At 37.5% G+C, this 68,272-nt stretch overlaps 3 protein-coding genes and 1 pseudogene across 8 annotated transcripts; 1 reads left to right on the top strand and 3 right to left on the bottom strand.

The window, feature by feature from the left end:
• Positions 1–37,263: 37,263 nt before the first annotated feature.
• Positions 37,264–39,666, bottom strand: LOC147314395 (uncharacterized). Its single transcript, XM_086262804.1, has 4 exons — positions 39,539–39,666; positions 38,283–38,609; positions 38,012–38,113; positions 37,264–37,639 (listed from the first exon to the last, which is right to left on the bottom strand). The coding sequence occupies exons 1-4, from the start codon at positions 39,609–39,611 to the stop codon at positions 37,626–37,628; spliced, it is 516 nt and encodes a 171-aa protein (XP_086118930.1). The 5' UTR covers positions 39,612–39,666; the 3' UTR covers positions 37,264–37,625.
• Positions 39,667–41,169: 1,503 nt separating this feature from the next.
• Positions 41,170–44,219, bottom strand: LOC147314394 (zona pellucida sperm-binding protein 4-like; annotated as a pseudogene).
• Positions 44,105–48,025, bottom strand: LOC147314393 (uncharacterized). Its single transcript, XM_086262803.1, has 10 exons — positions 47,732–48,025; positions 46,426–46,755; positions 46,152–46,250; positions 45,978–46,049; positions 45,329–45,427; positions 45,024–45,209; positions 44,879–44,926; positions 44,721–44,783; positions 44,581–44,610; positions 44,105–44,489 (listed from the first exon to the last, which is right to left on the bottom strand). The coding sequence occupies exons 1-10, from the start codon at positions 47,802–47,804 to the stop codon at positions 44,431–44,433; spliced, it is 1,059 nt and encodes a 352-aa protein (XP_086118929.1). The 5' UTR covers positions 47,805–48,025; the 3' UTR covers positions 44,105–44,430.
• A 1,583-nt stretch (positions 48,026–49,608) lies between these two features.
• Positions 49,609–64,859, top strand: LOC147314392 (uncharacterized). Of its 6 annotated transcripts, none has more exons than XM_086261316.1 (24): positions 49,611–49,926; positions 50,186–50,268; positions 50,382–50,467; positions 50,773–50,846; positions 51,480–51,568; positions 51,656–51,730; positions 51,850–51,943; positions 52,060–52,219; positions 52,404–52,543; positions 52,724–52,835; positions 53,361–53,478; positions 53,813–53,953; positions 54,235–54,348; positions 55,364–59,761; positions 59,959–60,168; positions 60,302–60,492; positions 61,123–61,260; positions 61,639–61,714; positions 62,173–62,368; positions 62,888–63,024; positions 63,465–63,758; positions 63,900–64,001; positions 64,086–64,403; positions 64,595–64,859. In XM_086261316.1, exons 2-24 carry the CDS (start codon positions 50,230–50,232, stop codon positions 64,616–64,618), a joined length of 7,326 nt encoding a protein of 2,441 aa, XP_086117442.1. In that variant the 5' UTR covers positions 49,611–49,926; positions 50,186–50,229; the 3' UTR covers positions 64,619–64,859. The 6 variants fall into 6 exon arrangements, with proteins under 6 accessions (XP_086117443.1, XP_086117442.1, XP_086117441.1 ...); XM_086261315.1 differs by having other exon boundaries at positions 62,170–62,368; XM_086261314.1 differs by having other exon boundaries at positions 61,639–61,738.
• The last annotated feature ends 3,413 nt before the right edge of the window (positions 64,860–68,272 follow it).

Here is a 68,272-nt window from a genome sequence, read left to right as displayed (position 1 = left end):
TAGTTAAGTGCCAAAAAGTGTACGGAAGCAACTAGAATAATAATAATAATAATAATAATAATAAAGAATAAAGAGAAACAGGAACTCAATAGTGTGGATGCTTAAAGCATCCACACAACTAGAAAAATTTGCATTTCCTGCGAAAATGCAGTGTGGATGCTTAAAGCTGAAGCTGTATGCAAAAAGTAGCTGAAAAAGCTGAAAAGTTGCAGAAATTGTAAAAACTTTGCAGAAGCAAAAGAAGTTTGCTAAAATGGAATAACTTAGCAGAACTGCAATATCTTAGAGGAAACATAATACTTGGCAGAAATACAATAGCATAGCAGAATTTAGCAGAAATATTGTAACTTACCAGAAACATGATAACTTCTCAAAAATACAAGAATTTAGGAGAAATAGTATAAGATAACAGAAAGAATATATTTAGCCAAAAATACTTAAACATTACAGAAACACTATGATTTAGAAAAACAGTACAACAGAGCAGAAATATTGTGATTTACCAGAGACACTGTGATGAACTATGAATATTGTAATTTTAAATTAAGACTATGTTTTAGCACAAATATTATAATTTGGCAGAAATACTATAATTTAGCAGAAATACTATATTAAGCACAAATCCTATGAAAAGCAGAAATACTATATTAAGCACAAATCCTATAAAAGCAGAAATAGTATATTAAGCACAAATCTTATAAAATAGCAGAAATAGTGTGATTTAGCACAATAGTAATAAGTTAAAAAGAAAAATTGGAAAAGCAAAATGGACAGCTGAAAAAATGCTGAACATGCTGAGGTTCCCTCAAATATACTTGTTAAATGACAAAAATCAGCAAAAAAATTTATGACTGCCACACAATTACAAATATGTACACATGAGGAAACACACATGCACAGAGAGACACACACACAAGATCCAATTCAGTCAACCAGTCTAAATATATTGAATTTGAATCTTACAATGGGATCATCCCATTAAAAGGCTTTCTCTCTCTCTCTGTCACACACACACACACACACACACACACACACACACACGGAGAGAGAAGTAAGTTTCTAGGTCAGCCTGGGAGCTGGTGAATTTGAATCCACCAATCAGAGAGGCTGTGCACTTTTCCCCACCAAAACAGGTGCATCTGTTTACACACGCAGCAGCACAGAGAGACACAGGATTTTTGCAGTCTATTTCTCATAGTGACGACTCCCCTCAAACAAATGACCGTAATTTCCTAACCGTAGGGGCTAGAACGGTCATTCTTACACCGTTTTGTTCAGAAGAGATGGGGGAATCTTCAAGTGTTGACAATTTAATATTAAAATATGAATTTTTAGAGATATATGACATGGATGACTTGTTGACTTAGAAGCCACGAATTCCCCAATATGCAAATTTGAATGCCTGAGACCACATATGTGATTGGCTGGCTGGGAAGCCGTGCAGGCCCTGATTTGTGGATTTGAATTCCTTAGCCCTCAGATATGATTGGCTGGCTTAGAAGCCACGAAGGCCCCAATATGCAAATTTGAATGCCTCAGGACACTTATTTGATTGGCTGGGAAACTGTGCAGGCCCTGATTTGAAAATTTGAATGTCTCAGTCCTCACAGAGGATTGGCTGCCTGGGGACCTGGCAGAAATATATAGAAATACTATTATTAAGCATAAATACTACATTTAGTAGAAATACTATGTTTTAGCACAAATACTATAAAAAGAAGAAAAACTATAATTTAGCAGAAATACTATATTAAGCACAAATCCTATAAAAAGCAGAAATACTATAATTTAGAACAAATAGTATAAAAAGCAGAAATACTATAATTTAGCAGAAATACTATGTTAGGCACAAATCCTATAAAAAGCAGAAATACTATAATTTAGCAGAAATACTATGTTAGGCACAAATCCTATAAAAAGCAGAAATACTATAATTTAGCAGAAATACTATATTAGGCATAAATCCTTTGAAAAGCAGAAATAGTATGATTTAGCAGAAATACTGTATTTAGCACAAGTACTGAAAAGTACCAGAAATACTATGATTTAGCAGAATAGTAATAACTTATTGAAACACAAATGCACAGAGGGACACACAAACACAGGCTCTAATCCAGTCAACCAGTCTAACTATGTTCAATTTAAATCCTACAATGACATGCTGCCAAATAAGGGCAGGGTCCTCTCTCTCCCACTAAACACACACACACACACACACACACACACAGGGAGAGAGGACTAAGTTTCTAGGTCAGCCTGGGAGCTGCTGAATTTGAATCCACCAATCAGAGTGGCTGTTTACGTTTTCCCGCCAAAACAGGTGCATCTTTTTACACACGCAGCACAGAGACATAGACCTGCTTCTTTCAGTTTATTTCACATAGTGAGGATTCCCCTCAAACAAATGACCATAATTTCCTAACTATAGGGGCTAGAGCGGTCATTCTTACACCGTTTTGTTCAGAAGAGATGGGGGAATCTTCAAGTGTTGACAATTTATCATTAAAATATGAATTTTTAGAGATATATGACATGGATGACTTGTTGACTTAGAAGCCACGAATTCCCCAATATGCAAATTTGAATGTCTGAGACCACATATGTGATTGGCTGGCTGGGAAGCTGTGCAGGCCCTGATTTGTGGATTTGAATTCCTCAGCCCTCAGATATGATTGGCTGGCGAAGGCCCCAATATGCAAATTTGAATGCCTCAGGACACTTATTTGATTGGCTGGGAAACTGTGCAGGCCCTGATTTGAAAATTTGAATGTCTCAGTCCTCACAGAGGATTGGCTGCCTGGGGACCTGGCAGAAATATATAGAAATACTATTATTAAGCATAAATACTACATTTAGTAGAAATACTATGTTTTAGCAAAAATACTATAAAAAGAAGAAAAACTATAATTTAGCAGAAATACTATATTAAGCACAAATCCTATAAAAAGCAGAAATACTATAATTTAGAACAAATAGTATAAAAAGCAGAAATACTATAATTTAGCAGAAATACTATGTTAGGCACAAATCCTATAAAAAGCAGAAATACTATAATTTAGCAGAAATACTATGTTAGGCACAAATCCTATAAAAAGCAGAAATACTATAATTTAGCAGAAATACTATATTAGGCATAAATCCTATGAAAAGGAGAAATACTATATTAAGCACAAATCCTATAAAAAGCAGAAATACTATATTAGGTACAAATCCTATAAAAAGCAGAAATACTATATTAGGCACAAATCCTATAAAAAGCAGAAATACTATATTAGGCACAAATAGTATAAAAAACAGAAATACTATAATTTAGCAGAAATACTATGTTTGGCACAAATCCTATAAAAATAATAAATACTATAATTTAGCAGAAATACTATATTAGGCACAAATCTTATGAAAAGCAGAAATAGTATGATTTAGCAGAATAGTAATAACTTACAAAATTACAAATATGGAGGCATATTGGAACACAAATGCACAGAGGGACACACAAACACAGGCTCTAATCCAGTCAACCAGTCTAACTATATTCAATTTAAATCCTACAATGACATGCTGCCAAATAAGGGCAGGGTTCTCTCTCTCCCACTAAACACACACACACACACACACACACACACACACACACACACACACACACACAGAGGGAGAGAGCTGCTGAATTTAAATCCACCAATCAGAGTGGCTGTTTACGTTTTCCCGCCAAAACAGGTGCATCTTTTTACACACGCAGGACAGAGAGGCACAGGATTATTGCAGCCTATTTCTCATAGTGAGGACTCCCCTCAAACAAATGACCATAATTTCCTAACCGTAGGGGCTAGAGCGGTCATTCTTACACCGTTTTGTTCAGAAGAGATGGGGGAATCTTCCAGTGTTAACAATTTATCATTAAATTATGAATTATTAAAGATATTTGACTTCTAATGCACCATAACTGAGCAGAGCGAAGCAAAAACTGCCTTGACTTGCCCTCAAACAACGCTTTCTAACTCTAAATCTATTTGGAGTATCGATATCATTCTTTCACCGTAAGAGACAGCAGGCTTTGGTGAACAGTCATAGAAATTTTCAGGTCTCTGTGGAAATCCAACAAAAAGTTATGACGAGAGAAAAAAGTGGTTCATTTCCACAGTTTGAAATCTGAAGAAATCTGAGCGACGGACGAATTTCCTACCCTCAAACAAGTCCAACTCATTTCAGAACGGTAATAGGTGAGAAAGAAATTCTTGAATTGTGAGCGTCAGGGGTGTCTGAAGATATTCGGGGACAAGCCTCATGTCTTAACTTTGCTTTGTTAAGGAGATATGACGATTCGAATATGCCTCTCATTACAGAAATCCAGCGGTGATTTTGAACAAGCTCTCCATTGACTTTATATGGAGAGTTTTGTGACCTTGTGTTGGTCTGAGGAGATTTGCCAAAATTCTATAAATCCCACAACAATGATAGTGACATTTCCTGAAAGCCAGCAAAAATACCTACGTTTTGATGTATAATTTGTGGAAGTTGAGTGAAAATTGAGCAAGTAGCAAGAAGTTGTTCGGACATGAAGTGAAAATTGCAAAACCTTCAGTGACACACTGGAAGCCAAGAGCATAGCAACCATAACAACGCATGTATTTTGTGAAAAATCACAATTTTGCAACTGAAAACTTTAAGAGGCATAAAAGTAAAACGGTAAAAGATTTGAAAAAGCTGAATCATACCTGAATAGCCCAATAATTTGTGAACATTTTAAAGTTTGAATGGTTTTTCTAGGCGAAAGTATGAGGAAGTAGTTAAGTTTCAAAAACAAGCAAAATTTAGCAGAATTGCAGAAGTTTGCAGAAGTTTCCCATTCATTTCAATGGGACAAATTAAAGGAAAAAAGCTTAATATTTTAAAAAGTATAATAGCAGAAAATACCAAAAGTCATAGCACACATTAGCAGAAATAGCAGAATAGTTTAAAATTTGAACGGTGAAAATAGCACAAAAATTGTGGAAGTAGTTAGCGGACGAAAAACGAGCAACTTGAAGAATAATAATAAAGAACTAGAAAAATTTGCATTTCCTGCGAAAATGCAGTGTGGATGCTTAAAGCTGAAGCTGTATGCAAAAAGTAGCTGAAAAAGCTGAAAAGTTGCAGAAATTGTAAAAACTTTGCAGAAGCAAAAGAAGTTTGCTAAAATGGAATAACTTAGCAGAACTGCAATATCTTAGAGGAAACATAATACTTGGCAGAAATACAATAGCATAGCAGAATTTAGCAGAAATCTTGTAACTTACCAGAAACATGATAACTTCTCAAAAATACAAGAATTTAGGAGAAATAGTATAAGATAACAGAAAGAATATATTTAGCCAAAAATACTTAAACATTACAGAAACACTATGATTTAGAAAAATAGTACAACAGAGCAGAAATACTGTGATTTACCAGAGACACTGTGATGAACTATGAATATTGTAATTTTAAATTGAGACTATGTTTTAGCACAAATATTATAATTTGGCAGAAATACTATAATTTAGCAGAAATACTATATTAAGCACAAATCCTATAAAAAGCAGAAATGGTATGATTAAGCACAAATACTACATTTAGTAGAAATACTTTGTTTTAGCACAAATCCCATAAAAAGCAGAAATACTGTACTATGATTTAGTAGAAAAACTATAATTAATCAGAAATACTAAATTTAGCAGAAATACTATATTAAGCACAAATCCTATAAACGCAGAAATAGTATATTAAGCACAAATCTTATAAAATAGCAGAAATAGTATGATTTAGCACAATAGTAATAAGTTAAACAGAAAAATTGGAAAAGCAAAATGGACAGCTGAAAAAATGCTGAACATGCTGAGGGTCCCTCAAATATACTTGTTAAATGACAAAAATCTGCAAAAAAATTTATTACAGCCACACAATCAGAAATATGTACACATGAGGAAACACACATGCACAGAGAGACCCACACACAAGATCCAATTCAGTCAACCAGTCTAAATATATTGAATTTAAATCTTAGAATGAGATCATCCCATTAAAAGCCTTTCTCTCTCTCTCTCTCTCTCTCTCTCTGTCACACACACACACACACACACACACACACACACACACACACACACAGGGAGAGAGAAGTAAGTTTCTAGGTCAGGCTGGGAGCTGGTGAATTTGAATCCACCAATCAGAGAGGCTGTGCACTTTTCCCCACCAAAACAGGTGCATCTGTTTACACACGCAGCAGCACAGAGAGACACAGGATTTTTGCAGTCTATTTCTCATAGTGACGACTCCCCTCAAACAAATGACCGTAATTTCCTAACCATAGGGGCTAGAACGGTCATTCTTACACCGTTTTGTTCAGAAGAGATGGGGGAATCTTCAAGTGTTGACAATTTAATATTAAAATATGAATTTTTAGAGATATATGACATGGATGACTTGTTGACTTAGAAGCCACGAATTCCCCAATATGCAAATTTGAATGCCTGAGACCACATATGTGATTGGCTGGCTGGGAAGCCGTGCAGGCCCTGATTTGTGGATTTGAATTCCTCAGCCCTCAGATATGATTGGCTGGCTTAGAAGCCACGAAGGCCCCAATATGCAAATTTGAATGCCTCAGGACACTTATTTGATTGGCTGGGAAACTGTGCAGGACCTGATTTGAAAATTTGAATGTCTCAGTCCTCACAGAGGATTGGCATCCTGGGGACCTGGCAGAAATATATAGAAATACTATTATTAAGCATAAATACTACATTTAGTAGAAATACTATGTTTTAGCACAAATACTATAAAAAGAAGAAATACTACATTTAGTAGAAATACTATGTTTTAGCACAAATACTATAAAAAGAAGAAAAACTATAATTTAGCAGAAATACTATATTAAGCACAAATCCTATAAAAAGCAGGAATACTATAATTTAGAACAAATAGTATAAAAAGCAGAAATACTATAATTTAGCAGAAATACTATGTTAGGCACAAATCCTATAAAAAGCAGAAATACTATAATTTAGCAGAAATACTATATTAGGCATAAATCCTATGAAAAGCAGAAATAGTATGATTTAGCAGAAATACTGTATTTAGCACAAGTACCGAAAAGTACCAGAAATACTATGATTTAGCAGAATAGTAATAACTTATTGAAACACAAATGCACAGAGGGACACACAAACACAGGCTCTAATCCAGTCAACCAGTCTAACTATGTTCAATTTAAATCCTACAATGACATGCTGCCAAATAAGGGCAGGGTCCTCTCTCTCCCACTAAACACACACACACACACACACACACACACACACACAGGGAGAGAGGACTAAGTTTCTAGGTCAGCCTGGGAGCTGCTGAATTTGAATCCACCAATCAGAGAGGCTGTTTACGTTTTCCCGCCAAAACAGGTGCATCTTTTTACACACGCAGCACAGAGACATAGACCTGCTTCTTTCAGTTTATTTCACATAGTGAGGATTCCCCTCAAACAAATGACCATAATTTCCTAACCATAGGGGCTAGAACGGTCATTCTTACACCGTTTTGTTCAGAAGAGATGGGGGAATCTTCAAGTGTTGACAATTTATCATTAAAATATGAATTTTTAGAGATATATGACATGGATGACTTGTTGACTTAGAAGCCACGAATTCCCCAATATGCAAATTTGAATACCTGGAGCCCACATACATGATTGGCTGGCTGGGAAGCTGTGCAGGCCCTGATTTGTGGATTTGAATTCCTCAGCCCTCAGATATGATTGGCTGGCTTAGAAGCCATGAAGCCAATATGCAAATTTGAATGCCTCAGGACACATATATGATTGGCTGGGAAGCCGTGCAGGCCCTGATTTGAAAATTTGAATTTCTCAGTCCTCACAGAGGATTGGCTGCCTGGGGACCTGGCAGAAATATATAGAAATACTATGATTAAGCATAAATACTACATTTAGTAAAAATACTATGTTTTAGCACAAATACTATAAAAAGCAGAAATACTATAATTTAGCAGAAATACTATATTAAGCACAAATCCTATAAAAAGCAGAAATAGGATGATTAAGCATAAACACTACATTTAGTAGAAATACTATGTTTGAGCAAAAATCCTATAAAAAGCAGAAATACTATATTAGGCACAAATCCCATAAAAAGCATAAATAGTATGATTAAGCATAAATACTACATTTAGTAGAAATACTATGTTTTAGCACAAATAGTATAAAAAGCAGAAATATTGTAATTTAGCAGAAATTCTATATTAGGCACAAATCCTATAAAATAGCAGAAATAGTATTATTTAGCACAATAGTAATAAGTTAAACAGAAAAATTGGAAAAGCAAAATGGACAGCTGAAAAAATGCTGAACATGCTGAGGGTCCCTCAAATATACTTGTTAAATGAAAAAATCAGCAAAAAAATGCACAGGGAGAGAGAAGTAAGTTTCTAGGTCAGCCTGGGAGCTGCTGAATTTGAATCCACCAATCAGAGAGCCTGTGTACTTTTTCCCGCCAAAACGTGCCTCTTTTTACACACGCAGCACAGAGAGGCACAGGATTATTGCAGCCTATTTCTCATAGTGAGGACTCCCCTCAAACAAATGACCATAATTTCCAAACCGTAGGGGCTAGAGCGGTCATTCTTACACCGTTTTGTTCAGAAGAGATGGGGGAATCTTCCAGTGTTTACAATTTATCATTAAAATATGAATTATTAAAGATATTTGACTTCTAATGCACCATAACTGAGTAGAGCGAAGCAAAAACTGCCTTGACTTGCCCTCAAACAACGCTTTGTGACTTGAAATCTATTTGGAGTATCGATATCATTCTTTCACCGTAAGAGACAGCAGGCTTTGGTGAACAATCATGGAAATTTTCAGGTCTCTGTGGAAATCCAACAAAAAGTTATGACGAGAGAAAAAAGTGGTTCATTTCCACAGTTTGAAATCTGAAGAAATCTGAGCGAAGGACGAATTTCCTACCCTCAAACAAGTCCAACTCATTTCAGAACGGTAATAGGTGAGAAAGAAATTCTTGAATTGTGAGCGTCAGGGGTGTCTGAAGATATTCGGGGACAAGCCTCATGTCTTAACTTTGCTTCGTTAAGGAGATATGACGATTCGAATATGCCTCTCATTACAGAAATCCAGCGGTGATTTTGAACAAGCTCTCCATTCACTTTATATGGAGAGTTTTCTGACCTTGTGTTAGTCTGAGGAGATTTGCAAAAATTCTATAAATCCCACAACAATGATGGTGACATTTTCTGAAAGCCAGCAAAAATACCTACGTTTTGATGTATAATTTGTGGAAGTTGAGTGAAAATTGAGCAAGTAGCAGGAAGTTGTTCGGACATGAAGTGAAAATTGCAAAACCTTCAGTGGCACACTGGAAGCCAAGAGCATAGCAACCATAACAACACATGTATTTTGTGAAAAATCACAATTTTGCAACTCAAAACTTTAAGAGGCATAAAAGTAAAACAGTAAAAGATTTGAAAAAGCTGAATCATACCTGAATAGCCCAATAATTTGTGAACATTTTAAAGTTTGAATGGTTGTTCTAGGTGAAAATATGAGGAAGTAGTTAAGTTTCAAAAACAAGCAAATTTTAGCAGAATTGCAGAAGTTTCCCATTCATTTCAATGGGACAAATTAAAGGAAAAAAGTGGAATATTTTAAAAAGTATAATAGTTAAAAATAGCAAAAATCGTAGCGTAAATTAGCAGAAATAGCAGAATAGTTTAAAATTTGAACGGTGAAAATCGGCTGAAAATTGTGGAAGTAGTTAAGTGCCAAAAAGTGTACGGAAGCAACTAGAATAATAATAATAATAACTAGAAAAATTTGCATTTCCTGCGAAAATGCAGTGTGGATGCTTAAAGCTGAAGCTGTATGCAAAAACTAGCTGAAAAAGCTGAAAAGTTGCAGAAATTGTAAAAACTTTGCAGAAGCAAAAGAAGTTTGCTAAAATGGAATAACTTAGCAGAACTGCAATATCTTAGAGGAAACATAATACTTGGCAGAGATACAATAGCATAGCAGAATTTAGCAGAAATATTGTAACTTACCAGAAACATGATAACTTCTCAAAAATACAAGAATTTAGGAGAAATAGTATAAGATAACAGAAAGAATATATTTAGCCAAAAATACTTAAACATTACAGAAACACTATGATTTAGAAAAATAGTACAACAGAGCAGAAATATTGTGATTTACCAGAGACACTGTGATGAACTATGAATATTGTAATTTTAAATTAAGACTATGTTTTAGCATAATTATTATAATTTGGCAGAAATACTATAATTTAGCACAAATACTATAAAAAGCAGAAATACTATAATTTAGCAGAAATACTATATTAAGCACAAACCCTATAAAAAGCAGAAATACTGTACTATGATTTGGTAGAAAAAACTATAATTAATCAGAAATACTATATTTGGCAGAAATACGGTATTTGGCACAAATCTTATAAAATAGCAGAAATAGTATGATTTAGCACAATAGTAATAACTTAAACAGAAAAATTGGAAAAGCAAAAATGGACAGCTGAAAAAATGATGAACATGCTGAACGTCCCTCAACTATACTTGTTAAATGAAAAAAATCAGCAAAAAAATCTATAACAGCCACACAATCACAAATATGTACACATAAGAAAACACACATGCACAGAGAGACACACACACAAGATCCAATTCAGTCAACCAGTCTAAATATATTGAATTTGAATCTTAGAATGAGATCATCCCATTAAAAGCCTTTCTCTCTCTCTCTCTCTCTCTCTGTCACACACACACACACACACACACACACACACACACACACACACACACACACACACACACACAGGGAGAGAAAAGTGAGTTTCTAGGTCAGCCTGGGAGCTGCTGAATTTGAATCCACCAATCAGAGAGCCTGTGCACTCTTTCCCTCCAAAACAGGTGCATCCTTTTTACACACGCAGCACAGAGAGACACAGGATCATTGCAGTCTATTTCTCATAATGATGACTCCCCTCAAACAAATGACCATAATTTCCTAACCGTAGGAGCTAGAACGGTCATTCTTACACCGTTTTGTTCAGAAGAGATGGGGGAATCTTCAAGTGTTGACAATTTATCATTAAAATATGAATTTTTAGAGATATATGACACGGATGACTTGTTGACTTAGAAGCCACGAATTCCCCAATATGCAAATTTGAATGCCTGGAGCCCACATACATGATTGGCTGGCTGGGAAGCTGTGCAGGCCCTGATTTGTGGATTTGAATTCCTCAGCCCTCAGATATGATTGGCTGGCTTAGAAGCCATGAAGTCCCCAATATGCAAATTTGAATGCCTCAGGACACATATATGATTGGCTGGGAAACCGTGCAGGACCTGATTTGAAAATTTGAATGTCTAAGTCCTCACAGAGGATTGGCTGCCTGGGGACCTGGCAGAAATATATAGAAATACTATGATTAAGCATAAATACTACATTTAGTAGAAATACTATGTTTTAGCACAAATCCTATAAAAAGCAGAAATACTATAATTTAGCAGAATTACTATATTAAGCACAAATCCTATAAAAAGCAGAAATAGTATGATTAAGCATAAATACTACATTTAGTAGAAATACTATGTTTTAGCACAAATCCTATGAAAAGCAGAAATACTATAATTTAGCAGAAATACCATATTAAGCACAAATCATATAAAAAGCAGAAATACTATATTAAGCACAAATTCTATAAAAAGCAGAAATACTATATTAAGCACAAATCTTATGAAATAGCAGAAACAGTATGATTTAGCACAATAGTAATAAGTTAAACAGAAAAATTGGAAAAGCAAAATGGACAGCTGAAAAAATGCTGAACATGCTGAGGGTCCCTCAAATATACTTGTTAAATGAAAAAATCAGCATAAAAATGCACAGGGAGAGAGAAGTAAGTTTCTAGGTCAGCCTGGGAGCTGCTGAATTTGAATCCACCAATCAGAGAGCCTGTGTACTTTTTCCCGCCAAAACATGTGCATCTTTTTACACACGCAGCAGAGCGAGGCACAGGATTATTGCAGCCTATTTCTCATAGTGAGGACTCCCCTCAAACAAATGACCATAATTTCCTAACCGTAGGGGCTAGAGCGGTCATTCTTACACCGTTTTGTTCAGAAGAGATGGGGGAATCTTCCAGTGTTAACAATTTATCATTAAAATGTGAATTTTTAGAGATATACGACATGGATGACTTGTTGACTTAGAAGCCACGAATTCCCCCAATATGCAAATTTGAATGCCTGAGGCCACATATATGATTGGCTGCCTGGGAAGCCGTGCAGGCCCTGATTTGTGGATTTGAATTCCTCAGCCCTCAGATATGATTGGCTGGCTTAGAAGCCATGAAGGCCCCAATATGCAAATTTGAATGCCTCAGGACACATATATGATTGGCTGGGAAACCGTGCAGGCCCTGATTTGAAAATTTGAATGTCTAAGTCCTCACAGAGGATTGGCTGCCTGGGGACCTGGCAGAAATATATAGAAATACTATGATTAAGCATAAATACTACATTTAGTAGAAATACTATGTTTTAGCACAAATACTATAAAAAGCAGAAATACTATAATTTAGCAGAAATACTATATTAAGCACAAATCCTATAAAAAGCAGAAATACTATATTAAGCACAAATTCTATAAAAAGCAGAAATACTATATTAAGCACAAATCTTATGAAATAGCAGAAACAGTATGATTTAGCACAATAGTAATAAGTTAAGCAAAATGGACAGCTGAAAAAATGCTGAACATGCTGAGGGTCCCTCAAATATACTTGTTAAATGAAAAAATCAGCAAAAAAATGCACAGGGAGAGAGAAGTAAGTTTCTAGGTCAGCCTGGGAGCTGCTGAATTTGAATCCACCAATCAGAGAGCCTGTGTACTTTTTCCCGCCAAAACATGTGCCTCTTTTTACACACGCAGCACAGAGAGGCACAGGATTATTGCAGCCTATTTCTCATAGTGAGGACTCCCCTCAAACAAATGACCATAATTTCCAAACCGTAGGGGCTAGAGCGGTCATTCTTACACCGTTTTGTTCAGAAGAGATGGGGGAATCTTCCAGTGTTTACAATTTATCATTAAAATATGAATTATTAAAGATATTAGACTTCTAATGCAGCATAACTGAGCAGAGCGAAGCAAAAACTGCCTTGACTTGCCCTCAAACAACGCTTTGTAACTCGAAATCTATTTGGAGTATCGATATCATTCTTTCACCGTAAGAGACAGCAGGCTTTGGTGAACAGTCATAGAAATTTTCAGGTCTCTGTGGAAATCCAACAAAAAGTTATGACGAGAGAAAAAAGTGGTTCATTTCCAGAGTTTTAAATCTGAAGAAATCTGAGCGAAGGACGAATTTCCTACCCTCAAACAAGTCCAACTCATTTCAGAACGGTAATAGGTGAGAAAGAAATTCTTGAATTGTGAGCGTCAGGGGTGTCTGAAGATATTCGGGGACAAGCCTCATGTCTTAAAGTCGCTTCGTTAAGGAGATATGACGATTCGAATATGCCTCTCATTACAGAAATCCAGCGATGATTTTGAACAAGCTCTCCATTGACTTTATATGGAGAGTTTTGAGACCTTGTGTTGGTCTGAGGAGATTTGCAAAAATTCTATAAATCCCACAACAATGATAGTGACATTTTCTGAAAGCCAGCAAAAATACCTACGTTTTGATGTATAATTTGTGGAAGTTGAGTGAAAATTGAGCAAGTAGCAAGAAGTTGTTCGGACATGAAGTGAAAATTGCAAAACCTTCAGTGACACACTGGAAGCCAAGAGCATAGCAACCATAACAACGCATGTATTTTGTGAAAAATCACAATTTTGCAACTCAAAACTTTAAGAGGCATAAAAGTAAAACAGTAAAAGATTTCAAAAAGCTGAATCATACCTGAATAGCCCAATAATTTATGAACATTTTAAAGTTTGAATGGTTGTTCTAGGTGAAAATATGAGGAAGTAGTTAAGTTTCAAAAACAAGCAAAATTTAGCAGAATTTTGGAAGTTTCCCATTCATTTCAATGGGACAAATTAAAGGAAAAAAGTGGAATATTTTAAAAAGTATAATAGTTAAAAATAGCAAAAATCATAGCAAGAAAGAGCAAAAATAGCAGAATAGTTTAAAATTTGAACGGTGAAAATCGGCTGAAAATTGTGGAAGTAGTTAAGTGCCAAAAAGTGTACGGAAGCAACTGGAATAATAATAATAAAGTATAAAGAATAAAGAGAAACAGGAACTCAATAGTGTGGATGCTTAAAGCATCCACACAATAACTAGAAAAATTTGCATTTCCTGCGAAAATGCAGTGTGGATGCTTAAAGCTGAAGCTGTATGCAAAAAGTAGCTGAAAAAGCTGAAAAGTTGCAGAAATTGTAAAAACTTTGCAGAAGCAAAAGAAGTTTGCTAAAATGGAATAACTTAGCAAAACTGCAATATCTTAGAGGAAACATAATACTTGGCAGAAATACAATAGCATAGCAGAATTTAGCAGAAATATTGTAACTTACCAGAAACATGATAACTTCTCAAAAATACAAGAATTTAGGAGAAATAGTATAAGATAACAGAAAGAATATATTTAGCCAAAAATACTTAAACATTACAGAAACACTATGATTTAGAAAAATAGTACAACAGAGCAGAAATATTGTGATTTACCAGAGACACTGTGATGAACTATGAATATTGTAATTTTAAATTAAGACTATGTTTTAGCACAAATATTATAATTTGGCAGAAATACTATAATTTAGCAGAAATACTATATTAAGCACAAATCCTATAAAAAGCAGAAATGGTATGATTAAGCATAAATACTACATTTAGTAGAAATACTTTGTTTTAGCACAAATCCCATAAAAAGCAGAAATACTGTACTATGATTTAGTAGAAAGACTATAATTAATCAGAAATACTAAATTTAGCAGAAATACTATATTAAGCACAAATCCTATGAAAAGCAGAAATAGTATGATTAAGCATAAATACTACATTTAGCAGAAATACTATATTAAGCACAAATCTTATAAAAAGCAGAAATACTATATTAAGCACAAATCCTATAAAAGCAGAAATAGTATATTAAGCACAAATCTTATAAAATAGCAGAAATAGTGTGATTTAGCACAATAGTAATAAGTTAAACAGAAAAATTGGAAAAGCAAAATGGACAGCTGAAAAAATGCTGAACATGCTGAGGGTCCCTCAAATATACTTGTTAAATGACAAAAATCAGCAAAAGAATTTATGACTGCCACACAATTACAAATATGTACACATGAGGAAACACACATGCACAGAGAGACACACACACAAGATCCAATTCAGTCAACCAGTCTAAATATATTGAATTTAAATCTTAGAATGAGATCATCCCATTAAAAGGCTTTCTCTCTCTCTCTCTCTCTCTGTCACACACACACACAAACACACACAAACACACACACACACACACACAAACACACACACACAGGGAGAGAGAAGTAAGTTTCTAGGTCAGCCTGGGAGCTGGTGAATTTGAATCCACCAATCAGAGAGGCTGTGCACTTTTCCCCACCAAAACAGGTGCATCTGTTTACACACGCAGCAGCACAGAGAGACACAGGATTTTTGCAGTCTATTTCTCATAGTGACGACTCCCCTCAAACAAATGACCGTAATTTCCTAACCGTAGGGGATAGAACGGTCATTCTTACACCGTTTTGTTCAGAAGAGATGGGGGAATCTTCAAGTGTTGACAATTTAATATTAAAATATGAATTTTTAGAGATATATGACATGGATGACTTGTTGACTTAGAAGCCACGAATTCCCCAATATGCAAATTTGAATGCCTGAGACCACATATGTGATTGGCTGGCTGGGAAGCCGTGCAGGCCCTGATTTGTGGATTTGAATTCCTCAGCCCTCAGATATGATTGGCTGGCTTAGAAGCCACGAAGGCCCCAATATGCAAATTTGAATGCCTCAGGACACTTATTTGATTGGCTGGGAAACTGTGCAGGCCCTGATTTGAAAATTTGAATGTCTCAGTCCTCACAGAGGATTGGCTGCCTGGGGACCTGGCAGAAATATATAGAAATACTATTATTAAGCATAAATACTACATTTAGTAGAAATACTATATTTTAGCACAAATACTATAAAAAGAAGAAAAACTATAATTTAGCAGAAATACTATATTAAGCACAAATCCTATAAAAAGCAGAAATACTATAATTTAGAACAAATAGTATAAAAAGCAGAAATACTATAATTTAGCAGAAATACTATGTTAGGCACAAATCCTATAAAAAGCAGAAATACTATAATTTAGCAGAAATACTATGTTAGGCACAAATCCTATAAAAAGCAGAAATACTATAATTTAGCAGAAATACTATATTAGGCATAAATCCTATGAAAAGCAGAAATAGGATGATTAAGCATAAACACTACATCTAGCAGAAATACTATGTTTGAGCAAAAATCCTATAAAAAGCAGAAATACTATATTAGGCACAAATCCCATAAAAAGCAGAAATAGTATGATTAAGCATAAATACTACATTTAGTAGAAATACTATGTTTTAGCACAAATAGTATAAAAAGCAGAAATATTGTAATTTAGCAGAAATACTATATTAGGCACAAATCTTATAAAATAGCAGAAATAGTATTATTTAGCACAATAGTAATAAGTTAAACAGAAAAATTGGAAAAGCAAAATGGACAGCTGAAAAAATGCTGAACATGCTGAGGGTCCCTCAAATATACTTGTTAAATGAAAAAAATCAGCAAAAAAATGCACAGGGAGAGAGAAGTAAGTTTCTAGGTCAGCCTGGGAGCTGCTGAATTTGAATCCACCAATCAGAGAGCCTGTGTACTTTTTCCCGCCAAAACATGTGCCTCTTTTTACACACGCAGCACAGAGAGGCACAGGATTATTGCAGCCTATTTCTCATAGTGAGGACTCCCCTCAAACAAATGACCATAATTTCCAAACCGTAGGGGCTAGAGCGGTCATTCTTACACCGTTTTGTTCAGAAGAGATGGGGGAATCTTCCAGTGTTTACAATTTATCATTAAAATATGAATTATTAAAGATATTTGACTTGTAATGCACCATAACTGAGTAGAGCGAAGCAAAAACTGCCTTGACTTGCCCTCAAACAACGCTTTCTAACTCGAAATCTATTTGGAGTATCGATATCATTCTTTCACCGTAAGAGACAGCAGGCTTTGGTGAACAATCATGGAAATTTTCAGGTCTCTGTGGAAATCCAACAAAAAGTTATGACGAGAGAAAAAAGTGGTTCATTTCCACAGTTTGAAATCTGAAGAAATCTGAGCGAAGGACGAATTTCCTACCCTCAAACAAGTCCAACTCATTTCAGAACGGTAATAGGTGAGAAAGAAATTCTTGAATTGTGAGCGTCAGGGGTGTCTGAAGATATTCGGGGACAAGCCTCATGTCTTAACTTTGCTTCGTTAAGGAGATATGACGATTCGAATATGCCTCTCATTACAGAAATCCAGCGATGATTTTGAACAAGCTCTCCATTGACTTTATATGGAGAGTTTTGAGACCTTGTGTTGGTCTGAGGAGATTTGCCAAAATTCTATAAACCCCACAACAATGATGGTGACATTTTCTGAAAGCCAGCAAAAATACCTACGTTTTGATGTATAATTTGTGGAAGTTGAGTGAAAATTGAGCAAGTAGCAAGAAGTTGTTCGGACGTGAAGTGAAAATTGCAAAAGCTTCAGTGGCACACTGGAAGCCAAGAGCATAGCAACCATTACAACGCATGTATTTTGTGAAAAATCATAATTTTGCAACTCAAAACTTTAAGAGGCATAAAAGTAAAACAGTAAAAGATTTGAAAAAGCTGAATCATACCTGAATAGCCCAATAATTTGTGAACATTTTAAAATTTGAATGGTTGTTCTAGGCGAAAGTATGAGGAAGTAGTTAAGTTTCAAAAACAAGCAAAATTTAGCAGAATTTTGGAAGTTTTCCATTCATTTCAATGGGACAAATTAAAGGAAAAAAGTGGAATATTTTAAAAAGTATAATAGCAAAAAATAGCAAAAATCATAGCGATGTTTAGCAGAAATAGCAGAATAGTATAAAATTTGAACGGTGAAAATAGCATAAAAATTGTGGAAGTAGTTAAGTGCCAAAGAAAGCAGAAAAAGTGGCAACTAGAATAATAATAATAAAAATAATAATAAAGAATAAAGAGAAACAGGAACTCAATAGTGTGGATGCTTAAAGCATCCACACAATAAAGAATAAAGAGAAACAGGAACTCAATAGTGTGGATGCTTAAAGCATCCACACAATAAAGAGAAACAGGAACTCAATAGTGTGGATGCTTAAAGCATCCACACAACTAGAAAAATTTGCATTTCCTGCGAAAATGCAGTGTGGATGCTTAAAGCTGAAGCTGTATGCAAAAAGTAGCTGAAAAAGCTGAAAAGTTGCAGAAATTGTAAAAACTTTGCAGAAGCAAAAGAAGTTTGCTAAAATGGAATAACTTAGCAGAACTGCAATATCTTAGAGGAAACATAATACTTGGCAGAAATACAATAGCATAGCAGAATTTAGCAGAAATATTGTAACTTACCAGAAACATGATAACTTCTCAAAAATACAAGAATTTAGGAGAAATAGTATAAGATAACAGAAAGAATATATTTAGCCAAAAATACTTAAACATTACAGAAACACTATGTAATGTTTTGGCAGAAATACTATAATTTAGCAGAAATACTATATTAAGCACAAATCCTATAAAAAGCAGAAATGGTATGATTAAGCATAAATACTACATTTAGTAGAAATACTTTGTTTTAGCACAAATCCCATAAAAAGCAGAAATACTGTACTATGATTTAGTAGAAAGACTATAATTAATCAGAAATACTAAATTTAGCAGAAATACTATATTAAGCACAAATCCTATGAAAAGCAGAAATAGTATATTAAGCACAAATCTTATAAAATAGCAGAAATAGTGTGATTTAGCACAATAGTAATAAGTTAAACAGAAAAATTGGAAAAGCAAAATGGACAGCTGAAAAAATGGTGAACATGCTGAGGTTCCCTCAAATATACTTGTTAAATGACAAAAATCAGCAAAAAAATTTATGACTGCCACACAATTACAAATATGTACACATGAGGAAACACACATGCACAGAGAGACACACACACAAGATCCAATTCAGTCAACCAGTCTAAATATATTGAATTTGAATCTTACAATGGGATCATCCCATTAAAAGGCTTTCTCTCTCTCTCTCTCTCTCTCTCTCTCTCTCTCTCTCACACACACACACACACACACACACACACACACACACACACACACACACACAGGGAGAGAGAAGTAAGTTTCTAGGTCAGCCTGGGAGCTGGTGAATTTGAATCCACCAATCAGAGAGGCTGTGCACTTTTCCCCACCAAAACAGGTGCATCTGTTTACACACGCAGCAGCACAGAGAGGCACAGGATTATTGCAGCCTATTTCTCATAGTGACGACTCCCCTCAAACAAATGACCACAATTTCCTAACCGTAGGGGCTAGAGCGGTCATTCTTACACCGTTTTGTTCAGAAGAGATGGGGGAATCTTCCAGTGTTTACAATTTATCATTAAAATATGAATTATTAAAGATATTTGACTTCTAATGCACCATAACTGAGCAGAGCGAAGCAAAAACTGCCTTGACTTGCCCTCAAACAACGCTTTGTAACTTGAAATCTGTTTGGAGTATCGATATCATTCTTTCACCGTAAGAGACAGCAGGCTTTGGTGAACAGTCATGGAAATTTTCAGGTCTCTGTGGAAATCCAAAAAAAAGTTATGACGAGAGAAAAAAGTGGTTCATTTCCAGGGTTTGAAATCTGAAGAAATCTGAGCGAAGGACAAATTTCCTACCCTCAAACAAGTCCAACTCATTTCAGAACGGTAATAGGTGAGAAAGAAATTCTTGAATTGTGAGCGTCAGGGGTGTCTGAAGATATGCCGGGACAAGCCTCATGTCTTAACTTTGCTTCGTTAAGGAGATATGACGATTCGAATATGCCTCTCATTATAGAAATCCAGCGGTGATTTTGAACAAGCTCTCCATTCACTTTATATGGAGAGTTTTCTGACATTGTGTTGGTCTGAGGAGATTTGCGAAAATTCTATAAATCCCACAACAATGATAGTGACATGTTCTGAAAGCCAGCAAAAATACCTACGTTTTGATGTATAATTTGTGGAAGTTGAGTGAAAAATGAGCAAGTAGCAAGAAGTTGTTCGGACATGAAGAGAAGACTGCAAAAGCTTCAGTGTCACACTGGAAGCCAAGAGCATAGCAACCATAACAACGCATGTATTTTGTGAAAAATCACAATTTTGCAACTGAAAACTTTAAGAGGCATAAAAGTAAAACGGTAAAAGATTTGAAAAAGCTGAATCATACATGAATAGCCCAATAATTTGTGAACATTTTAAAGTTTGAATGGTTTTTCTAGGCGAAAGTATGAGGAAGTAGTTAAGTTTCAAAAACAAGCAAAATTTAGCAGAATTGCAGAAGTTTGCAGAAGTTTCCCATTCATTTCAATGGGACAAATTAAAGGAAAAAAGCTTAATATTTTAAAAAGTATAATAGCAGAAAATACCAAAAGTCATAGCACACATTAGCAGAAATAGCAGAATAGTTTAAAATTTGAACGGTGAAAATAGCACAAAAATTGTGGAAGTAGTTAGCGGACGAAAAACGAGCAACTTGAAGAATAATAATAAAGAATAAAGAGAAACAGGAACTCAATAGTGTGGATGCTTAAAGCATCCACACAATAATAATAAAGAATAAAGAGAAACAGGAACTCAATAGTGTGGATGCTTAAAGCATCCACACAATAATAATAAAGATTAGAATAACAATACTGTGAATGCTTTTCAAGCATTCACACTAACTAGAAAGTGCATTTTCTGAAGAAACTGCAGTGTGAATGCTTGAATCTGAATGTATGCACTGAAATGAATTAATTGCTGAATTTTGAGTTAAAAATATTGAATAAAATTTAAAAAAAAATCAAAAAATCAAATTTAACCTGAAAACAAAGGTGCTGAACTGCTAAAAGCTGAAGGTTACACAGAAGAAGGAGTTGGAAAAAAGCTGAAAATGCTTTAAATGTAAATTAGAAAACCCTAAGAAATGAGAAAAGAACATTTAGAGTCAGAAAACATCTGAATGAATATCAAAAGGTCATATTCTTTGAATCACTGAATGACTCAAATGTGATCCCTCCACTTTGATCCACACAGTTTAAAAAGTTTAAATGCCTGAGCTTTGAAAGATACGGTGTTGGAAAGAGAACAATAATGGCGACAATTTGAGGGTAAAATGATGGCTGTAACACTGTGGACACAGCAGCAGTTGAAAGAGAAGTGCTTAAGATGAATCTTGGCACAGTGGCAGGCAGAGCTCGTTAAGCAGGCAGGTGTGAGCCTGGTTGCTATAGTGACCGCACCCAATGGCTCCATACACACGTACACAGACATGCGCCTCACTTTTGCTGCTTAAAATGAACAGAAAAGTCAGGCCCAAACAAATTCTTCCCAAATGAAAAGTACATGTCGTATTGACAAAATTCTTTCACCGTGAGCGACAGCCATGTCTAGTCTACCTAATTCTCAGTTTTCATGCCTGTGGAGTTTATTATATGGACGTGGTGACAGTGTAAAGACACCATGCTCTTCTGATTTTCAAACGAACCTTCTGAGCCATTTTAACATTAGAGTCTATGGAAGAGTTGGAGGGAGGAGGCTGTGCATTGGTGACATTTATGAAAGAACCATAACACCTAGTACAATAGTAAACACATTGGATGAAAGAGGACAGCGATGGCTACGTTTTGAGGGTAAAATCATACCTGTAGAGCAAACGCTGTGGACACAGCAGCAGTTTTAAAAAAGATTTTAAGATTAATTTTTTTGCTCCTCTCACTCTAGCAGTTGAGCTGTCTCACTCTAGCCCCAACATTCCGTCCCATACACACCCATTATAAACTCTGAAACGGGTGAAAAAACATCATGAAACTTAAACTGGAACTGAAGAAAAAGTATAATAGATATTGAAAAGATAAATACAAGTTGAATAGTTGAATGTCTTGTCTTCGTTTTAAAGTTTGAATGGTGGCTCTATGTCAATGTATGTGGAAGTAGTAAGAGTTTAAAAATGAGTAAGTTGAATGAGGATTTGAAGGGTCTCCCCATTGAAATACATTATAAATTTTTGTTGAATAAAGTTGAATAAAATTAAAAATATAAATGTTAAAAATATGAAAAATAGAAGCAGTGTTGTCCAAAAGAATAGGAATCTAACGGTGTTTGAATGGTTTTTCTAAGTTGAACGGTTTTGAAGTTATAGGATTACAAAAAACGTACGGAATAGATAATAATAATAAAATAGAATAATAATAACTAGAAAGTGCATTTTCTGAAGAAACTGCAGTGTGAATGCTTGAATCTGAATGTATGCACTGAAATGAATTAATTGCTGAATTTTGAGTTAAAAATATTGAATGAGATTAAAAAAAAACAAAAAAAAAAAAAACGAATTTAACCTGAAAACAAAGGTGCTGAACTGCTAAAAGCTGAACGTTACACAGAAGAAGGAGTTGGAAAAAAACTGAAAATGTTTTAAATGTAAATTAGAAAACCCTAAGAAATGAGAAAAGAACATTTAGAGTCAGAAAACATCTGAATGAATATTAAAAGGTCATATTCTTTGAATCACTGAATGACTCAAATGTGATCCCTCCACTTTGATCCACACAGTTTAAAAAGTTTAAATGCCTGAGCTTTGAAAGATACGGTGTTGGAAAGAGAACAATAATGGCGACAATTTGAGGGTAAAATGATAGCTGTAACACTGTGGACACAGCAGCAGTTGAAAGAGAAGTGCTTAAGATGAATCTTGGTACAGTGGCAGGCAGAGCTCGTTAAGCAGGCAGGTGTGAGCCTGGTTGCTATAGTGACCGCACCCAATGGCTCCATACACACGTACACAGACATGCGCCTCACTTTTGCTGCTTAAAATGAACAGAAAAGTCAGGCCGAAACAAATCGTTCCCAAATGAAAAGTATAGGTCGTATTGACAAAATTCTTTCACCGTGAGTGACAGCAATGTCTAGTCTACTGAATTCTCAGTTTTCATGCCTGTGGAGTTTATTATATGGACGTGGTGACAGTGGAAAGACACCATGCTCTTCTGATTTTCAAACGAACCTTCTGAGCCATTTTAACATTAGAGTCTATGGAAGAGTTGGAGGGAGGAGGCTGTGCATTGGTGACATTTACGAAAGAACCATAACACCTAGGACAATAGTAAACACATTGGATGAAAGAGGACAGCGATGGCTACGTTTTGAGGGTAAAATCATACCTGTAGAGCAAACGCTGCGGACACAGCAGCAGTTTTAAAAAAGATTTTAAGATTAATTTTTTTGCTCCTCTCACTCTAGCAGTTGAGCTGCCTCACTCTAGCCCCAACATTCCGTCCCATACACACCCATTATAAACTCTGAAACGGGTGAAAAAACATCATGAAACTTAAACTGGAACTGAAGAAAAAGTATAATAGATATTGAAAAGATAAATACAAGTTGAATAGTTGAATGTCTTGTCTTCGTTTTAAAGTTTGAATGGTGGCTCTATGTCAATGTATGTTGAAGTAGATACAGTTTAAAGAGGAGGAAGTTGAATGAGAATTTGAAGGGTCTCCCCATTGAAATACATGGGAAATTTTTGTTGAATAAAGTTGAATAAAATTAAAAATATAAATGTTAAAAATGAGAAAAATAGAAGCAGTGTTGTCCAAAAGAATAGGAATCTAACGGTGTTTGAATGGTTTTTCTAAGTTGAACGGTTTTGAAGGAGTAGGCGTTCAAAAAACGTACGGAATAGATAATAATAAAATAGAACTAGAAAAATTTGCATTTCCTGCGAAAATGCAGTGTGGATGCTTAAAGCTGAAGCTGCATGCAAAAAGTAGATGAAAAAGCTGAAAAGTTGCAGAAATTGTAAAAACTTTGCAGAAGCAAAAGAACTTTGCTAAAATGGAATAACTTAGCAGAACTGCAATATCTTAGAGGAAACATAATACTTGGCAGAAATACAATAGCATAGCAGAACTTTGCAGAAATATTGTAACTTACCAGAAACATGATAACTTCTCAAAAATACAAGAACTTAGGAGAAATAGTATAAGATAACAGAAAGAATATATTTAGCCAAAAATACTTAAACATTACAGAAACACTATGATTTAGAAAAATAGTACAACATAGCAGAAATACTGTGATTTACCAGAGACACTGTGATGAACTATGAATATTGTAATTTTAAATTAATACTATGTTTTAGCACAAATACTATAATTTGACAGAAATACTATCATTTGGCAGAAATACTATGATACAGGAGAAGTACTGAGATGTAGTAAAAGTACTTTGATTTAACAGAAATACAATTATGGAGGAGTAATACTTTAAAATGGGAGAAATATTGATACACACACACACATACACAGAGCCTAAAGGGAAGAGTATTTGTGCCATGGAGTGTTAACAAGAATGTGAGGTCCATATTAGAAAAGCTCGTAAAATCACAAAAGTTTGCAGAATTGTAATAAATGATGAATATGAATTACTGGTCTGTGACAGTGTATTAATTTGTAGGGAAAAAAAATGTTGACCAAGGTGGAATCGAACCGGCGACCTTTGGCTTGCAGACCCGTGTCATTACCAACTGCGCCACTGGGAAAAAGAGCAGCCGCTTGGAAAAACAGGGTGATGAGCAGTCAGAATTAGATCGAGGTGAGAGGCGAAAAACGCAGTTTTTTGGAGTTACAAAACGTTGTGTAACTCAAACACTAGGTGGACTAGAAGCATAATCCTTGTACTGGGTGAATCAGTGGACTTTGGTGTACTTTGACTGCGATTTTCATTGCTCTATGTACATCCGTCGCTGAGATATGACGAGAGAGGAAACGAAAGACCTCAGACATGATTGGCTGGCTGGGAAGCCGTGCAGGCCCTGATATGTGATATGAGTCTGAGTCCTCACAGAGGATTGGCTGCCTGGCAGAAATATATAGAAATAGTATGATTAAGCATAAATACTACATTTAGCAGAAATAGTATGATTAAGCACAAATCCTATAAAAAGCAGAAATAGTATATTAAGCACAAATCCTATAAGAAGCAGAAATAGTATATTAAGCACAAATCTTATAAAATAGCAGACATAGTATGAATTAGCAGAATAGTAATACGTTAAACAGAAAAATTGGAAAAGCAAAATGGACAGCTGAAAAAATGCTGAACATGCTGAGGGTCACTTAAATATACTTGTTAAATGAAAAAAATCAGCAAAAAAATATATATAACAGCCACACAATCAGAAATATGTACACATAAGGAAACACACATGCACAGAGAGACACACACACAAGATCAAATTCAGTCACCCAGTCTAAATATATTGAATTTGAATCTTACAATGAGATCATCCCATTAAAAGGCTTTCTCTCTCTCTCTCTCTCTCTCTCTCTCTCCCTGTCACACACAGACACACACACACACACACACACACACAGGGAGAGAGAAGTAAGTTTCTAGGTCAGCCTGGGAGCTGCTGAATTTGAATCCACCAATCAGAGAGGCTGTGCACTTTTCCCCACCAAAACGGGTGCTTCTGTTTACACACGCAGCACAGAGAGAGACACTGGATTATTGCAGTCTATTTCTCATAGTGACGACTCCCCTCAAACAAATGACCATAATTTCCTAACCGTAGGGGCTAGAACGGTCATTCTTACACCGTTTTGTTCAGAAGAGATGGGGGAATCTTCAAGTGTTGACAATTTATCATTAAAATATGAATTTTTAGAGATATATGACATGGATGACTTGTTGACTTAGAAGCCACGAATTCCCCAATATGCAAATTTGAATGCCTGAGGCCACATATATGATTGGCTGGCTGGGAAGCTGTGCAGGCCCTGATTTGTGGATTTGAATTCCTCAGCCCTCAGATATGATTGGCTGGCTTAGAAGCCATGAAGGCCCCAATATGCAAATTTGAATGCCTCAGGACACATATATGATTGGCTGGGAAACCGTGCAGGCCCTGATTTGAAAATTTGAATGTCTCAGTCCTCACAGAGGATTGGCTGCCTGGGGACCTGGCAGAAATATATAGAAATAGTATGATTAAGCATAAATACTACATTTAGTAGAAATACTATGTTTTAGCACAAATACTATAAAAAGCAGAAATACTATAATTTAGCAGAAATACCATATTAAGCACAAATCATATAAAAAGCAGAAATACTATATTAAGCACAAATTCTATAAAAAGCAGAAATACTATATTAAGCACAAATCTTATGAAATAGCAGAAACAGTATGATTTAGCACAATAGTAATAAGTTTAACAGAAAAATTGGAAAAGCAAAATGGACAGCTGAAAAAATGCTGAACATGCTGAGGGTCCCTCAAATATACTTGTTAAATGAAAAAATCAGCAAAAAAATGCACAGGGAGAGAGAAGTAAGTTTCTAGGTCAGCCTGGGAGCTGCTAAATTTGAATCCACCAATTAGAGAGCCTGTGTACTTTTTCCCGCCAAAACAGGTGCATCTTTTTACACACGCAGCAGAGAGAGGCACAGGATTATTGCAGCCTATTTCTCATAGTGAGGACTCCCCTCAAACAAATGACCATAATTTCCAAACCGTAGGGGCTAGAGCGGTCATTCTTACACCATTTTGTTCAGAAGAGATGGGGGAATCTTCCAGTGTTAACAATTTATCATTAAAATGTGAATTTTTAGAGATATACGACATGGATGACTTATTGACTTAGAAGCCACGAATTCCCCCAATATGCAAATTTGAATGCCTGAGGCCACATATATGATTGGCTGGCTGGGAAGCCGTGCAGGCCCTGATTTGTGGATTTGAATTCCTCAGCCCTCAGATATGATTGGCTGGCTTAGAAGCCATGAAGGCCCCAATATGCAAATTTGAATGCCTCAGGACACATATATGATTGGCTGGGAAACCGTGCAGGCCCTGATTTGAAAATTTGAATGTCTAAGTCCTCACAGAGGATTGGCTGCCTGGGGACCTGGCAGAAATATATAGAAACACTATGATTAAGCATAAATACTACATTTAGTAGAAATACTATGTTTTAGCACAAATACTATAAAAAGCAGAAATACTATAATTTAGCAGAAATACTATATTAAGCACAAATCCTATAATAAGCAGAAATACTATATTAGGCACAAATCCTATAAAAAGCAGAAATAGTATGATTAAGCATAAATACTACATTTAGTAGAAATACTATGTTTTAGCACAAATAGTATAAAAAGCAGAAATATTATAATTTAGCACAAATAGTATAAAAAGCAGAAATATTATAATTTAGCACAAATAGTATAAAAAGCATAAATACTACATTTAGTAGAAATACTATGTTTTAGCACAAATAGTATAATAAAGCAGAAATACTATAATTTAGCAGAAATACTGTATTTAGCACAAGTACCGAAAAGTACCAGAAATACTATGATTTAGCAGAATAGCAATAACTTACAAAATTACAAATATGGAGGCATATTGAAACAGAAATGCAGAGAGGGACACACAAACACAGGCTCTAATCCAGTCAATCAGTCTAACTATATTCAATTTAAATCCTACAATGACATGCTGCCAAATAAGGGTAGGGTTCTCTCTCTCCCACTAAACACACACACACACACACACACACACACACACACACACACACACACACACACACACACACACACAGACAGACACAGAGGGAGAGAGCTGCCGAATTTAAATCCACCAATCAGAGTGGCTGTTTACGTTTTCCCGCCAAAACAGGTGCATCTTTTTACACACGCAGCAGAGAGAGGCACAGGATTATTGCAGTCTATTTCTCATAGTGAGGACTCCCCTCAAACAAATGACCATAATTTCCTAACTGTAGGGGCTAGAGCGGTCATTCTTACACCGTTTTGTTCAGAAGTGATTGGGGAATCTTCAAGTGTTGACAATTTATCATTAAAATATGAATTTTTAGAGATATATGACATGGATGACTTATTGACTTAGAAGCCACGAATTCCCCAATATGCAAATTTGAATGCCTGAGGCCACATATATGATTGGCTGGCTGGGAAGCTGTGCAGGCCCTGATTTGAAAATTTGAATTTCTCAGTCCTCACAGAGGATTGGCTGCCTGGGGACCTGGCAGAAATATATAGAAATATTATGATTAAGCATAAATACTACATTTAGTAGAAATACTATGTTTTAGCACAAATACTATAAAAAGCAGAAATACTATAATTTAGCAGAAATACTATATTAAGCACAAATCCTATAAAAAGCAGAAATACTATATTAGGTACAAATCCTATAAAAAGCAGAAATACTATATTAGGCACAAATCTTATAAAAAGCAGAAATACTATATTAGGCACAAATAGTATAAAAAGCAGAAATACTATAATTTAGCAGAAATACTATGTTAGGCACAAATCCTATAAAAAGAATAAATACTATAATTTAGCAGAAATACTATATTAGGCACAAATCTTATGAAAAGCAGAAATAGTATGATTTAGCAGAATAGTAATAACTTACAAAATTACAAATATGGAGGCATATTGAAACACAAATGCACAGAGGGACACACAAACACAGGCTCTAATCCAGTCAACCAGTCTAACTATATTCAATTTAAATCCTACAATGACATGCTGCCAAATAACGGCAGGGTCCTCTCTCTCCCACTAAACAAACACACACACACACACACACACACACACACACACACACACACACACAGACAGACACAGAGGGAGAGAGCTGCCGAATTTAAATCCACCAATCAGAGTGGCTGTTTACGTTTTCCCGCCAAAACAGGTGCATCTTTTTACACACGCAGGACAGAGAGGCACAGGATTATTGCAGCCTATTTCTCATAGTGAGGACTCCCCTCAAACAAATGACCATAATTTCCTAACCGTAGGGGCTAGAGCGGTCATTCTTACACCGTTTTGTTCAGAAGAGATGGGGGAATCTGCCAGTGTTAACAATTTATCATTAAAATATGAATTATTAAAGATATTTGACTTCTAATGCACCATAACTGAGCAGAGCGAAGCAAAAACTGCCTTGACTTGCCCTCAAACAACGCTTTGTGACTTGAAATCTATTTGGAGTATCGATATCATTCTTTCACCGTAAGAGACAGCAGGCTTTGGTGAACAATCATGGAAATTTTCAGGTCTCTGTGGAAATCCAACAAAAAGTTATGACGAGAGAAAAAAGTGGTTCATTTCCACAGTTTGAAATCTGAAGAAATCTGAGCGAAGGACGAATTTCCTACCCTCAAACAAGTCCAACTCATTTCAGAACGGTAATAGGTGAGAAAGAAATTCTTGAATTGTGAGCGTCAGGGGTGTCTGAAGATATTCGGGGACAAGCCTCATGTCTTAACTTTGCTTCGTTAAGGAGATATGACGATTCGAATATGCCTCTCATTACAGAAATCCAGCGGTGATTTTGAACAAGCTCTCCATTCACTTTATATGGAGAGTTTTCTGACATTGTGTTGGTCTGAGGAGATTTGCGAAAATTCTATAAATCCCACAACAATGATAGTGACATTTCCTGAAAGCCAGCAAAAATACCTACGTTTTGATGTATAATTTGTGGAAGTTGAGTGAAAATTGAGCAAGTAGCAAACAGTTGTTCCGACATGAAGAGAAGACTGCAAAACCTTCAGTGACACACTGGAAGCCAAGAGCATAGCAACCATAACAACGCATGTATTTTGTGAAAAATCACAATTTTGCAACTCAAAACTTTAAGAGGCATAAAAGTAAAACAGTAGAAGATTTGAAAAAGCTGAATCATACCTGAATAGCCCAATAATTTGTGAACATTTTAAAATTTGAATGGTTGTTCTAGGTGAAAATATGAGGAAGTAGTTAAGTTTCAAAAACAAGCAAAATTTAGCAGAATTGCAGAAGTTTCCCATTCATTTCAATGGGACAAATTAAAGGAAAAAAGCTTAATATTTTAAAAAGTATAATAGTTAAAAATAGCAAAAATCGTAGCAGGAATTAGCAAAAATAGCAGAATAGTTTAAAATTTGAACGGTGAAAATCGGCTGAAAATTGTGGAAGTAGTTTAACGGCGAAAAGTGTACGGAAGCAACTAGAATAAAGTATAAAGAATAAAGAGAAACAGGAACTCAATAGTGTGGATGCTTAAAGCATCCACACAATAATAACTAGAAAGTGCATTTTCTGAAGAAACTGCAGTGTGAATGCTTGAATCTGAATGTATGCACTGAAATGAATTAATTACTGAATTTTGAGTTAAAAATATTGAATGAGATAAAAAAAAAAAAAAAAAAACGAATTTAACCTGAAAACAAAAGTGCTGAACTGCTAAAAGCTGAAGGTTACACAGAAGAAGAAGTTGGAAAAAAGCTGAAAATGTTTTAATTGTAAATTAGAAAACCCTAAGAAATGAGAAAAGAACATTTAGAGTCAGAAAACATCTGAATGAATATTAAAAGGTCATATTCTTTGAATCACTGAATGACTCAAATGTGATCCCTCCACTTTGATCCACACAGTTTAAAAAGTTTAAATGCCTGAGCTTTGAAAGACACGGTGTTGGAAAGAGAACAATAATGGCGACGTTTTGAGGGTAAAATGATGGCTGTAACACTGTGGACACAGCAGCAGTTGAAAGAGAAGTGCTAAAGATGAATCTTGGTACAGTGGCAGGCAGAGCTCGTTAAGCAGGCAGGTGTGAGCCTGGTTGCTATAGTGACTGCACCCAATGGCTCCATACACACGTACACAGACATGCGCCTCACTTTTGCTGCTTAAAATGAACAGAAAAGTCAGGCCGAAACAAATCGCTCCCAAATGAAAAGTATACGTCGTATTGACAAAATTCTTTCACCGTGAGCGACAGCAATGTCTAGTCTACTGAATTCTCAGTTTTCATGCCTGTGGAGCTTATTATATGGACGTGGTGACAGTGGAAAGACACCATGCTCTTCTGATTTTCAAACGAACCTTCTGAGCCATTTTAACATTAGAGTCTATGGAAGAGTTGGAGGGAGGAGGCTGTGCATTGGTGACATTTATGAAAGAACCATAACACCTAGTACAATAGTAAACACATTGGATGAAAGAGGACAGCCATGGCTACGTTTTGAGGGTAAAATCATACCTGTAGAGCAAACGCTGCGGACACAGCAGCAGTTTTAAAAAAGATTTTAAGATTAATTTTTTTGCTCCTCTCACTCTAGCAGTTGAGCTGCCTCACTCTAGCCCCAACATTCCGTCCCATACACACCCATTATAAACTCTGAAACGGGTGAAAAAACATCATGAAACTTAAACTGGAACTGAAGAAAAAGTATAATAGATATTGAAAAGATAAATACAAGTTGAATAGTTGAATGTCTTGTCTTCGTTTTAAAGTTTGAATGGTGGCTCTATGTCAATGTATGTGGAAGTAGTAAGAGTTTAAAAATTAGTAAGTTGAATGAGGATTTGAAGGGTCTCCCCATTGAAATACATTATAAATTTTTGTTGAATAAATTTGAATAAAATTAAAAATATAAATGTTAAAAATATGAAATTTAGAAGCAGTGTTGTCCAAAAGAATAGGAATCTAACGGTGTTTGAATGGTTTTTCTAAGTTGAACGGTTTTGAAGGAGTGAGATGCCAAAAAACGTACGGAATATATAATAATAATAATAATAAAGATTCGAATAACAATACTGTGAATGCTTTTCAAGCATTCACACTAATAAAGATTCGAATAACAATACTGTGAATGCTTTTCAAGCATTCACACTAATAAAGATTAGAAGAACAATACTGTGAATGCTTTTCAAGCATTCACACTAATAATAAAGATTCGAATAACAATACTGTGAATGCTTTTCAAGCATTCACACTAATAATAATAAAGATTAGAAGAACAATACTGTGAATGCTTTTCAAGCATTCACACTAATAAATGCAGCAAGTAGGCTATACACGTTTCATATATGGAAAGTTTGTAACTTTCTTATTGACTTTAGCTCAAATAATTAAACACTTCAGTTAAAAAATGTGAATGTTGATTCTGTGTACTATATATGTAATAAACAAGCATGTAGCCCAATAAGTATAAAATTCAGAAGGCTACACAACATGAGGTGGATCTGTCAAAAAGTTTCTCTTCTTATGTCATTGTTCTGGGTCAGCTGACCCGGCATTTTGAGTTTATGCTGTTTTGTGATTTCTTTGTGTTAATGTTTTAGTTTTCTGTCATTTAGTATTGAGTTTAGTCCTGGTTTTGCTTCTATGTTTAATTATATTTCTGTTTCCATGTTTTTTTGCATATATGTCACTCCCTGTTTCCTATTTGAGTCTGTCATGTCGCATCATGTCCATATCGTGTCTCCCATTTCTGTTCCCGTGTTCCCCACGTGATGTGTGTTCTCCCCAACCCATCATGCTGCTCGCTCTCCCTAATTTTTTATTTTTTGACACCTTAACCTTCATTACAAAGAGTATAACAATCAACACCTTTTGAAAAGCTCTTTTCAAAATTATAAGAGCGATATAGATACCCTTTGTCCCTTTGGTAAAATCGTCCCAGAGACTTGCTAGTTTTTGTTTTCATCCTGTACCTTTACACAGACTTTATGTAAATCTGTGTAGGAATTTTTTTTTAAAGATGTGCCGATTGCCAAATTGGCCAGCAGGTGTCACTGTGAAGATGTGTTTTACACTGTTTCAAAATCTCTATACAACAGGTGTTGTGCCAGAAAGTGAATTCCAGTATTTAAACTGCTGTAAATGATTTGTTGGCCCATAATATGCGAAACATATGTCAAATGCATGAATGATAACGAGTCATCATGAGCCACAAACAACATTCCTGTGACAAGATGGAAGCTGCAATCAGTTTTTGCCAGAGTGACTTTTGTATAAACTTTATCTATCAAGTTAAAAAGTGTCCCTGACAAATGTGCATTTGAAACTCAAATGCACAGTAATAAAGAGATATTGCGCAAAATAGGAAAGTGGCTATTTGATGTCAAAAACCAGTACAAAGCCTATGATAATCATGATAGTGATAACAATGGATGTTATGATAATAAGGTTGCCAACTATAAATGCGGGTAATGATGATGTTGGACCAAATGACAGCATTTCCATAGTTGTTGTTAAAACATGTTTGTCAGCTTGTCGTTACAGTCTTGGGTTTTCATAAGCATGCCTTTGCCTATACAGCCAAATGTTGATCAAAGCAATTTTAATGAATGAAATGAATGAACATCATGAAAATGAATAAGACTGAAACACAGTTTCAAAATGGTCTGAACAGCAGGAAGGGCCAGTCTCCTCAAAACTTAATTCAGACAATGGCAACCATCAATCCATCTTCTTCCGCTTTATCCGGGGCCGGGTCGCGTGGGCAGCAGCCTAAGCAGAGAAGCCCAGGTGAGGGTAGGGACGTAGATCAACCGGTAAATTGAGAGCTACGCTTTTACACTCAACTCCCTCTTCACCACGACGGAGCGGTGCAGCACCAATCCGTCTGTCGATCTCCGGCTCCCTTCTCCAATGACAACCTTCTCCCAGAAATCACAACCACATCAGCTCACCACTGGATGTCTTTTAAATTCCCAATCCGGCACACAGGGAGAAACTGGTTTTACTCATAAACCTTCTACTTCACAACTTCTATGGAAGCGATGACCCTTAGTGACTGCTGTTAGGGTAATGATCCCACGTATTCACTGCTGCTTCCTTATAAAGCTGCCCAACGAGATCATCAATGTAAGAAGATTTTTTACATAATACAATATAATCAAGTGTGCCTTATATTCAAGTGTTCATATATTTCAACATAACCAAGCTTATTGTTAAAGAGAACATGATGTATTCCTTACTTCAGTGTGTGAGATGTCAGATAAGCATGATATACTTCTGTATTCGTTATTTCAGAGTGTGTGTGTGTGGGTGTGAGGTCAGATAAGCGCTGAGCTAACGTCTAACCTCTCCCCGACTCCTCACAGAAGAGGAAGTACTATGTAACCTGCTTTGCCCTATAAATAAAGCAAGCAAGCCTGCAATCGGTGTGTGTGTCTTCTCAGGGACATTCACCCGTGCGCACGTTCTTAAAACTCTCTGAGTTGGTCTGCAGTGTCTTATTTCTCTTACTTGTGATAGAACAAATGTCTACCCCTGACAATCAATGTAGGTGTCTGATTTCCATCAGGTGTTTGTGTCAGAAGGCATGAAACTCCTTTGCTACTTCTGTGGCTATTGTTAATTCTAGAGCTGCAACTCAAATAAAAACAAAGTGAAATCTGCCTGAGAAGCGAATTAAAGTATCTTCTATACTGTGTGAAGACAATTATAAATTGGAGGCCACCCCCCACTTAACAGCAACACTTATAAGGAATTGTCTGAACTGTAGGATGCCAGTGACTCATGATAACATCCCACGACAGGAAGAATTACATTCTTGGCCACACTTAAACTCTGTGGAAATTCTGACGCTAATGTGGAGCTGATAATTAGAGCAAATGATTCAAAGGTAATGGAACCAAAGAGGTGGCATGTAACAAGGGTGAGGGTCCTTATGGTATTAAAACCTTTTTGGGCTGAGTTGTTCATGGACCACTAATAGAAGGCTATGAATGGGGGGAGCAGTGACCCCACCGTTAGTTAACTGAATCTCCATTGATCACAGAGGGGAACTGCTGGTGAAGCAACACAATCATGACTTCAATGAGAAATCGACAGAGAAAAAACCTGAAATGTCCACTGAAGATCTTGATTTATGAAAATCAAAATCAAGAAAACTAAGAACAAAAAAAACAACTCAAAACTCTCCTTTTTAAAATTGCTTTTGGTTAATTTTTGCCTGTATTATATTGTCTGTTTTACCTTTTATGAATTGTTATCTTATGTGCTGCACTTGATTCTGTCTAGAAAGGTGCTACATAAATAAAATTTTATTTACTATTTACTTAAAACTTTACATCCATGGCTGGAGTGGTAATCTGGCATACTGTCACGGTCCCCGTGTCTCTCTGGTTGGCCCACGCTGGCTACAGGTTTTGTTGTTGTTAGTTTTAGTTTTTTGTCTCTCCTCCTCCTCTCTGCCTGGGTGGAGCTCATTACGGGCTCTCACTCTTGGCCCACGCACCCCTGTGGATGGTGTCCACCTGCGGCTGATCTGGCTGATTTCCCCAGCTGCTATTTAAGGCAGTGGCACAGAGCAGCTCACTGCTGGAACGTCGAACCACCTGAGTTCGTGCTCGCGGCATATTCAAAGAAGAATCGCTTACACGTGTTTTATGTTGTGGAACTAACCTTGACCTTCTGTCTGTAGATTCTGGACCGAATCACCGGACCTGTCCAAGTGGGGCAGTGTGTGGAGTGTTGGGGCGAGTGCGGCTGAAGAGGAGTGCGTGTGTGCGGAGGAGCGGTGGCGGTGACTGAGTGGAAGAGGAAGCGTGTGTGTGGATTCCCCCCCCCCCCTTCTCTCCCTGGAGCCCTGGACCCCCTCCCAACTCACTGTACATATATTTTGCACTAAGGTGATCCCTATTGTAAATAAATCCCCTTTTTGTTTCCTTGAAAGAACTGTCTGCGCGTGGGTCCGTTCAGTAGCCATGACACATACCATCTAGTATAAGTCAATATACTTATACGGGCTACAAGTCAGCTTCTGGGCCACTGCCCACTGGCCCTACAAGCACTATTGGTTCATTTTCATTACTGACAATGGATTGCCCAATCTAATCTCTTAAAACAATCAGCACTTCCCCTTCCCTGCATGTCTGTGCACACTGGGAAGGTAGTGGTTGATAAAAATGGACCAACAAAAGCAAAACAAGAGAGACCTAAAAAGCTGACAGAGAAAAAGAAATAATAAATAGTAATCAAGGCAAAATGTGTCAAATTAAGTCACATGTTAGCAGCTCCACCTTTAACAGAGAGTTTTTTTTACAGCAACAGCTAGTAAGAAGCCCTCTCGGTCGCAGACGGTGGTTGTTGCTAGCACTAATGCCTCAGGGCCAAGAGAATGGAAACCACTGTCCTCATTATGGTAAAAAACAGTGTATAAATAAAAACTGGTGGTTTGCACGAAGCTGCTGAAACTCACACACAGAAACATCACCTGTAACTTTAACGTACCCAGCTGACTTATACAGTTCTCACTTTTTTCTAAATATTTCATAGTAATAGGAGAGCAATGAGAAAAAGGAGCGAGAAATATGGTAATTCAACACGGTTAAAAGCAGCAGCTAAGGAATGTCTCAGATTAAACTCTTCTGGTATATGTCAGCTTCCCCTACAAAACTGATAGATGGTTTGCAAATATGTGTGTACAAAACTTATTTTTCCTTTTTTGAAGGATCTTGACAGAACCCAGTAAACTTTGTTCTGGATAATCTGTTGTAAAAAACAAAACAAAACAAAAAACATGCATATTGAGTGTATAATCATGTGTCAAATAAAGTTAATATGTTTGAAATATATATAACTTGCATATTTCTTTTCTTTGCTTGCTTTATTTGGTGGTTGCTGTCACTTTCTATATTTTAGTAAACAACAGATAAGCAAACCTTCTCTTTTAGAAGCCAATGCAATTTACACGTGGACGCACACACTGCATAAATGTCAGGTTTCTGTAAGAGTTAAAATTAGAACCATAAGCCACAGTGGGTTGTGTCAAAAAAAAAAAATAATAATAAATCAGCATATATACATCCAGTGCTGTGAAGAAGTGTTTTTCCCTCTTCTTGATTTCTTTTTCTTTTTGAATGTTTGTCAAACTGTTTCAGATCAAACACTTCAATATCACACAAAGGTAGCCTGAGTAAGTATAAAATGTAGTCGTTAAATGATGATTTCATTTATTAAAGGAAAAAAATGATCCAAACCTAACTGGCCCTGTGTGAAAAAAGTAATTGCTTCCTAAACCTAATAACTGGTTGTGCGGCAGCAGCAAAACTTTCAAACAGTTGTGATAAGGAGCAAAATCTCTTATTATTGAATCATGACCTCTGACATTAACTGAGACAAGTGAGGCCTGCAGTTCATGAGATGATGTTCTGTTTTCTTTTTCACTTCCTAGATGAGTTCAATGTGATCTTGGAGTCTTCTTGTTAGGTGGTCACTCCTGGGAAGGCTCACCACTTTTCCAAGTTTTCTCCGTCTGTGGATAATGGCTTTCACTGTGGTTCTCTGAAATCCTGAAGCTTTAGAAATGGCTTTGCAACCTTAGATGTCGTTAATTGCAGTTAGTTCATGAATAATTTTATTTATAGAATTTTGTAATTTAGTAACTTTTCAGTATTTTCATTTTTGCTCTTCTTTTTCTCTTTTCCCTCTTCTGAGGATTAATTATAGAAGGAAGATTCTGTGGCCTCTCACCTGTTTTCTCCTGTACGAAAACAAACAATACATTTTATTTTAGATTTCACATTTGTTATTCCAGTAGTCTGACATTTATTGTTTTATTTGTTTGTGTTAAAAGTGCTCTTAGCATTATGCTGTCCGACAACAGATTATTTATTTTGGAATCCTTAGCTAATTTATTACGGTTTGAAACAACTTTTTTTTTTTTAAACTAAAAATAGGTTAATTTAAAAAAAATAAATTTTTTCTCTGTGATACAAATTCTACAGGACTATAAACATGGGATATCTTGCAGTTTGGCAGTTTAATTATTTTTTGTCTGGTACAATGGTTCTGTGACCAATCCACCCTCCAAAACAATCACTTGACAATCCAGTCAGACACAGCAAGTTCTCACCTTTGCATTTTTGGTAGCCATAGTGGCCACCAACACCCACCACAAATAGAGCAGTCACACCAGCGGAGATGTAAATCACCAGCCACGGGATTCTTTGTGTACCTGCATGAAGACCAGCTGTTTTACTAGATATGTATCAGAGTACATCATTGTAATAGATTATTGATTTGTCCTTTTGCCTGTCAGGCTTTGAGATTTGTTATTCAAAATGAAGAAACTCTACAGCTCAAAATTAAATTAATTTAAAATCTACAAATAAAAATCCACTTACCTATTTCATCCAGCACCACTCGAACACATTTTCCCTCCTGTATACAGTGGTAAAATCCTATGTCAGCCTTTTCAAGATCATCAATTCTGATAGAGTAGTTCCCCTCTGAGCCCTGGTTTGGAAAGGCTTTCACTCGGCCATTTCTGGGGTCAAAAAATGTAACGTGCCCTTCAGATGAGAGATTGAGCAATTGCCCTGAGCCACTGTAGTTCCACGTCACCCATTTGAACTTGCTTGTTTGAATGTTGCATGGTAGAAGCACAGATGAACCAAATGGAGCCTTCAGTCTGTGCTCTTCACCGATTTCTCCTAAATGTTCACAGGATTCTTCATCATAAAGGGAAAAATGAAACAAAATAGAAAGTTTAGTTTACTCATCTCGTGGTCAGATGATCAAAGAGCCAACAGAACAACCTCTTACCCCTCCATACTGCAGGTATTCAGAGCTCATGACGTGTTCATTTCTTCAATAAAAGTGAATAATTATGACAGGGAAGAAGAAGCAGAAGTGTTTGGTTCATGTTCTGTTTTCCGGCCTCAATAAAAGGCGCAACTTTTGTTATAATCCAATTTCATTTCCGCGTTTTGTTAATCTGCATTTGGGTCCATTACTTTCCACTCATCATGGTCTGCCTGCACAGACCTTGACACTAACAATCTTTACAACCCAGCTACACAGTGATAAAAATAAAGTTTTAAACATATTTAAACAGTATAACAATCATATCTAGGTAATTAAAGACCTAAAGTGCAATTAAACATATGTCTGTTTCAGTGCATTAAACAAGAAAGTGTCAAAGGAAGTAGTAGGTATTTTAAAGGTATTTTAAAGATACAAACATTGTATTTTACAAGAAAGATCTCTGGTTACGTTTCAGTAAAACATATCACAGAAGTTTCCTTTGTATTTCCTTTAGGTTTCGTGACTGTTGGATTTAGGTTTGATTGCCTTTTATCAGTTGGATGGTAAACTGTGAGTTAGACTTGCTTTCTAAATACTTTTGCATATGAAATTCACATTTCCTTTAATAAATGCAATTATAAATAATAAATGCAAAAAAAATCAACCTCATGAATTTTAGTTGATTAGTTTAATTAATATATCTTAAATCTGATTAAAAATATTTTTCTGAAACCATCCACTGGGTCAGAAGTCCAAATATTCAGCCAAAATATTTCAATCCGCATTTTGTTTTTATTTTTTTTAATTGATTAGAGTAGTTTCATACTTTTTAGACTTCCACCGAGTCACTTACCAATTGAAGACGCACAGTTGAAGCACAGACACAAAACAAAAGTCCACCCAGCTGCGTGCATCTTCCTCAGCATGTAGTACAATGTGAGCAGCACCCTGGTGATGGTGTATTAACCTGTTTGAGCATCAGGGTACACGCAAGACCACAGGTTCTATTTAAAGGGTCCATCCGGAAGTATATTTGGCACTGACAAAAAAAAAAACGGGTGGGTGGGCCTAATTCAAACACAACTTTCAAAATAAAGGTATTTTTTCATTGGTGCAGTGCGTACAGAGAAAACAGCCAAACAGAGACGTACTTGTTGTGCAGTGTAGCCTTTAGTGGACGATTTTAACTTCTTTTTTTTAACTTAACTTTGTCTTGTGTATCCTGTTATGATCTCATTATGCATCATATCCAAGCTTGCTTTTGCAAAACAAAAAGCAGAAGAAACACATTAATCAGTAAATTACTTTTTGCTAGCAGGACAGAAAAGACCATCAGTTTGTCATTTTGTTCAGTGTGCGATGTGTGGTGTTAAATTTAAGGTGAGGGAGCTCTTAACAATTAGTGTTATCATAATAATCTACACCAGTGTCTGCATTATGGACGGGCTCCAGGGGTCCAGGCTGTCCAAAAAGGTCACTTTTCCCCATCAGCTGAATTCTACTGACCTACTTTGACAGTTATAAGTAAAATTGAGTAGATTTGGTAATAAAATGTGTTTTTATTTATGCATTTTTTAGGTGTGCTGAATCTAATTTCCCCTGTTCAAGCAAGTTACCCATCCAGTCCATCTGCTCTGGCGCTGACCATGCACAATACAATTAAAACTATTGTTTAAAATAACACATCATCATTCTGCATGATATGGCTGATTAATGAGTCTGTATCAATGGTGTCAAACCAACATAACTTTTTAAAGTTTTTTCGAAGTTGTTTTTTTTCCCCGTTTTTTTTTTTTTATGTTGGTTTTGCGCTTCATTTTTTTTTTTTTTTTTTTTTTTTTTTGTGCTATGCGAGGTATGTAGTCTGGACTCTTGCTTTATTTGTGTTCTGGTTACCATTTGTTGTTTAGGGATTTTGAATGCTTGTGAATACGATTAAGTGTCTCATCTTAAACCCTTAAATTCTAAATTTGAAGCTCTTGAGTGGGATCCATGTTTATGATTTTTGAGGTCGATTCCTGTTGTACTTTGAAAGATGTTATCTCTGGTATCTTGCTGTGACTTTTACTTCCTGCCCACCTCCCTCACTCACTCTCTCTCTCTCCATGAGCAGCACTTGATCCATTATAAAAAAAAACATGCTTGTTTGTTTAAACCCATGCACAAATGTGAAGATTTGCAATTTTAATTGAATTTGAATGGATATTTTCAAATTGTACTTTTTCATTTGCTTCCACATGACGTCAGCTGTTAGCGAATGTAGTTCATTAGAGATCGATTCTAGTACAATTTGAATGAGTCAAACAGATTTACAGAACAAAAGCTGACACTGTTTTGTAGTTGCATAAACAGCCATTTGTTTGCAGTAGATCTATATTTATATCAGATCTATATCCGACACTGAAAAATGTTAATGTGCTAGCTGACATAGGGCGACATCTACTGGTCTTTTATCATAACTACTCGTAACAACAACACTGCTGTTCACACAACATCTGCATCTGCTCCTTGCGTGCATCTGAACAGACAACCTGTTGACCACAGCTGGACTGACCATCGGGCATACAGGGCATATATCGGTTTGGATATCTGGTGAGAGGGAAATATGAAGATGAAAACGGGAGATGTCCTTACTGAATGAGAGCTGAACAGGTGATGGAGAAACAGGTTTACCTTTTAGGAGACGAATGAGTTGAAGGGAAGTTACGAACCGTTTCTGACAGTTGCTGACAGCTGGTAACTGTACTGGGACGGGTCTAAAGGTTTGCCTTGGGTCAGGTAGGGCATTAACAGGGAAAGGGGGGCACAAAGAAATAGTTCTTTCTTATTCTCATTTAGAATGTCTAGCTTTTAATAAATAATTATCAGAATCTTACAATCAAAGTGGTCATCTGATGCAAAATATATAGAAATCATACATATATACCAACAGGACAGTGTACACCACTGTCACAAAAGCGTTTTTGTTCATTTAAAGGCTTTATGGCTTTTCCTATATTACCTAGTACGCTGGTTTTTAGTCAAAATGCCCAGGCTGATTTTTTGTCGCAGTCCAGCCCTGCTGCTGACACAAACAACCCAAAGTGACAATAAAGCTGTGCAGTGACTGGAGGATTATAGAATTAAATATGTGATCAAATATTATAAGGAAAACGTCTTTTGGGAGCCAAGGTACAATTTAATATCCATTACAAATTGTACAGTTCTTGGTTGATTTGATTGTCATATAGTGATCCAGGAGGTCTTCCTGATTTATGCACTCCCCCAAAACAAAGAAAAACAATCTTTTGTTCACAGTGTTACATGTTAATGTGTGGGATCAGTGTTATTTTTAGATTTATAAGACAAAAGATGAACAGTTTAAAAGTCGATTTCCCACTACTGCAAGGCTGCAGGCTCCCTGGCCCCTTAGAGATCTCTACATTTCAGTAGAAATGCACCTGTAGGAGAAAAGGTACTGTAGCAAAGCTCAGCGATAAAATGATACAAATTCTCTACAAATTCTCTTTAACATACCAGGTTTTCAGCTGTTGGGGAAACCACAAACCACTTGTGAATGGAGGATTATCCTAGTTCTGTATTGGAAACTTGCAGCATAACTGTTTTGTGGCTGTCACTAGCAGCAGTTTCCATCTTTGTTGGCCATCTGAGTCCTCAGTCGGTGTAGCCCAGCTGTCCTCCGGCAGCAGAACAAAGTCCCTGTCCTCACGTTTGACTACAAACAGCTCCACATACACGGGCTGGCCACGCTCAGCTACTATTGGATGGTAAAAATGGGAATAGAAAGACCTATATGAGAAATCTGCAGATAAACATGTCTGAGTAAGACCCACCACATTTTAATCATATTAACAAATACAAAAAATATTTTTTAAAACAAAAATAGGAATGAAACTTTGACTTTTGGCAATTCTCAGTTCAGTTCTTGTTCCTTTGCTCCTCAGTTTAAGTGGGCGCTCTGACTTTTTTTTTGCTGAACCCTGATGCCTAGTTGAGTCATTTGAGTTAGTGCAAAGCTGCACTGCACAGTGAGACAAAAGGAAAAGGAAACTAGAATGAGTGACAACTATCTTTAAAAAAAAGTGTGAAGTGTGTCATCGTCCACTGTGCAGTACTTAATTTACATGCAATAACTCACACTGTAAATATATAACATTATTTATATTCTAAAGGCTGATGGTTACCATAGACCGAGTGCCACAGTCACTGAACAGAAAGATGAAAGTGATGGCATCAGCTCATCTTTTCTTGGGTTTACAGTTGGGATTTTGGTCAGAGTGAATCCAGACTGTATCCAGATTCAGAGGGAGCATTGTTGCATGCTTGTGTATGGTAATGTTGAAGCCATCTTTGCTGCAGAGAAACTGCTTTGATGACACTTCTGTGGAAAACATGCTTGAATTATTTGATAAACAGAAACTAAAATATATTGTGATATTTCTGTGCATTACCTTTCATCTTCCTTTCACAGATTAGAGGCAAAGACTCAACACTTTTCTGACTCAACTCTGCCACTGCTGGCACGTGCTTCAATGAAAATGGTTATATTTGTGTTATATTTGTGTTATATTTGTGTTGAGTTAAAGAAAAGTTTTGAAAATAAAAGTCCTTTTAGAAGAATACACAATGGGTTTATCTTACTTTTCTTTCTCACAAAACATCCCCAGGATGCAACTGTTAAGATAACCAAGCTGTTACTTTCTTGCAGGAAGTAGTGGCGCTGCTTTGCTATAGCAGTGACTTGGTAATATCCGCTGTGGTCATCTGAGTGTGAATCAATAGAAATAGAAGCACAGACACAACAAACATTTCAAAGCTCCACGCACTTTGAAAGCTACATACCTGTACATATATTGACAGCTCATGACTTACCGTAAACGTAAATGGCCATTAAAAAGATCTGTGAATTTAATCTTTGATATATAGAGAGACATGAACTCCTCACAGCAAATCAAAGTGGCCTTTTTGATTTTCGCAGTGTTTCTAAATAGTTTGAAACAGCCAGGGTTTTACATTTCAGAATAGGCAGTGAAAAGAAAGTAAATGTCACCAGAATAAACTTGGTCTTCACTCGTGGTTGCTGAGTCTGAGTGCAAGGGCGCCGCTGGTTGTTGTTAGCTTTAATTGCCACCTCTCCCACCAGGAGGGTAAAAGCAACCCAGCAGATCAGAAAGTGATCTGCAAACTGATGCAGCCAGTAGACAGTGAGGTGTCTGCCCACACAACATGAGCATCGTGTGGTCACCCTCTGGTGTTATCAGTTTTTCAAGATGGGTTTCTCCCCAACTTGTTAAAGTTACAGTCACTGTGTGCGTGTGTGTGGGGGGGCGGGGGATTTTGTTTCTAAGAAAAAACATCTTGAATTTTTCTCTTTAAAATAATAGAAAGGCAATAAAACAGTTTTTATTTTTTAGAAAGTCTTATTTCAATGTCATACACACAGGCTCAATACAACAATCTGTAAGTTTAAACAGCACACATCTCTACAGTCACACAACTCTGTACATAGTGGTAAACATATCAATAGAAGACATTTTTAGTATATTCATCATGCAATCAGTTTATATGTGAAGACACTGATGAACTTTATTCTAACAGCATTCAAGAGAATAGTGGAATGCAGCGCACTTACAGTACAAACAAATACAAAAGACATGGATCACCTTAAAGGAGTAAAATAGAAAAGAATTTGTAGCCCTCATTCTCAAATGAGATTTAAACTCCTTCATTCGTGCCCTTCATTCTCTACAGCTGGCTGAGCTGTTCGGTGCTCATGTTGTAAATCGGGTTTTTGTATTCACAGTCTGAGAGGGAAAGAGTGGAAAATCGGGAGAGCAGTTCAGTGCACAGTATTATTCCATCTCTAACATGCCCACAGATGAAGTCAGCACTCACTGTCTTTGTTTTTCTTCTTCTCGCGGCCTGCTGGTAAAGAAACAGGTGAGGAAAGAACAGAAGTCAGTGTTTTGTGCTTATTCTCCAACAGTGACAAATAATTCTGATCATTTGGAGAAAACTCAGCGAACACTAACTACCTCTCTTTTGATTCTCCGCCTGCTTCGACTTGACGTGTTGCTTGCGGAGATCATGTTGGTTTACTGTGAAATAAAATGGATGAGTCAAAATCAGACAGAACTGAAATGATGATAGCATCATTATAAAAATAAAAGATGACTAGAATTGCTCATTCTACCGTAATAATGCTGACTGAAACTTGGTGGCCGTAATCTGCTGAAAAGCTCTAATGGGGTAAGAGAAGATGGTTACTTCACACTGTTACAATTTAGAAGTCACCAAAAATGCAAACTGCAGTAAGCATATTGACTTTTTCTAAGCACCTAAATGAAATCTATGTTTGGTTCTCTGACTTTCCACCCTTTCAAAGCGAAACTGATCCAAATTTGGATAAATTCCACCGCTGCTTTGACCAGACTGTTGAGGCTGGGTCCTGTCCAGATACTGCACAGCTCCGTGTGGATTACTTCTGGTGGGGTCAGCACTGGTTGGGAACTGGTCATCATTTTCTATTGTTTGAGAACATTATATACTGAACTTTTTTTTTTTCATTTTTCAGTTGATATACAATGACTTCAAAATGTTTGTTTAATAGTGAGGAAGAGAAGAAAAAGATGAGTAAACTCACCATAAACAAGATCATGAGTGTAGGGTCTTACTGCCTGTGGTACATGTACATGCACACCTACTGGTATGTTGATTGTTGTCACGGGTGGGGCACTGGGACCTGCAGTGAAACATTAGCAGAGTAACTGAAAGAGCTCTTCTGTTTGGTTCTGCTAAACATGAAGACAGCTTCACAAACAAAAAAGGGATGAATTAAATATGCAATTAACTGTCAAAGAGTGAATAAATGGTTGAAATAGCACCTTTAAAGTACGTTGGTTAACAATTGACCTAACAGTTACTTAATGATATTGATTAAAAACATCAAATTATTTTGTAAAACTATAAATGAACAGCTGAAAGGTAGTACACAGTCTATGATTTGATAGATAAAGACATGTTTTGTAGTTTTACCTCTGTATAGTGTGTTATGTATATTGTTGATATTATAATGCAAATTCACATGAACATTAAACATAATGGATAGCCATGAAAGTGATACTTGTATATGTATTTTATGCATCTGTCATACAATTTTAAACAGTAAGAAAGTAGTTAAATGATTTTAAAGCAAACGTTATTCTCTGTGAATACAAATTTCAAATGTCTTCTAGTTTACATCGAACAAATGAACATTACTGGAGTGACACAGAGTTGAAATTGTTGCTTACCCGGAGCAGCTGCACTACTGGGAATGACCGTACTCTTCTCTACTTTGCTGTTGCTTTTGTTGTTACGGATATCTACATCAGAATCAAAAAGTGAGTTCAATATACAATGAGCCTCCTAAACAATCACTAAAACACTCAGCTTTGACTTTAAATTTCAGACACAACAATTCTCACCTTTGCATTTTTTGTAAGTGTAGTAGCCACCAGTACCCAGCAGAAATAGAGCAGTCACACCAGCACAGATGTATATCACCAGCCATGGGATTTTTGTACCTGCATGAAGAGTTGCGGTTTAACAAGATCTATATCACAGGAAACAGAAACTTATTTATTTGTCCTTTTCGTGTGTGCTGGGTCTTGACATTTGTCATCCAAGGACAGAAGAAACAGTACAGGCCGCTGCTTAATATTGAATAAACTTAAAATCTACAAGTAAAAATCCACTTACCTATTTCATCCAGCACCACTAGAACACATTTTCCCTCCTCCTGTATACAGTGGTAAAATCCTATGTCAGCCTTTTCAAGATCATCAATTCTGATAGAGTAGTTCCCCTCTGAGCCCTGGTTTGGAAAGACTTTCACTCGGCCATTTCTGGGGTCCAGGAATGTAACGTGCCCTTTTGATGAGAGATTGAGCAATTGCCCTGAGCCACTGTAGTTCCACGTCACCCATTTGAACTTGCTTGTTTGAATGTTGCATGGTAGAAGCACAGATGAACCAAGTGGAACCTTCAGTCTGTGCTCTTCACCGATTTCTCCTAAATGTTCACAGGAGTCTTCATCATAAAGGGAAAAATGAAACAAAATAGAAAGTTTAGGTCACTCCCTTAAAGGATGTGGATTGTGACAAAGACTAATAATGTATAAGTGATAACCTTAATCATGCTTTTTAAAACCATTAACAATCTTATATGGCCCACCCACAAACAGGTAAAAAATGACCCTGTGTTACTATATCAAGGAGAAAAAGATCTTTTATGCAAATGTTAAAATAAAGTTAAAAATCAAGCAGATATACTCTTTAAAATGCAGATAAACAACAGTTTAGTTAAGTTTAAGCCAAAGTTGAACATTTCCTTTGTGTTTTCTTCAGGTGTTATGAGTGATCTTAAGATCACTTCATCTTTAGAAAAGAGGTTGCTGGTAGACTTTAGATCGCTGAAAGTTTACCTTGTTTCGTTTTCAGAATAGTTTTAATAATATTTAATAATATTATTATTTTGTGAATTTGCTCTGCAAATACCTTTGCATGACATAGAGTTCACCTTTTCTGCAATAAACACAAGTTGCCATGTGTCACTGTCAGAGAAAAACACATTGTCCCACCTCCGCACTGAGGTCTGGTTGGAATCCCTCACTGGTCATTCAGACCAAGTTTATTATTTAATTTAACTCTGTAGATGTCTCTTTTTAAAAAAAATCCAATGTCATGTTCCAGTTTTGCAACTGGTTTTAACCAGCTTGCTCTAAGATAGTTTATAGAAGATTTTACCCTAACATGATAGTTAAGTGATAGTTTAACGGTCTAAATACATTAAGTGTACTTTTCATTGGCCAGATTCTGAGCTCTTCACTCAGTAGAGTCAAATATTTACAAAAAGAAAAGAAAAAGAAAAAAAAGAGAGAATTGGAAGAAAACCTGACAGACTTATGTAGACATATATTTTCTAAACATTACATTAAAACTGGTTATTATTTTTTTACATTTTTAACATTATATTTTAAGATTTCTTAAAAAAACAAAAAACTTACCATTTGAAGAAACACAAGTGAAGCACAGGGCAAAAAGGAGAGTCCACCTGGCAACGTGCATCTTCATCACCATCTTGTACAGTGTGAGCAGCACCCTGACGATGATATATTAACCTGTTCAAGCATCACGGAACAAAACCACAAGACCACCAGTTTCACTTCTTTGAAGAAATTCTTTATATTAACTGCAGCCAGATTAACGCAATCATTATTTTAACTGAGCAGCAGTCATGAAAAAAACCCCAAATGAAACCAAATGACTAAAAAAAATATCTTTCAAACAGTGATAATGTACTTTTGACAGACAGCAGAAAGGACCTGATGCAAAAGTCTGCTTCAGACCACTTCCTGTGGAAATGATGTTGATGTTTCCGGAGTACGAGACACAAAGAAAGATAAATATATGAAGTGATCATTGTCATGTGCAATGTCACATGCAGGTTTTCTTTTAATCAACATAAGATCCGAGTGTTGTGTTTTAAGTGAATTGGTTAATCAAAATTTCAGTTACTCAGCAATAGACAAAGACTCTGAGATGGGCCATGCTGTACATCAGATTTAAATTTTCATATAAAAGTTCTAATATTAATCTATTATAGAGTATACTTTAATATAACTATCATGGTATAACATTGTGTAAGTTCACATTTTGTTGGTTGCTTTTGTAGAATTGTTTAAATGTACATTAATACTTGGTGTGGTTTGGTAAACTGTAAGTAAATAAAGGTCACTGCCTCTGTCACTCAAATCCACGCCTCTGCAGTGTTTTGTCATGGTTTAAGGTTTCACAAGGTTGGGAAAGTTTCCAAGTCAGTCAAGGTTCAGTGCCACCTCAATTCTAATTTTGCTGATTCTGTTTTGAGAATTCATGGGTTAGGATTATATTTAAATATGTCTAAGGTGTTTTTCTGTCACTGTGTGGTATGAAATATCAGTCTATATGAATTTAAAGAGCTGGCAAACAACAGATTCACAATTCCAAAATAAAGGGACTTCATCTATCAGGTCATAGGTTAACCAGCTGAAGCCATGTGTGTCTCCTTTAGCTGTCACTGGCAGCTCTCCTTAGTTTTTGACTGAAATAAGTCCCACAGGAGTCCGACCTTAACATAAAAACAGTCACTTTCATCACAGGAAAAGTTGGATTTCAGGCCCTTTTATCAAACATTTGAACTTCTTTGGTACCTCTGGACATCATACCAAAAGATATAAAAATATATAATAGCTAATAGATTAAAAAATAAAATAAAATGTCAAACGGTGTAGTTTAAAACCATAAGTAACTAAATAGTATAGTATATAGCTATAGTGCTGAGAAATGTGTTTTTTCACCTCCCACTGGCTGTTTACTGTAAAAGCTTGTGCCGAATCTCTCATTTAAAGAAAATGTCATGTGAACATTGTCATCATAGTTTAGCCTGCCACCTGCAGGCTCTCAGCTATTCTACAAGTCATAATTTGTCTACAAAATGGAGAATGTAATTAATTCAAGACATAAAAGTTGGGCCAGTACTCCAGTATCTAATTAAATTTCTGCCAGGTAGCATTTAAGTATTTCTGTAGTTCCACCCAGAACTAGCAAAGTGTACCCAATAAAGTGTCCACTGAGTGTATATATTTATTTTCTATTCCATCCATTGTAAGGATCTATGTTTCACTGGGTTTTCCACGTTTAAACAATAGTGATCCAAAACAAAAGTCATCAATTCGTTTTGACAGCTGCGCTTGTAGTCCTTCCTCGGAAGATTGTAGTTTCACCTTGGCAAACGTCATCAACATGAGACGCCGAACGAACGCCGCAGTTCTCTTACGCCCTTACAAATTCTCCTTCGCCGTTTTCCGTAACTCATATCACTTGACATGGAGGTCAAATAAAGTGTTTAAAAATGAGATAGGATGTAATTTATTTATTTAACTTTTCCGCAGTGCCTGTGTTGCCCGGACATGATCGAGCACAACTTCCGCTTTGTAAACCAATCAACTTTGCCTATTTTTCAGACGCGAGTATATGTGTAAACGGATTGGCTGGTTCAATTTTCTTCGTCTCTTTTTGAATTTGGTGGTAGTTCACATGGGACTGTTTATTTTCTACCAGTAACTCTATGTTCTGTAGACAGGCAGGCGTATCTTCAAACACTAATAAGTTACACTATAGACTACTGCTGTACAAGTGGCAAGAATTGCTAACCTTTAAGGTGAGTCACGATTTTTACTACCGTTCGACTTAATAGACGTTACTGAACCCTTTGGCAGCTCTATTTCGGCGCAACAGTAGGTCGGCAGCTGGTGTTTTAAAACATTATGGTCAAAATAACTTTGCTGAAACATAGTGTAGATATTATTGTCAGGTACTTGTTAAGTAGTAGTAGTAGTTAAAAAAAATGTCGTGCAACAATGTTAATCGGTGCTAATTGGATAGCTTGCAAGTATTTAACATAGCTTTTTGTTTTATAGTTTCCTGAGTGCAAATCCCTTTTTTGAATAAAGGGTCAGCCAAGATGGAGATGAACTTGGCTGTAAAGTCTTTACTTTCCTGGGTAAGTTGAGTTATGTTAGTGGACATTACGGTGAAATGATTGCACTAATGTTTAAAGTTTTAATCACCCTTTTTTTGTTTTGTTTTTTTTCTCTCCAAACTATAATTTTATAGGTGAACAGTTTAAAACTCTGTGACTCAGAGCTGACCATCGATGACTTGCAGGACGGAGTGATCTTACTTAGACTTGTTTATATGCTGTAAGTATGCTGGCAATGCGGTGTAATGTTTAGCCTGTGTAAACAGGGAGTGTCAGCGACTGACAGGGTGTTAAACGTGTTGGTTGTTTGCTTTTTGGAAAATATAGAGCTCCTACTTCCTTGCACCTCTCATCCGAGAAGCTTCTCGGAAGCTTCTCGGATGAGAGGTGAAACGTCTTCAAGTAACTTAAGAAGTCCAGACGCTTTTCTTTGCAAGCTCCTTTGACTACGATGACCTGGATGACTGAGAACCTTCACAGACATTTATTTTATTATATTTTTCTTCTTTTTCTTTGTCATTTTAGGAAAAAGCAGCCCATCCCCTGTCTAAATGATGCAAATGAGGATCGGTTCAGAGTCATTGCAGAGTTTCTAGAAAGTGAGTTTCTTTCTGGAGAGACTTCTTAAAAGAGTGTCTTTTTGTACGAGTGTGATATTAATACAAGATATATGTAATAAAGGCTCCAGCTGGTGAATCACAGCACTTTAGCTTATTGAGGCTTATGTTGTTCCAAACCAATGACTGAAGTACATATGATCAAAGGGGATTTCATGGTCTGATTGGGCTTAAACGGCTTTGTATTTCAGAAAGTGTTAATGTAGGAACTTGGAGCTCATCCTTACTTTAAACACATTGTTTTCTCTCCCTTAAATAACAGATATTTTGCACCTTTGGACACACCCTGCATTCCTGGGTGGGATCCAGATTGTGTCCTGGTAGATGGACTGCTACTTATTTAACACTTTTCTACTGTTACAGGGCGTGTTTTAGCCTACAAGCCAAATTCACTCATTCATATAACACACATTAACTCTAGTGGATAAGTGTTAGTTTGGGGTTTAGTGTCTTGCACAAGGACGCTTCAGTATGTGAGCAACTGACCTTCATGTTTAAAGATCATTGGCTTTTCTTCCTGAGCCTCACTGTAAAACTTCCTCACTGGTACCATTTTTATTATAATGGGAGATAAATATATTACTGACCTGAGCATGTGTGTGTTTTGTTGTTTAGGGGACTGCAGATTTAATGCAAGCAAGAGCTCTTCTCTGCGTTGGGACCACATTAGAGATGGCATCAGCCTAACAGCTGAAATTTCAAAGGTAAAAAACTTCCTCTTTGTTTTTCATTTTTCTTTTCAAAGGCCCAAAGAAAACACTTATCATACTTTTTTATTGCAACATCACTAGGTGCTTTTGTTGCTTGTATACCATGATATGATGAATGACCACTGCACTCTGAACATGTTGGACTGCGATGTGGAGGTAAGCTGGGAGCTGCTGGTGTATTGTGGTCACACTTATACATCTCATCTCATTTCTCATGAGTTGCTTGGTGCTATTATTTTAATTCTGTGTGTATTTATTTATTCCCACTCTGCTAGCGGGAACTAGCACACCTAACTAGTTCCTTTGTGATGGAGAGTGAGGGTTGTGTTTATTTGAGCGAGGAACTTGACGCTCATCTGAGAGGAAAACGTAAGTCGCAAATATGTCACTTTTGTTTTTCCCCTCCGAGGTAGACTGTAATAAGAAGTTTTTATCAAAACAAACTAACTAATTGGCTTGACTCTATTGTGCAATATTTGTCTCAGATTTGACTTTCTCTCAAGAAATATTTGAGCAATCAGCAGCCACCTCTGGTACCAACATGTCAAGCATCTCTTCCTTCTTGGGTGATGAGTCTCCTTTCTTCCACCGAACCAGTAGAATTAAATTTGTGGACATAGAAACTGTGGCTTCTTCTTCAGTCAGGTACCAGATATGACTTAAATATTTTCAGGTTATGTTGCAATATTCATTTTTATTCAGTTTTATGGATTATGTTAATCCAATCTTCCTTGTATTACATTATCTTATAATATACATGATGAAAATCCACAGGTTGTCATCATTTCGTTGAAAATCTTTACCTTTCTGATCTGCTTAATTCACACAGCAGTTCTCCTCTGGAGGATGTAATGAACACACCGAAATTTCAGCTGAGGAAAATGCAGCGACAGATGATCAAGGAGCGAGACTACCGAGATAGTTTGGAGAGGGAGCTGGCCAGCAAGATTGCGCTCATTGAACAAAGAGGTACTATCTGTTGAATGTATGGTTTGCATTTTGTTAGACTTGAGAAATGGCAAAATTCTTGTTAAAGCACCACTCATATTTGTCTAAGATTGTCTGCATTTTCATTTAAGCTTTTTATACTTGTCATGTTTTCAGTAGACTTTGCTTCGTGCTTTGGTTTTCTTTCTCTCTCTTTCCCAGAGTCTCGCATTAACCAGTTGCAGTACCGCCTGGATAAACTAAAGGAAGAACAAGGTGATCAGGAGCATGTTACCAAAGAACAAATTAATGAGCTTGAGATCAAGAACGATGAGTAAGTACCCAAGAACAGTGATTTATGAACCTATAACTAGGGATGGGAATTGATGAGATTTTCACGATTCCGATTCCTTTTTCGATTCTGTTTAACAACTTGATTCTTTATCGATTCTTGTTTTTAAAAAAGAAGAACACACAGGTCGATTAGCTTATAACTTTGTTTTATATCTTCTCTTTGAACAAGATAGAAATTTAGGAGTAACATGGCCTTACAAACCCAACAGTGAGATCTTAAGAGATTCACAGCCTAGGCTTCCAGTTAATTGAAACAGTGGGAACTGGTTCTCAACAAGAACCGGGTTTCGATTCCCATCCCTACCTATAAAATCATCATTTTAATATCACAACCATAACATCTAATTTCTATCCACAAAAGTTACACAATATTTTGTCATCATGTTGCCTAGCAACCCCCTAACAACAGACTAAATTCTGTACAACAGACTAATAGTCTGTACTTCAAGACCTTTGTACAGAAGTGTTTTAAAGTAAATTTTTTATTTATTTATTTATTTTCCAGCTTACAAAAGCGTCTTAATGAGATGCTGAAGCAAAATAAAGACCTCAAGACAAACACTTCACTCATGGAGCGCAAAGTGGATGAGCTTGCAGATGAAAACGGTGCGCTTTCTTCTCAGGTAATAACATGCAAAATATTCTGGGGTTTTTTTTTGTTTGTTTGTTTTTAAGTTGTTGTTTGTTTTGTTTTGTTTTTTTTTCTTGAGGGTCTCTTAATTACACTAAAGATCTAATGAACGTGTCTGCTGTTACGGCTTCCAAACCTTTTGAGGCAAATCTGTGATAGTGAATTCTCACTCATGACAGGATTCAGTAAAGGTCATGTGCATTTCATGTTTCTGGAGAGTGTTTCACTAGTAGAAACCTTTTAAAGTATTGAGGAGTTTTTTGTGTCAGTTTTGAGATCAAAACATGGATTTGAAAAACCTTTTTAATTTTTAAAAATTTTCTCAGGTGAGAGCTGTGTGCTCACAGCTTGCCGCCTTTGAGACAGAAGTTGGTAGACTGACGGAAAGTCAAGCGTCCGCTCAGGAGGAGTGGAGAAACAAAAGAAACAATCTACAGTCTGAGCTCAACCAAGCAACTGCTCAAAAGGTATAGATTCACAAGAGATATTGTTTAACATGCATTCCTGTGTCATTCAGAGAAATCTGAATGCAAAAAGGACAATGAATAGGAAACATCATGTCTGTTGAAGACTCAGAAGAAAAGCACATTTAAATGCTCATGTCTGCCTATTTTATTATAAATAAAGAAGAGTAGTTATATTAGTTTTGTGTTGACTGTAAGTAATCTTATTTCTCCATTGCTCTCATTAAATGTTGGGTTTTATACAAATTAATTTACTGTAAGCTGCTCCCTTTCTCATTTCTCAGGAACTCCTTACAGAACAAATTCAAATCCTTCAAGGAAAGATTTCCTGTTTGGAGGATGAAATAAGCAAGGCCAGTAAGGATGAAGTTGGGGAAAATATGGGACCCATAGTAGAGGTAATTATATGTAAAAGCTAACAATTTTAAAAGCAAACTTAATTGAAAATATAAAAAATTTATAAAATATTATGGTAAGCGATAAACATCTTGAATTGTTTATTTTCAGTTAGGGCTGCTCGATTATGGCAAAAATGATAATCACGATTATTTTCACTGAAATTGAGATCTCGATTATTTGACGATATTTTTTTAACAATAACAATGTGTTGAATAATGACTTTAAAGATTGTCAAAAAATAATATAAAATAGTGGTCAAATACTGATAACAGTGCAAATGTTTGCAATATAAAAAATAAATGAAAAATGTAAACCTCTATGTTTAGTGAACTTTGCAGTGTTGCTCTGTGGTGCAGCTACGACACTGTAGCAAAGTTTACACACTGTGTCTACTTGATCCACGTCTGACTCCGCCAATCCATAATGTTTCCACACCACTGAAGTTTTTTACCTCTCTTTTCAACCAACGGCAGTCACTCTCCTCTCCAAATAACTTCTGCTGAGCTTTCCGAGCATCCCTCGGGTCCTCTTAATCAGCGGTCCCCGAACCGGTACCGGTCCGAGTCGTTTGGTACCGGGCCGCGAGAGTTGAGGCTCAGGTGTGAAATGTATAGTTTTCAGGGTTTTTATCGTTTTTCAGCATTATTTTGTTATCATTTTTATCATTTACTCGGTTTTCCTTGGTCTTTTCACGTGTGGTATGAATAAATTTTCTTTTTTTCGGTACTGGTACTAGTTTTATTTTGTTGTATTTATACGCGACACCTTAAAGGCCGGTCCATGAAAATATTGTCGGGCATAAACCGGTCCGTGGCGCAAAAAAGGTTGTGGACCGCTGCTCTGACACGTGTTCGAAATGCAGAGAGGTGTGCTCAGTCATTTTTAATGATCGTTGAAAGCCCAGATCGTAATCGTGATTAAAATTCTATTGAGCAGCCCTATTTTCAGTTTAAGTTTGGAAATTTTATTTTCTACTTCATTGATTATAATTGTTGGTTCTTCTTAAATTGCCAGAGAGAAATGTTGGAGACTGAAATCAGGGGTTTGAAGAATGAGCTAGAGACTACACATTTCTCCCTGAAAAAGGCTGAGCTGGAGATTCATGCTAAAACTCAGCAACTGGAGGAATGCCACCAAGAAATTAAGGAGATACATGAGCAGAGGGGAGTTCTTCAAGAAGAGATCAGAGTCCTTAAGCTTCAGCTTGAGCAGGTTGAGGAGCAAAAAAATGAGCAGACAGACAGGCTACAACAGCATATTGCTGCTTGTGAACAAGAAATTAAAAAACTACAGGAAATTAAGCAAGCAAAGGAAGATCTTCTTCATCAGACTGAAGAAAAGGTGAACGATCTTGAGACAAAGTTAGCTGCTGCTACTTCTCTGTTGGCTGTTAAAGAGCAACAAATTAACAGTCTCAAAGATGAAGTTGACATTCTTACACATGAAACTAACAAAAACAAAGATGAAATTCAAGCCAAAGAAGAAGAGCTTGCCAAGTTACTTCTTGAGAAGTCTAATGTGCAAGAAACTCTCAGTGACAAAATCCAGATCTTAACAGCTCAAGTGGAAGACCTTAGTTCATCTCTCAAACAGGCGGAGCAGGAAATTCACATGAAGCAAGACTTACTAGATAAAACCACACAAGAGAATGTCCAACAAATAGAGCTACTTCAACAACAAAGTGCTGAACATATGGAAGCACTCGAGAAGCAGAAGACAGCATCTCGAGAAGAAATCAAGAGGCTAAATGCAGATATTCATGCTAAGGAAGAACAGATGGCTCGGCTAGAGACTGAGGCCTCTACATGCTCTGAATTGTTGCAGCAAGAGCTTGATGATCTGAACAACCAAATAAAGAGCATGACCCATTCTCTTGAGATGGCCAAGGAGCACGCTCAAGCCAGAGAAGCTGTAATGGCCAAACAGCAAGAGGAAAGCACTTTGCAGATTGAAGAGCTTAGGAAGCAAATTTCAGTTCTTGAAGCAGAAGTGAATCGACTGAAGCAGGAAATCCAGACTAAAGAGGCTGAGGTAGATGAGATGAAGACCAACAACTACATGGAGTCAGAGGCTCTACAGAATGAGATCCAAAGTCTTCAGGGTCAAGTGCAGTGTTTGAATGAATCACTGAAGACTGCAACAGAGCAGGCTCAGGTTAAAGAAAACCTGCTGAAACAGAAGGAATTTGAGTTTTCTCAGGAAAAGGACTCTCTACAAAACATGATGATGACCTCAGAAGAAGAGGTAAAGCGGCTGAGAGAGCAGGTCGAGGCCAAAGAAGAACAACTGGTCACACTTAGAAAAGAGGGCTCAATCCACTCTGACATGCTAGAACAAGAGATCGAAACTCTGAAAAACCAAGTATGTGACACGAGAGAGTCTCTCACAAAGGCAGAGGAGAAGTTTCAAGAGCAGCTAGTTGTGCTTGAAAAACAGGAGCAGGAGAGCATCGTCCAGAAAGAGCTGTTGCAGCGACAACTGTTTGCCTCTGAGGAAGAGATGAAGCGAATGAAAAATGAGGTCCAGGCAAAAGAGGAACAGATGGCTCTGCTAGAGACTGAGGCCTGTACACGCTCTGAATTGTTGCAGCAAGAGCTTGATGATCTGAACAACCAAATAAAGAGCATGACCCATTCTCTTGAGATGGCCAAGGAGCACGCTCAAGCCAGAGAAGCTGTAATGGCCAAACAGCAAGAGGAAAGCACTTTGCAGAGTGAAGAGCTTGGGAAACACATTTCAGTTCTTGAAGCAGAAGTAAATAGAATGAAGCAGGAAATCCAGACTAAAGAGGCTGAGGTAGATGAGATGAAGACCAACAACTACATGGAGTCAGAGGCTCTACAGAATGAGATCCAAAGTCTTCAGGGTCAAGTGCAGTGTTTGAATGAATCACTGAAGACTGCAACAGAGCAGGCTCAGGTTAAAGAAAACCTGCTGAAACAGAAGGAATTTGAGTTTTCTCAGGAAAAGGACTCTCTACAAAACATGATGATGACCTCAGAAGAAGAGGTAAAGCAGCTGAGAGAGCAGGTCGAGGCCAAAGAAGAACAACTGGTCACACTTAGAAAAGAGGGCTCAATCCACTCTGACATGCTAGAACAAGAGATCGAAACTCTGAAAAACCAAGTATGTGACATGAGAGAGTCTCTCACAAAGGCAGAGGAGAAGTTTCAAGAGCAGCTAGTTGTGCTTGAAAAACAGGAGCAGGAGAGCATCGTCCAGAAAGAGCTGTTGCAGCGACAACTGTTTGCCTCTGAGGAAGAGATGAAGCGAATGAAAAATGAGGTCCAGGCAAAAGAGGAACAGATGGCTCTGCTAGAGACTGAGGCCTGTACACGCTCTGAATTGTTGCAGCAAGAGCTTGATGATCTGAACAACCAAATAAAGAGCATGACCCATTCTCTTGAGATGGCCAAGGAGCACGCTCAAGCCAGAGAAGCTGTAATGGCCAAACAGCAAGAGGAAAGCACTTTGCAGAGTGAAGAGCTTGGGAAACACATTTCAGTTCTTGAGGCAGAAGTAAATAGAATGAAGCAGGAAATCCAGACTAAAGAGGCTGAGGTAGATGAGATGAAGACCAACAACTACATGGAGTCAGAGGCTCTACAGAATGAGATCCAAAGTCTTCAGGGTCAAGTGCAGTGTTTGAATGAATCACTGAAGACTGCAACAGAGCAGGCTCAGGTTAAAGAAAACCTGCTGAAACAGAAGGAATTTGAGTTTTCTCAGGAAAAGGACTCTCTACAAAACATGATGATGACCTCAGAAGAAGAGGTAAAGCGGCTGAGAGAGCAGGTCGAGGCCAAAGAAGAACAACTGGTCACACTTAGAAAAGAGGGCTCAATCCACTCTGACATGCTAGAACAAGAGATCGAAACTCTAAAATCCAACGTGAATACTATGAGAGAGTCTCTCACAAAGGCAGAGGACGAGTTTCAAAAGCAGCTAGTTGCACTTGAAAAACAGGAGCAGGAGAGCGTCGTCCAGAAAGAGCTGTTGCAGCGACAACTGTTTGCCTCTGAGGAAGAGATGAAGCGAATGAAAAATGAGGTCCAGGCAAAAGAGGAACGGATGGCTCTGCTAGAGACTGAGGCCTCTACACGCTCTGAATTGTTGCAGCAAGAGCTTGATGATCTGAACAACCAAATAAAGAGCATGACCCATTCTCTTGAGATGGCCAAGGAGCACGCTCAAGCCAGAGAAGCTGTAATGGCCAAACAGCAAGAGGAAAGCACTTTGCAGATTGAAGAGCTTGGGAAGCAAATTTCAGTTCTTGAAGCAGAAGTGAATCGACTGAAGCAGGAAATCCAGACTAAAGAGGCTGAGGTAGATGAGATGAAGACCAACAACTACATGGAGTCAGAGGCTCTACAGAATGAGATCCAAAGTCTTCAGGGTCAAGTGCAGTGTTTGAATGAATCACTGAAGACTGCAACAGAGCAGGCTCAGGTTAAAGAAAACCTGCTGAAACAGAAGGAATTTGAGTTTTCTCAGGAAAAGGACTCTCTACAAAACATGATGATGACCTCAGAAGAAGAGGTAAAGCGGCTGAGAGAGCAGGTCGAGGCCAAAGAAGAACAACTGGTCACACTTAGAAAAGAGGGCTCAATCCACTCTGACATGCTAGAACAAGAGATCGAAACTCTGAAAAACCAAGTATGTGACATGAGAGAGTCTCTCACAAAGGCAGAGGAGAAGGTTAAAGTCCTTCAGGCAGAGTTGTCAGTTGTCAAGACACTTGGAGCTGATAAAGACCAAAGTATAAACACACTCAGAGAGGAGGTCACTGCTCAAGCTAACGTGATACAAAAAACAAAAGCTGAAGCTGAAGCTAGTGAGAAACTTGTGGCTGAGATACAACAGGAGAGCTCCAAACAGACCTATGTTCTCCAAAATGAGATCCAGGATTTGAAGGAGGAGGTGGAAAGGCTTCTGGCCAAAGAGCAGAAATTAGTTGAAACTCAGCAAGAGTCTGCTCAGCAAATAAACCTCCTTCAGCAACAGCTTGCATCTGCAGCTGCAGAGTTGACACAACATGAAGCAACACAAGTTACTAACATCAGGTTGAAAGAGACTGTGCAGGAGATGCAGGTTACCACACTCAAAGAGAAGGATACTCTTGTCCAAGAAAAACAGGTGCTTTTGGTTAGAATACTCCAGGCAGAAAAAGATCATGAAGCCATAGTTTTTGAGAAGGAAAGACTTCTCCAAGCCAACCTGGCCCTAAAGAGGGAGAATGTAGCCTCACGGAAGCTTGAGTCTGTACTGCAGCAAGAGCTGGAAATACTGAAAATGGAGAATGAGAAATTGCTGAAAGAGCAAGAGAAAGCAGAAGAAATTGAGCTAATCAAGAGAGATCTGCAGGAACAGCTTGCCACTAAATCAGAGGCTGCTGAACACTACAAGGCTCAGGTTGGTGTGACCAGAAACTGTTACAAAATATATTTTACTGCTTGTGACTGAACATCTGTTTGGATTTGTTTGAGAATGTAATCATTTTTATTTCTGCTTATCTCTTAATATAATTGTTTTGTTCATGAGAATTTTTTTTGTGTGTGAGATAAATGATCTGGACTAGAAAATTAAGATACGTGTTTTGAATACCACAGATGGAGAAGGCTGCAAATCATTACAACAGCAAGAAGCAGCTTCTCCAGAAAAGCCAAGAAGAAGTGGATGCTCTCAAGCTTTCTCTTGAAGCTAAAGAGCATGAAATGCACACTATGATAATGGAAAAGAAAGTACTTCAGCTTGATTTGGACAAGGCTCAAGCCAATGAGAAGACACTTTCACACAGGGTGGCCAGCTTGGAGGCACAGGTTAGTATTGCAGTTTAAAGCATGACGATTGAACACAATAAGCAGAAACATAGAAGAAATTAAAACCACACCTGAATTTTATTTTATTTTTTTAGCATTTTAACCTGTTCTGTCACAATTTCTTTACTTTCAGCTTGCCCGTGCTGACCAGAATTTAAGAGTACAGAATAAGATTCATGCCAATGGAGGCAGTGCAACAAGCTCGTGTTTCTTTGAGGTGCCTTACTCAAACTCGGGGGTTTGCACTAGAGCACAGGTGAAGAGAGCTATGAGCTCAGATAGCCTGGACCAGAGCAGTATGGAAGACTCTCTAAACTCTACAAGGTAAGTGTTGGGTTAAGGTTTCTCAGAATCTTTTTATAGGACTTGTTCACCAAACAGACGGGAAAATAAATTAAACGCACAGAACAAAGTTAAAAGATTGGTGTTCTAAAGAAGAGGAGATGCAAAATCTTTTAAAAGCTGTGACTTGAGTAACAGATAACTGAAGCCCACCTTGTACAGGATGGCTCCAGCTGAAGTCAGTGTGTTCTTGGACTAAAATGCATTACATGACTCACACGATGATGCAGTAATGCATTACAAATGGAAAACAATCCAAATGGGATGACAAATTGATATTCATGTTTCAGGGGCTGTGGCCCATAAATTCTGACATGCCTCCACTCTGTGTTCCTACACACATCCTCAAACTTCATTTCAATCCCAACGACACACCTGTGATGTTTCATGACTACTGTAGTACTGACAAAACACAATATGTCCCACTAGACACACAAACACCTGCCAGAATTCTGAATATCACCTTTGTGGTAGTTCTCCCAAAAACAACTATACATGCAGACACTCACTGTGTGGAAGGTGAAAGTGTTATATTGGATTTGGAAAGATTTAGTGGGGGTAGTGATTAATGCACATTGTTTTCTTTCTTTTTTTTAAAACAAACTTTTTCAGAAAACTCTCAGCGCCCGATGAATGCAGCACACCACTTGTTCGCAGTTCAGAACGCTTGGCAGCCAAACGCCGGGGTCTAAAGGCCGAGTCACTGGAAACTTTGTACTTTACTCCTATAAACACCAGACAAGTCAAGAGGTGCTTTTGTGGTCATACTCCTTACGCATTTTTAGCTCTAGATTGGTTGTGATCTTACCAAGACGTGTTTTATTATCAAGACAAAATTTAAGAATTAGCAGTGATTATATCTTGTCCCCTAATATTGTGCGATTACGAAACACTTTGCAACTCTTTACTCCTTTAAGGAGTGAGTACTTTATTTCCTGGTTACTGTAGTAAAATAATTTATTATTCAGACCCTTTAACATTTGTTCTTAAATGTAATTTTAATGTATAAAACTGAATAGGACACAATTGTACAGATAATTGTGTCTAAATTGTATTTCATGTATTAGAAACAATACTGATTTAATTGCTTTCAAAATCTTTCATTTTCAAATTCCTTTTCTTTCTCAGGACCGGTGCAGAGGAAATTATGGATTCAACCCAAAAAAATCCAACTTCATCAGTCAAACGCCGCAGAACCACACAGGTTATAAACATCACTATGACCAAGGTGGAGGAAACTCACACACGCTTACTGCATGTTCACAATAATACACACTGATAAAATTGGTTCATTTTTAATATTCTCTGTATTTTTTTTAAATTACAGGTGTTTCAACTTCACTATTTATGTAATTTAGTCACTATGCTGATGAAGGTTTACTAGTATTATTGTTATTGTTTCATTTAACCAGTTTCTAAAATTTCTCTGATGATGCCTTTCTCTAACAAGGAATCACTGTCTCAAGTTTTAACTATCATACTAAAAGATTAGTTGACTAATAGATCTTTGTGTACATCACTTGCTTGTTGGCAGCACATAATAATTCACCGCAGCACCTTAACAATACATTTAAGTGGTCCAACGTTTCCCCTTCTAAATATCCCAAAACTTCCATCCGAGTATTACTGTAGTTGTGACTGTTGATTTCTGATCTGTAGAAGACCCCGGGCTGCGGTGAAGCTGATGAGACCTTCTACAGCCTGGCTTCAGCTCGCTCCCAGCCAAACCTCGCTAATGCAAACTCTGCCCGGCCCGTGTCTATGGAGCTGTTTGACACTCCCGCCAGAAGGACCAGCTCTGCCAGCGACCAACTCATTGGGCTTCCAGGGTACAGACGGAGCACCATCCATGTACAGCGTGAGTAAAAGGATCAGTTTTCCCTCCTGAAAGGAAAGAGTTGCAGAATCGTGATGGAACTTCATTTAAGTTTTAAATCGTAATTCTAATAAGCCTTCAGAGAGAAACAGCATTATTTATAATGCAGTTATAACATTATTAAATTACTGTATAGTTGGAGCAACTCAGGCTGCTTGATTATGGAAGAAATATAATTGCAGTTATTACAATTGTAAAGATTATTTAATTAAAATTATTTCAACTAACCACCTCCCTTTACTAGTTATAATTCACTTTTTATATAACTAAATTTATATAAGTATGTAACTTGTATTTGTGAGTGATTTCAAGCTAAATTTCTGTTACTGATGTGGCCCACCTGCAGTACCTTTGTGGCCCATAAGGGGACACTGGCCCACACTTTGGGAATCACTGTTTTTGATGGAAGCTGAAATTGGAGCTGCACGTTCATAGTAACAACTGTAAAACCTGAGATTTGTGTGTATGTGTAACTGTTTTGCGTCATCTGTTTCTTTTCAGCCACCAGTACCTTCTGCGTTGGAGCAGAAAACGAGCCTGATGGTGGACCTGAAGACTGGCAGAGGATTGCGGAGCTCCAGTCCAGGAACAAGGCCTGTCTGCCTCACCTAAAAAGCAGCTACCCTGTTGAGTCTGAGGTGATAAGAAAAGAACTTGGATGCCAAATTTCTCAAATAGTGTGTTGGGTGGCTGTAGCTCAGGTGGCAGAGCAGGTCAGCTACTAATCAGAGGGTCGGTGGTTCGATCCCAGGCTGCCTCCTGGCTGCATGGCTGCATCCAAATATCCTTGGGCAAGATACTAACTCCATGTTTGCCTACTGGTGGTGGTCAGAGGGCCCGGTGGCGCCAGTGTCTGGCAGCCTCGCCTCTGTCAGTGCGTCCCAGGGCAGCTGTGGCTACAACGTAGCTTGCCATCGCCAGTGTGTGAATGTGTGTGTGGGTGAATGACTGAATGTAGTGTAAAGCGCTTTGGGGTCCTTAGGGACGGAGTAAAGCACTCTACAAATGCAGGCCATTTACCATTTGTTCCTAATTAAACGTCTGTATACTGAATGCACTAAAATCTTTCTTCTTCTAGACTGGAAGGAGCGGTCCATTGGTTTTTACAGACGAAGAGCTGCGTACAGGTGACCCGTCAGACACAATCCGCCGAGCATCCATGGTTCCAAGCCAGCTGCGGGATTCCCTCATCTCACATCGACAGTCACTCATGTTGGGGCAGGTGGGTGCTGCTGCCGGCACTCGCTCCGACCGTCTGTCCTTGATGCCAGGCCAGCTACCCTCAAGGACCGCCAGCTCCTATCAGCTGAGGAGCCCAAAAGGCACAAAGCAGCCTTCATCCACATTGTCCCTACACCAAACTTCACCTGAGGTTGGTTGAACCATGAACAGGAAACTGTGGTATACTATTACTGGTGGATAGTATATTGTATAGTTATTGAATAGTCATCCAAAATAAGTAGAAAAATGTTTAAAATGTAACTTTATGTTTGCTTTTTATCTCAACCTGAAGAAAAAGATGAAAGCCAGCTGCTTCCCTCGTCCACTCACCCCGAAAAACAGGAGCGTGAGCAGTGGTCCTTCGAGCTCTACTCTTCGTGCTGCCCTCAGCCCAGTGAGTGTAATTTTAGCTCACACAAAATTGTGACAAAACTTTGTTTTTGAGCGCTTTGCTAAGTTTCACTTGCATTACTCTCAGGCTGAGCGGAGGCAGTCAATGATGTTTACCATCGAAAACACCCCTAAAAGCAATAACTACCTGAAGAAACATCTGAACAAGCTGCGCAGCTCTGCACGTAAATCCCCAGGCGACAGCTTGAAGAAGTCGCCTGCTCAGACGAGCGCACGCAAGCACCAGGAAAAAATGCCATCGGGGAGTTCACGTGGTGGTGTGAGACAAGCTGGGAGAACTGGAAACTTTAAATCACCTCAAGTGGTAACGAAAGGATCGAGGAAATCTCCCCAAGCTGCCAGCAGATCTGCAAAGTCTCCTGGATTGACAGCCAGCGCTCGCAAGGTAAACATCTGACACTGCAGTGGTTTATGAAAGGACAACAGCACAGGGTGTGGTTTTTATTTCTGACATGTGCAACAACATTTTATTGTATTCAGATGTTATTAAATCTTGTTTTGTAGCAGTGTTGCTGAAATGCATTTTCCTGAGTTTTGGTTTAATCTTTGTCTTTTTCTTTTCTTTCAAACTTACAGATGATGCGAAGGATGAAAGTCTGATGACTGGTCAAGCCCCCCACATCCGTTCACCCACAAATAGTTCATCGGGACTTTGTTTTTAACAGTTCATCATTCTTTTTCCATGTTTGTTTTGCTTCTTAATCTTTGTATTATATGCACATGTTTCTCAGTTAATCGATTTTAAATGGTATTTCAGGAAATGGATTTTTTTTTTTTTTTTTTTTTTTACCTGCAATTGTATTTTGATTTTTTTGTAAATAAATTTCTGAATGATTTGGGAGTTCAGGCTCTTCATTTCACTGGTGGTGCCATAAATGGCCAGAACAGAAGCCTAAATTGTTTTGTTTTTTTTACTGATTATGGGATTTTACTGAGCCATGTAATGAAAGTAACTTTTCTTTCTACAGATCATATTTTACATGTGAGGGCCGTGATGCCGACAACAGGTTTAGTTTAACCCCAAACACAGGAAGCGTTTCTGTTCCAGAAACAGAGCTAACTTTAACAGTTACTCCGGCAAATAAATCAAATATCACATTTAAATTTAAATGTGGGTTTAAAATCAAAATTATGCTCTCTGTTGACTGTTTGCCTAACTGCAACACAAGTGTACAAACTCAGTAAAAACCAAGCAGAGTATTACTAAAGGAGGGAAGCATTTGTACATAAAAAAGAAACGTTAAGTGCAGATCCATATGTCTCAACTGATGTTTTAACAAAACCTTTTGAAGGAAATTTCCATCCCGGGTTTCCTCCGTGGCGTGAGCGATAAGCAGTTTTGTCCTTTCCTTATAAGACTCCTAATTATTCAAAGTAACACTCAAGTATGCCGTTCAGCGGGTTAGTTACAGCGCCGGGAGCAGTTAGGAGAACAAAGTGACACAGACTGTTCAGATTGCTCTCCCACAATCAACTCAAAGGTTTATTAAGTACACAACAGCTTATATAGAGGAAAAAGGTTCGTGTGTCAGCAGGTTCTCAGTTCAAACCGGTACAGACCAAATAAGGAAACGTCTTCCTGCCTTGTGAGCAAAGAAGTATCCTTTGTGTAGTTTATCTCTTCAGTTACAATTTATGCTCATCCCAGCAAAATACACTCCTAGACATAGAATACAGAGTTCTTTCATTAGTGAATTCTGAAACAAACCACCTGGCTTTTTAACAAGCTCTTTTCTAAAAGATAAGGAAGGGAGGATGGGAGTAAGGAAGTGGTCTCGTCTCTGTGGTATTTTCGACCTTGGGGTACCAGCCTGTGATTCTTACACATCAATTCTTGGGTCAGAGAGAAAGAGAAAAACAACTAGTAAATGGGCCTTATTGAGTAACAGTTTTCCTGTATAATATCACAATAAAACAATATCCTGTAAATGCTACCATGGTATCAAAATATCACAACACCTTTTTAGTACAAATAGCACACAGATTACTGCTGCTGGATCCTAAGAGTCACAGCAACAACAGACTGTAATGTCTGCTGAGGTCTCAGCAACAAGAACTAAACAGCCCTGACTCATGTCTGCACTTTAAGACAAAAACATAGTCTGCAGGTTAGAAATGAATCACAAATCAAACAATTTGGCCCAAGTTCAGACCAAGAAGACACCTTTTGGTACACGACTGTTCATGTTGCACAGCAGCGATCAGAGCTCTGTTGTTGTAAAGGAACCACTTGTGATATTGTAAAAGGCACCGTATGTATATGATGTACTGACTTTATTAAACAGATCAGAGGACAAATCATGGCTTGGCAAACAGTTTTTCATCAAAGATGCTGTGGACAGCACCCTGCAGCACGTCTGTCCTCTGACTTATACTTGCTCTGACTCTGGAGGAGCTGATCAGCACTAACTCATCAGGAAGCTGTATGGATATCCATGGTACTTGGCTCTGAAGATCGACAGCAACCAACTGAAGAACAGCATAACTAGACCGATACCTGCAACACACATAACTTTTTTTTTTTTCTGGAGACATAAATGGTGTTTATTGTGTTTTGTTTTTATAAGGGACAGACATGACTGGGGGATAGGACAGGGAGAAAGAAAGAAAGAAAGAGAGGGAGAGAGAAAACCAAAGGGGAGAAGAGACGGTGAGAAGGGGGAGAAGAAAGAAAAAAACAAACAAACAAAAAAACAAAACACCTGGGTCACCTGTATGGAGAAAAAAAACAGAAGAGAAAGCAAACAACAAAGAGCAACATAATAAAAAAAACCCAGCACCATCACAATAAACTAGCTAGCAGTAGATATCAGTAGATACTAAATAATAAACGATATTGTGCATCACGCAAGATAGACAGCGCACAATGTGCTTTGAGGCAGCAGCCAAGAAAGCTGTAGTCCGCGTCTGTGAATACCCGTGTGTGCACCTGTGTGCATACCTGTGTGGATCAGCATGCTTGCATTCCAAAGGTTTCTCCATGTAACGATCTGCTAGGGAGTGTGGGGGGGCCACAGCCCCGTCCTCCAGGGTATGAAGCAGGTATGGAGGAGATCAAAACTCCAGACATCCAGAGGCCCCCAGAACACAAGAGACCAAGGAAGACCAACAGAGGGGCAGCCGCGCCACTGTCCCAGTAAGAGCTGAGGAGAGTCCCAGATGAGGGCTCGCCCAGCAGCCGCGGAGCAGAAGCCAGGGGGAGTTGCAGTGACGCACCCGTGAGCTCTGCCGGCAGCCAGCTGTGCCTGAGTGACCGAGCCCCAGGCCGAGAGGCCGGGGGCACCCCACCTCCGAAGTGGCCCGAGCGAGCCCCAGGCTCCAGGCCCCGATAAGCGGCCGCCAAGGAGTGAGCCGGTGTGTACCTGGACGCCCACCCCCAGACACAAAGAACCACCAACGCACCGACACCTGAGGGAGTCCGCCACTGGCAGGGGAAGTGGTGGTGGGTGGAGATAGGCCTCCAAACCTTGGAGGGCCTGAGATGTCCCCAGAGAGGTGGCGTCTGATACCCAACCTGACATATAGACACAGACATACAGGCACACACAGACACAAACATCCATTCCCACCCTCATGCTCTCATATGCACTTACTCCACACTCAACCAACGTGGAGACAGACATAAAGAGACGCTGTACACACAATCACACTCCCCAAGCGTACTCTACAAACCGGGTCTAGGTACCCTTGCCCCTGGAGGGGGGAACTGCACCCAGACCCAGGTGGTGTTACCCTTTTCCCTGCGGTGGGGAGAGGCAGACCGCCCCGACTCCGCAGCAGCAGGGAGGCCCCACACTCCAGACCGCAGTCGGACGGCCAACTCCTCCTAGCCCCCCCGCTCCAGCAGGCCGCAGAGAATGGGGGTGAGAGAAGCCTAAATTGTTGAGGCATGTCAGTGTCATTGACTTATTGCATTACTTATATGCACCCAATGCTTATATAATAATGATAATAATAATAATAATAATAATAATAATAATAATAATAATAATAATAATAATAATAATAATAATAAAACTGCTTAATTCACCAAAGATTGTAAGGTTTCTTACATAAAAAGTTATTATTTATGTTTTGAGATTAGCGTCCAGTGACTGCATTCTCTCTTTGATCCTGGAGTAAATGTTGGGAATTAAGATGACTTACTTTAGTACTATTACTGTTTTTAAATGTCATTGAGATCTAATATATTAAAATTTCCTACAGACATTTTATTACTGTTGTTTGTCATAAAATCCAGTATTAGATGTCCAG

This window comes from Aulonocara sp. 'chitande type north' Nkhata Bay, linkage group LG14 (assembly GCF_057382095.1).
Source record: "Aulonocara sp. 'chitande type north' Nkhata Bay isolate Kocher_YH1m ecotype deep benthic linkage group LG14, A_spYH_male_GT1.1, whole genome shotgun sequence".
NCBI lineage: Eukaryota > Metazoa > Chordata > Actinopteri > Cichliformes > Cichlidae > Aulonocara > Aulonocara sp. 'chitande type north' Nkhata Bay.
Note: the sequence above shows the minus strand (reverse complement) of the source record. Positions and strands in the feature narration are given on the sequence as shown.

Bases quoted from the DNA above. Each gene is read 5' to 3' on its own strand.
- LOC147314395 (XM_086262804.1), bottom strand. From the start codon at position 39,611: ATGCTGAGGAAGATGCACGCAGCTGGGTGGACTTTTGTTTTGTGTCTG. The intron at 38,610-39,538 runs GTAAGTGACTCG...TTTATGATGAAG, and splicing joins CAACTGTGCGTCTTCAATTG to AATCCTGTGAACATTTAGGA. The intron at 38,114-38,282 runs GTAAGTGGATTT...GTCTTCATGCAG, and splicing joins AGTGGTGCTGGATGAAATAG to GTACACAAAGAATCCCGTGG.
- LOC147314393 (XM_086262803.1), bottom strand. From the start codon at position 47,804: ATGGTGATGAAGATGCACGTTGCCAGGTGGACTCTCCTTTTTGCCCTG. The intron at 46,251-46,425 runs GTAAGTGGATTT...CTCTTCATGCAG, and splicing joins AGTGGTGCTGGATGAAATAG to GTACAAAAATCCCATGGCTG. The intron at 45,428-45,977 runs GTAAGCAACAAT...GTTTCACTGCAG, and splicing joins CAGTAGTGCAGCTGCTCCGG to GTCCCAGTGCCCCACCCGTG.
- LOC147314392 (XM_086261312.1), top strand. From the start codon at position 50,230: ATGGAGATGAACTTGGCTGTAAAGTCTTTACTTTCCTGG. The intron at 51,944-52,059 runs GTAAGTCGCAAA...TATTTGTCTCAG, and splicing joins CGCTCATCTGAGAGGAAAAC to ATTTGACTTTCTCTCAAGAA. The intron at 53,954-54,234 runs GTATAGATTCAC...CTCATTTCTCAG, and splicing joins ACCAAGCAACTGCTCAAAAG to GAACTCCTTACAGAACAAAT.